Source organism: Lissotriton helveticus, chromosome 8, assembly GCF_964261635.1.
Source record: "Lissotriton helveticus chromosome 8, aLisHel1.1, whole genome shotgun sequence".
NCBI lineage: Eukaryota > Metazoa > Chordata > Amphibia > Caudata > Salamandridae > Lissotriton > Lissotriton helveticus.
Genome location: NC_136069.1, coordinates 591,748,992 through 591,821,080, shown reverse-complemented (window position 1 = coordinate 591,821,080; position 72,089 = coordinate 591,748,992).

Genomic DNA, 72,089 nt, shown 5'->3' with positions numbered 1-72,089 from the left:
GGGCGCCATATGCCCCCAAATTTCTTTTTCAGGGGTGCAGCAGGGTGTTCTTGAGACACCCCTGCACCCTTGGAAAAATTCCTAATTTGCGATGAGCTAATTGCTAATCGCAAATTGCACCTTCATTCCTATGGGCCTCCTGGCCCATGGAAATGAATCCAAATGGCGTACGTGACCAGACAATACAAACTTCTTGCGACAAAAACGGCAGATGGGCAATTGCTCAGATACGGTTGGAGAATGCTTACTATGTTTTGTGTGTGGTTTATGGAAGTAATGTAGATGAGCCTACTGTCTTTGACGAATTAAACATCAAACTTCTAGACTGGGAGGGAGAACTTATTGTTATGGGAGACTTCAACTGTATCATGGATTATAGAATAGACACTACCAGATCTGGGGGACATCAAAGAATGCACAAAACAAGGGCTTCTATACTGGATATGTGCTATATACATAACTTAAAAGATGCATGGAGATACTTATATGCTAGCAAGCCAGGATATACATATTACTCGGCACCCCATAAACTATGCTCAAGGATTGACATGGCATTTATAAGTGATAACCTGTTGAACACAAGCTCTATGATCTTACGCCCACGCATCTCCTCCGACCACAACGCTATAATTTTATCATTTAAAACAACAGAGCACAGAGCCACTTTTAGGCCTTTTTCCTTTCCAAGACACCTAATATCAGACACAGAATACATAACACAGTTAAAACTACATCTTACAGAATTCATAAATATAAACTCAAATACAGCATCACCGGCAATAATTTGGGATGCTTGTAAAGCCAGCATTAGAGGCTATACTCAAACTTATGTGATTAGACAGAATATAGAAATAAAAAAAAAGAATGAGACTTTGACGTCAAAGATAATTGCCCAAGAAGAACTTTTGTCATCATCCCTTCAGGCCAACTCGACATTAAGCACAGAAATAGGGCTTAAACTTACGACACTGAAGAATGAAGCAAAGTCTAAATTTATTAAAAAGAGCGTCAACAGCCTACATAAATTTAAAATAAATGAATATGAAGGCGGGGATAAAATTGGGAAAATTCTAGCGTATAAAACAGCGGAACACAGAGCAGGTGCTACTATCACTAACATTCGGGGGAGAGGGAACAAAATATACAATAAACCCCAAGACATACTAGAACAATTCGCTGACTACTATAAGAATCTATATACTCCAGAAATAACCCCCAGCTTAGACGACATACAAAAATATACTGAAAAATATCTCATAGACACTCAAAATATCACTGAAATAGACTCACTGTCTGATGAGATAACTATGTTAGAACTCCATCAAGCCATCGCCCTACTACCCTCAGGAAAAGCAGCAGGGGAAGATACTATACCCTTAGAAATATACAAAATATGCTTAAAAGAGCTTGAACAACCCTTGTTAAAAGTAATTCAACATGTAGGCCTAGAAGGGAAAACACCACAATCCTGGAATAGGGCTAAAATAATATTTTTTCTGAAGAAGGACAAACCAAAAGAGGAGAGAGGGTCTTATCGCCCAATTTCGTTGATAAACACAGATGCAAAAATCTTTGCAAAAATCCTAGCTCTAAGACTGGCCCCCATCATGCCCATGATTATCCATCCGCAGCAACATGGCTTCATTACTGGGAGAGACACTACCATACACGTAAACACGGCCATAACAGCATTTGACACTGCGGAGACCAACTCCACCCCACTCGGTATGATTTTGCTAGATGCTGAGAAAGCTTTCGACCGAGTGGGATGGGATTTTCTCTGGTGCGTACTATCTAAATTAAGGTTTGGCGGGGAATTTCTGAAATGTATCAAAGCACTATATGATAAACCAACTGCATTTACCAGCTATGGGGGGTTGGTATCTTCAGACTTCAGGATTTTAAGAGGACCTAGACAAGGCTGCCCTCTCTCACCTCTTTTATTTGCACTTTCTTTAGAACCTTTTTTGTTGGCTCTTCAATCCCAAACTCAGATTATACCGTTTAAATCAGGACACCAAGAATTAAAAATAACAGCATATGCTGACGACATAGCGGTTTACACGGAAGATGTAGTAGAGGCTCAAAAAGGAATAATTTTAGAAGCTGAGGAATATGGCAAAGTGGCGGGTTATAAATTAAACTTACAAAAAACACAAATAATAGTTAACTATGCCCCTCTTGTGGCGATGCCTGAGATATGCAAAATAGCCACTTATTTGGGAATAAAAATAACAGCTAATATACAAGACATTAATAAAATAAATTACGATGAATTAATCAAAACTACTAGACTACAGCTAAAGAAATGGCACAGGCTACCCCTCAATATAATTGGCAGAATAAATTTGATTAAAATGAAGGTATTACCTAAGTTTATATACTTATTCCGATCTATACCATTAGCACTAAATAATCAATTCTTTAAGAAGTTGGATGGAATATTCAGCAGCTTTATATGGGGTTATAAAAAGGCGAGAAGATCAATGAACTTTATGAAAAAAGACACATCCGATGGTGGGCTCAATTTTCCCGACTTTAAATTATATTTCTGGTCCGCCTTTACTAATCGGCTACGCTCATTACTCAATGAAGGAAGGGCTTTATTTTTTCACTCTTTTATGTTAAAATCTGATTCAAATCTATTCTTATTTAGAACGAACGATCCCAACTACTATAAGAGAGTCAAATTTAAGACAGCCAGAGATATAACAAAGATATGGGGCAATATCCTATCCTTCTGTGACACTAACTTTTTCCACTCGAACTTATCACTATGGGGAAACCCAGGCCTACCAAATATTTTTAATGATAACACTGGCCACCGATGGTCTAGACTAGGTATTAAAACCTTAGGGGACTTATATAATGCACAGGGTTTTATGGAATTCGACACTCTTAAACAATTATACAACTTATCTGAAAATATGAGATACAAATTCCTACAGATACACGATTTCCTGATCAATAAAAAACAAATCTTTGAAGTCCCAGAACCTCCAGAATCTGACATCTGGACTTGTTTATACTCATCAAAAAACAAATCTGTTATAAGCGAGACATACAGTACTCTTATTGCTATTAAACCTAACGATTGCAGCATACTGGCTGACAAATGGAGCAGAATACTGGGATTAAATATAACCTCCACACAGATAACAAACTCTTTAATGAATATTAACAAACGAGCAAGATCATCCAGCTTAAGACTTCAACAATTTAGAACAACATGCATGTTATATTATACCCCCGAAAAAATCTCTAAATGGTCTCATAACAACATTTATAGTGATCGCACGAAGTGCCCTAAATGTTCTATGGAGGCGGCAGACCTGACACATATGCTGTTCTCATGCCCAAATCTGAATTTTTTTTGGTGCGAAGTTGAAATTTTTTTGCATATGAAGCAGATACAGATACCAGCTCTAACAGCAGCATCAGTTCTATTAGATATATATATAGATCCACTTCCACATGCCGCCTTGATTACAATACTAATGTCCTGTGCTAAACTAACGGTGGCAAGAGCTTGGATCAGCCCAGAAACACCAAAAATGTGGGACTGGTGGACACTGGTAACCGAAATACACTCAATGGAGTTTGCTTTAGCAAATATTAGGGGTACAAAAGCAATGAAAAATTATGAAAAAAACTGGGGTACTTTTATAGAACGCTGATGTTATATCTCTGAAAAACTGTATTATTTGACAGCTGTTATTATATTTTGGAGATTGCTAACATGAAATTGCTACATCTGTTATGTATGATGGCCATTATATATATGTATTGTGTTTTATGTATTGCTATTACTCTTCTTTTTGTATTTTTCGTTCTCCTCTTCAGCCTGCTAACAATAAAAATCTTTAAAAAAAAAAAAAAAACAATTGTATGCTTGAATCGAGCTCAGAAGATATATTAAATCCGGATATGTTTGGATTTACTCCTTTTCACGTTTTGAAACTTTGCTGAATTAGACCGCTACTTCCAAATGGCGTACGTGACCAGATACTATCACCGCGTACACGTCCTGAGACGCGCATGTGAAGTCATGTGACTTGAAAACAACACTTCCAATTGGTTCTTAGTAGTTTCTATTCTGCAATTTACACGGAGCACTCCACCCAATTCTCTCACTATCTTTTCTACTCTCAAAAGAGAACGACGTTCAACACCCTTCGGAAGACTTTGCTGAAATGGCTGCCGCCCCGCATTCATCTTCCGAATCTGAAGGAAATGCGCGACTACCTTTAAAAAGAAAAAAGGAATCTTTTATTTAGCAATTTTTCACTTATCCTGAAGAACAAAAGAAAGTGAATGTGCCAAAAGTTACCTGCACGATATGCAATTCGGTTCTCTCAAGAGGAAATCCAAGAAAAAAATATTCCTTTTCCATACATACCATGGTGCGGCATGTCAAACAAGTGCACCCTGTGGAATTTGCAAAGGCATCGACAAGAGCCCTGGCCACGCTATTACCATCAGAGGTGGCCAGCACATCTTCTGGTGGACGACCTGTATCTCCATCGAGTGCTGTGATGGGCTTGAGACCATATCTTGCAAAGGTGCACATGAAATGCAACGAGTGTGGAGACATTCTTCTGTACGGAGAGCAGAGCCTCATTCTTACTAAACTAAAAATTGAGAGTCATAAATGCCCCGAGAAAAGATAAATTTCTTCATTTCATTTTGATCCTGTGTCACACATGAAAATGTTGTTGCAAGTTTAAAAAATCAAAAACAACATAACACTTGTTTTAAAAAAAAAAAAAAGTTCTTTTCAGAACTAACTCATTCTACCAAAAAGAGCTCCAGGAGCATATTATAAAGGGGGTTTATCTCCACTTTTTTGGCGGCTTTCGTTAGTGCGCGACCGTGTGCGCGCACCCGCCTATATATTTCGTGAAAACTTTGCAATTGCAACTTATTAAATTTCTTCATAGACCCATCAAAGAACTTATACTACGTCAAAGACACTAAACCTAGGCTTCTTTTTTATTATTATGAAAATTTTCATTAAATGGAGCCGAATGTCTTTTTAAACTTTCGTGCGTGACCGAATGTACACACCTTGGTATTTAAAAAAAAAAATATATAAAAGGTTTTATACTTTAACAATTGTATGCTTGAATCGAGCTCAGAAGATATATTAAATCCGGATGTGTTTGGATTTACTCCTTTTCACGTTTTGAAACTTCGCTGAATTAGACCGCTACTTCCAAATGGCGTACGTGACCAGATACTATCACCGCGTACACGTCCTGAGAAGCGCATGTGAAGTCATGTGACTTGAAAACAACACTTCCAATTGGTTCTTAGTAGTTTCTATTCTGCAATTTACACGGAGCACTCCACCCACTTCTCTCACTATCTTTTCTACTCTCAAAAGAGAACAACGTTCAACATCTTTCGAAAGACTTTCTTTTCACGCGATAATGTGAAATACTGAGATTGTTACAGGATTTTCTATCAGATATGTGTTCCCATTTCTGTTGAAGCACTAACACCGTGGAAAATTCCACCGATAGCAGTGATATTTTTAACGCCGAGCACCGGTGATTTTTATCACTTAGAAGCCTTCCTATTATGAAGGTTTATCTCCTAAGTCTCTGATTCTCAAACTGTGCAACGCGGCTCCCCTGTGACAGAGAACAGAACCGAACTAAGCACTCAGGGGCTACGTTTAAACGTAACATCATCTCCCCAGAGTTACATCACCTTACACACACATCCTCTCTGATCTCCTTGGCCTCAGTCAAGCATCAATAGTATGATTTTCATAGGTGAGTCTAGGTTCATGGATTTCCATCCACAGACTAAAAGCCTGGAGTGGGAGTGAAAAAACCATAACTAAGTAAGAAGGAAGGCAGAAACAGAATCTTCCTCTGCAACATCCGGCTCTGCATCGCTACTTACTTATAAATGCAGAAAAAACTCAATTAACACAAGGGCTCTTTTCAGAGCCACCTTATATCAAAGCACTGAAACTTCTGATTTATCTCCATTTTCACACTCTTGTAAATAGGTGTGCGCGCCCGAGTGCGCGCACCCCGCAACTTAAAAAAAACAAATATATATTTTCGCCTTTAAGGACCTTACTGCACACCCTGAGAAAACCTACGCAGCAAAACAATCTCTACCTTGTCCCCTTTCCATATTCCAACGCTTTGAAATGAACAATATATTTACTCGCAGTGACAAAATGGCGGTCAACACTTCCTGATTTCCTTCGAATCGAACGTTAACAGACGTCACGCAGCAAAAAAAAATTCCACTTGAGTGCGCGCACCCGTGCGGGCGTATAGATATATAATTGACTTTAACTTTAATTTTCTCAGCAACTACTGAACGGATTTACACTATTCCAAAAAAAGCGTAGTCTGCGAGCCGGACTCTACAGTTTTGCCAAATTTCTTTTAAATCCATTCAGCCGTTCGACCTGTAGCCGTATCTAAACGTCCTATGGAAAATAACATGGAGAAAACACGTTTTGGGACCCCCCTTTTATCCCAGCCCCCACTTCACCAATCCCCTCCAAACTTTCAGGGAAGGAGCGCAGCGGACCGAGCCATCTTCTTTGAGAAATTCGCAAAGATTCATCCACCAGGGCCAAAGTTAATCCAAATAGAATGTTGAGGATTTCCTATGGAAACTAGGTCCTAACTATAACTACCTACTGGCGACCGCCAGTAGGTAATATATATATATATATATTCACTGAAAAAACCATAGGTTATAGACCATATATAGTTAGGAATTAGCATTTACAAAACCTTGAAAATTCACTGAAAAAAAAACCTATGGTTTTTTCAGTGAATTTCATTGGTTTTTTAAAAGCTAATATCTATAGCTGTAAAATGTATTCTTCTTTAAATCCAAAAATATATTTTATATGTTTATTAATAATTTTTTTTAAATATTTTTTTTGTTTCGCTCCCGGTCCGCGAACCGGAAAGCTTCCTGTTAGCTCAAATTGATGCCGCGACCCGGTCCGCGAACCGGTAAGAAATCAACATAGTGACGGTATCTAAATTGGCCATGCACAGGTGGGAGCATATTTACAAGCAATTTGCTCCACAGGGAAACGTCTTACATTAAAATGGGAAAAATAACATCAGAGACACTCAATTGCCTTATAAAGAAGCATACACCATTATGTCCTTGTCATAAATATTAAAACCATTCCTTTTCCTCAAAAACGATTTTCAAGTCATAATTTGAAAACACTCCACAGCTCCTATGCACAAACACACCCTGTCAGTACTAATACTTCACATTTTCTCCAATTACAATTTCTCAAAGAAACAAAATCTATTTGTAAAACACTTGAGACAAAGCAACATTTTAAATACACAACTTTCTTCATAATTTTCTCCCTAAACCATACTATTCTCTATCTAAATTAAATGAATCTTTTCTCACCTTAGCAAATACTTTATGAGTTTCAAAACAGTCTCAGAAACACACCAATTTGTCTTCAGCAGAGCAAAAGGTATTCACTCCAGAGTCTGCAGCTATCAAAAGCACAGAAATGCTGTAATTCTTCACACATATCTCTCATGTCACCCAATCAAAACTCTTCCCTCACTTTTTTCAAATCAACACCCTTCCCCCCTCTGCCCTCTCTGCTTTTTTGCATAGCAACCACCTCTTGCAAGACCTCTGGTGTTTGCAAGTTCACACAACAATGTTGCAATTGAACTCTGAACTCTCAGTGCACCTGCATATCCAGTGCATTCTTTCATTTAATGATTTTTTATTGACCATTCAAAATACATCTTTCAAAGAACACATCCATGCACCCTAACTTTCTGTTTTCAGAAATCAAAATCCACCAATCACTGTTACTGCTTCATGAACACAGAAACTCCACAGTATTTTTCATTTTAAACTCTCATTTTTTCAACTGCCATTTCATTGCCACACTTCATCTGACTGCAGGAGAACCTCCTCTCACCATGTTTTCTGTCTGGATTGTTGGACATAGTTATATTCACTGGGCTCACAGGTATTCTGAGAACAGAAAATTACCTAACCTCAATTTACAAGATGTGGAAATTAAGTGGTTTGGCCACAGAGGATTAAAATGTCACCAATTGATACCATTGGTGAAAACCTTTATGCATTTGCCCAAACCTGACCTGTTAATTGTGCACTGTGGAGGTAATGATTTGGGCACTTTGACTGGGGTACGTCTGGAAATGCTTTTAAAGGACACCTTTGAGCAATTGATGGCACTTTTTCCTCAGACTGCCTTGGTATATTCAAATATATGCCAAAGACAGAAATGGAGGTGGTCAAACCAATTTTGTCCACAAATTGAGAAGTCGAGGAAGCATGTAAACAAATCTGTTTCAGCTTACATGAGAGACCATGGAATGGGCTCCATGTACAACAATAACTTGCGTTACTACATGCAAGATATCTACAGAGGAGATGGAGTTCACTTCTCAGATGAGGGCAACAGAATTTTCACTCTGAATTTAAGACTGTGCATTGGTACCTACTTATAAGTACCTAAATGTACCATAAACCCAAAAGCTCTTCTCAGAGCTACCCTACATCTGATCACTCACAATTATTATTTTACTCTAACATTTTTCACTAATTTTCAACAAAGTACGCTCCCTGGGGCGCTACCCGGTACGCGAACCGGGAGCTAACCTCGCGAAATTTTTAAAAAAAATGTTTTTTTTTCGCACATATAAGCCTCCTCAGCCACCCTCACAAAACCTAGGGGGTCAAGATAAGTCTACCGTGCCCCCTTCTACCCATTCTGAACATTATTTGCCCTCCATTTTGTATCTTAATTCGACCGAAACACAAAATGGTGGACTCCCGTAACGCTTAAGGTTCGCGAACCGGGGCGCTCAACGGTTCGCGTACCGGGTCGCTCCCTGGGAAGCGCACCACCAAAAAAGGTGGGAAAGTAGTTCACAGAAAAGCCACTGGAGACAATTTCACCAAATATAGATTAGCTCATACTACATACCAATCCCTACCATTTTCACAAATTTGATTGGAATTCCATTTAGCCATTTAGCCTGTAGACCTCTCTAAATACCCTGAGGTAAATTACTTCACAAAACACATCTGAAGTGTTGGAATTGACAACCAATTAATATGTTACTTTCATTTTCTACTTTTTTTACCTGACATTTCATTGGTTATATACCTGAATATATATAAAGGAAGAGAAGAAAACACAGCCATTTTAACTACTACTTCTTGGTGTACATTTCAATAGTATTTTCACTAATTCCTTCAACTTCTTTCTAAAGGTAAGTTTTTATTTTTAAAACTGAAGTATATTGTGCACTATAAGTTAATATGGTAAACTTTTTCTGATAGTTATATACTATCCCTCTGTAGTAGTTATAGATTTAGATAGACTTCTCTGTTATAGTTATGGATGGAGTTAGGCTTCTCTTGTATAATTATGAATTTACTTACGTTAAATCACATACACTTTTTTATATTCCTACTTCCACTCTGATACTATACACTGCCCAAAGATAAATTCACTGATAAAAACTGCCTATCTAAAATTAATCCCAACAGTGCCCTATCTCTACTAATATATATTTTTTTAATCTAAATTTCAGGCAAAATGGAATGCGAACAGAAAGTTGAATTTCAAATTGTCCTGCAAGAGAGCAGCCAAGAAATCATTGATGAAAATGATATTGAATTTTTCGATGAAACTTGGGACAAAGAACTACTGCAATGTGTACAAGCAGTAGATAACCTCCTTGAAAATGAGGACATTTTACACCCTCAGAGACTACAATGTATATTCAATGATAATTATGAAATTTCTGACAATGAAATGTTAGAAAGTTTAATAAATTATGAAACACAATCACAATAAAAAAAAATGCTTAAAAAATAAAGAAAATAAAAAATAATCAACAAAACCAACAATCAATTAACATACAGCATTTGAAAAGTCTATCATTCATTTTTCATTGCAGTACGCTGCCCAGAACGCTTCCCGGTTCGCGGACCGGGCGCTACCCACGCAAAAAAACAAAAAAAAAATATTTATTTTTTTGCCCCGTGGGGCCCTTTTAAAGCCTCCACATTAAACCTAGGGGGTCAGGGAGGATCTACTATGCCCCCTTATGGTTATTTCCCCCTTTGTTTTGGCCTCCTCTTGTCTCTCAATCCTACCGAGAGACAAGATGGCGGCCGCTCCGGACTGTTTAGAATGTTGACAGACACCGGAGAGCCAATCAGCTTCGCTACGCGAAGTTCCGGTACGCGCCCCGGTCCGCGAACCGGGGCGCTGCCCGGTCCGCTGTTACAGATATATATCTTTTTTTAAACGTTAATTTCTCAAAATCCACTGGAGCACATATATTGAGACCTACAAAAGGCACATCGGGCTACCAGTCCCTACAATTTTGCCAAGTTTCGTGCAAATCCATTCAGCCGTTCGGGCTAAAAGTAAGGCCAACCGCCCTATGGAAAACTCAATGTTAAAAACACGTTTTGGGACCCCCCTTTTTTCTCGACCCCCCCTGGACGAACCCCCCCCAAATTTCCAGGGGCTGCTCAGAAGCAAAATGTTCCATTTTCCAGAAAATTTCAGCCAATTCCATCCACAAACGCCAAAGTTATTAGACATAGAATTTTCAAAAATCCCATAGGGAAAAAATCCTAACTATATATACCTACTGGCGACCGCCAGTAGGTAATATATATATATATATATATATATATATATATATATATATATATATATATATATATTCACTGAAAAACCATAGGTTTCACACATGTTATAGTTAGCTGGACATTTCACTCATACAAAACCTTTGAAATTCCCCCGTTATAGTTAGTTCAGCTAACTATAACTTGGGCGCCCGCAATTCACTGCTGATGATGTCACATATTACATCACTCATGACATGGTCAGTGACATCACTCATGACATCACTGATGACATCTCAAATGACATCACTGATGACATCATCCAGTGAATGTGTGTCTTTCTGAAAAATAAATATTTTTTATATATGTATATCTAAAGGTCGACGGAAGAATAAATGGGTAAATAATGTCTAAATGGATGGTTTTTTTGTAAAATTGATTGTATAACTAACTTATTAGGTGTATCTTAGTGAATACATGTAAAAACAAGTACTTTTTAAATATTTAAATATCTGTATCAGTGTCTCACTTTGTGTATAAGTGGCCGCATGGTTGGTGAGTAGCTACATGAGTGTGTATATGGGTTATAAGTTTATTTTTTGAGTGTCAGTATGAGTGTCTGTATGGTTCGGTGAGGGATATTACTTAGCGTGAATGAGTGACTCACTGTTTGTATGTTTTTTGAAGACAGCATATGTGCAGGACTGTATGGGTGGTTGAGTGTGTGTATGGGTGTGTTAGTGAGTGAATGATTGTCTCAATAGTATCTTTATGAGTAACTACATATGTTTTAAACTAGTATATGTGAGTATTGATGTATATAAATTAGTATATGTGAGAGTGAGAGATTGGAAGAGTTCCGGTATAAATAAGCATGTGTTTCTATAAGTGAGTGTTTAAGAGAGTAAGCATGTGTACATTTCTGTAGAAGTAAGGGTAGTGGTGTGTGTATAGCTGTATATGCAAGTAAATGGATGTTTGATAGTTTATTTGCATGTGTGAGTGTGTGTGCGAGTAACTCTATGGATGAGTATCGGTGTATAACAGGATGTATAGGTGTATGAGTACATATGATGAGTGAGTACATGTATGAGTGACTATATAGAACTGTTGGTGAATGAGTGGATGTGTATGTAGATGTTGGAATTATTGAATAGGGTGTTGTAACTGCTATTGGTATCTCCATGTTTTGACAACTTTTGTTTCTATTTTTGAATGTGTGTATCAAAGGTTATATTACAGTGAGAGGAGGTCTGCCACTCTTTCACAAGGATGATGTCATCAGTGATGTCATTTGAGATGTCATCAGTGATGTCATGAGTGATGTCACTGACCATGTCATGAGTGATATAATATGTGACGTCATCAGCAGTGCATTGCGGGCGGGCGAGTTATAGTTAGCTGAACTAACTATAACGGGGGAATTTCAAAGGTTTTGTATGAGTGAAATATCCAGCTGACTATAACATGTGTGAAACCTATGTTTTTTTCAGTGAATTTCCAAAGTTTTTTAAATGCTAATTCCTAACTATAACGTGTGTGAAACCTATGGTTTTTTCAGTGAATATATATATATATATATATATATATATATATATATATATATATATATATATATATATATATATATATATATATATATATTCATTATATATATTTTTTCGATTTGGTAAAGCGTCCCATGTGTGCCAACATTCCCTGATGATTTCACGTTTGCTCTGGTGTGCAGGTCCAAAATATACAAATCCCAGAAATTCTAAAAAGCAATGAAATGCCATCGCTCTCCAATTGAAGCAATATCTAAGTGTATAATGCGTTGGCAGAAAGCACTCAACATGTTTGAGAACAAAGTTCGCTTGATCACGAGTGATCCTTGTAAGTGAAACTGACATACATATGCTTACACCAGTGACATGAAAACAAAAGAGGGACCATATGTAATACAGTGGGTGCGAAAACATGAGCGCCATCTTAGAGGAGTTAATTGTACACAGAGAAGTCATACAACACCAATCATGTTGCATTTAAAAGTAATTGAAATGTAAAAAATGTAAGTCCATAAAGGTAACAATTCCTTTCATTGTTGGTAAGACCGGCAAAGAGTATTGTAAAAGAACAAATAATAAACTTAGCAGGGAACAAATTATTGTACATTCTTCGGAATACAAATGGTGGATACATCAAATTTAAAAACAAAACTGCGTAATCTAATGTTAACCTGTTGGCATTCCTATTACGTAAACCAGTGTAAATCAAACCATCATTCCCAGGTGGGTGAGCGATCACTACTGCCATGTGCAGAGAGGATATCTCTCTCAGTGCCTACTAAAAATGAAAAATGGTATACCTTGAAATAGCATGTAGTAAATATTGTAATGTGATACACTCAAGAAATGCAACCATGCATATTGAAACATAATGATGCCTGTTCAATTAAACGACAAAGCATACCTATAATAACATAGAGAGACTTACTACAGCCTTACACTACAATTAACTGGTTCCAAATTGCATTTATAGTTATCATTCCCAAGTGGGCAAGTGCATATTATCTCAGGAGACATGCTGTGCAAAGAACTCAAACTTAAAAATGAAAAATGTACAAAAAATAGTAAAATACCCAAATGACATCAAAGTAAATCTTAAATACAGTAAACCTTATTTGAAATCCTAATACAAATATGTACTGTAATTTCTTTTATCTACTATCCGATATGTTAGAAATGGGGGTCTCTAGTTGGCAGTGATTTGCACCCTGGGAATGCACAACCCCACTCAGCAGGCTGAATTTTGCCCCGGAGGCCCCATCCCTCACAGTCCCTGCCGGCTCCCCACCTCCTGCAGGAGCCAGCATTGCTTTCACACACAGGAAGCTGCTGGAAAGGCAACTCCTTGTGTGTGAAAGCAATTCTGCTCTGCTTCAAGCAAGTGAGAGAATTTTCAATGCTCTCGCTTTCTTGAAGTGGAGCTTTTGTCATCACCCGGGACAGAGGAGCCAGCCCGGGGGGGGGTGCTCTCCAGGGCCATATATGGCTCCAGGAAAGGGCCAGCCCCAGGGAGATTGCAGGCCCCAGTGCCAAGAATAGCCCGGGAGGGGGCGGGGGAACATCCAGCCCCCTCCCCTTTTTCTAAAATTAACTTGGCCCCAGGGAGGTAGGGGTCCCCGGGAGTCACTGAGGCCCCCACTACAACTTTTTTATGGCCTTGGGTAGGTGGTGGTCCATGTTGACCGGGGGGGTCTGGGACCTCCCATAAAATGCAGATGCCCCAGGGAGGTGGTGGTCCTTGGGACATGGGGGTCCATGAGGCCCCCCCATGATTTACTGTTGTTTGATGGCCCCAGGTAGGTGGTTAACCTGGGGATCCGTGAGGACCCCCATTTATCAATAAACAAGCCCCTGGTAGGTGGTGGTCCCTGGCACGCTAATAAGCCCCAAGAGGCGAGGCCTGTGTACCCCTATTTATTTGGAAAACGTCCCCAAGACCTGGCCCACTGAGGAGCTGATAATTACAGAAGCGCCAGAGTCTGTGCTTCATTGTTATTTTTACATTTTTGGCAGGAGCCACCGATCCTATGCTACTCCAGATGAAACTTTTCCCAAAAATGCTTTTTTGACCCTGTGGGGTTCCTGTGGGACCCCCCACCCCCTAGGCCTGGGGGTCAGGTTATTTCTACCCTGCAACCTTTTCTTGTTTTTAAAAAAAGAATTGGGGTACTCGCTCAAGCCTAGCCCCAAGATGTCTGCCAACACTTCCTGACTTCCCGTGGTACCGTAATTACGTGCCCAAAGGGGTCGTGATAGAGTAATGACTTCCCCAAGTGTTTTTTAAAAATCACATTAACACACACCAGGACAGGGGCTTCATGGGACAAGACCATCTCCAAACCTGCATTTAGAACAGAATGCAGTATAGGCCATGACCCCAGGCAGTGTTGATCTCAGAACTGGCAGCAGCCTCTCAGGAAGTTATTCTTGTTCTTCAACTTCTGTGTGGAAGCCTAAGTTACCTGACACCTACGCCGTTTTCATAACATCGAATGAAATATGGGTTTAAGGAAGATATTTATGGAACTTATGATTCTTATAACAAATATTTGTGCAACAGTGTTAGAACTGGGGACACCAATTCCAACACGTTAGCTTGGCGTGAGGCAGGAAGGCACCCGAAGGCAATGTGTAAAGCAGTGGTGCAGCACACACTTGCACTGAGACAGTAACTCACACGCAAGGAAGTGACACCACACCTAGGTTGTTTGATAAAACAAGACTCTTTATCTACTTTTAGTTCTTAGTTCAGGCAGGTAACACTTCTTGGATACTAGGCTAATGGAGTCAACATCTCTCAGACATCAATTCAATAAAAATAACACTTCTGATGTTCAGAGACTTCCTAGGCAAAATCCCCTCTGCACTTCCGCAATGAGGAAACACTTTGGGGGTATGAATACAGCATCAAAACCTTTCCTAGATATGGGGACATCAAGGTAACATGCCCAACATTTACTGGGTTTTCATCTCATAAAGGCAGGATTTCCTGTAAGCATGGTCCTCAAGGTAACACTTCCCGGGCATGCATATAACATCAACAATGTATCTCTTGTGGCATATGGTGAATACCAATACTCAGCATTGTTAAGGGCAGTACTATACTCAATTTAGGCCCCAGCTCCCAGCAGTTCCAGAGGGGCCCAGCAGCAGGGGAAAAGAACTGGTATCAGGCAGGGTCGGCAGGCGCCTGAGAATACTGTGCTGCCCGGTCCAGGCCCCTGATTCCCTTTGGGCTGTCACAGCTGCCGGTAACAGGGGCCTCAGACCTCTTCCACTCACCACAGAGTCCAGAATGTGGGGAGACTCCAAGGCTGCCTCCGCGCCGGTCCTTGCAGGATGCCCCTACCCTCAGTCAGCCCGCCGCTACTCTCTCCCTCAGTGCTTGGCTGGGGGGGCGGCTCACTCCTCCTAGGATAAGAGGCCCGGGGGACTCCCAGACCTTCCTCCCCGATGTTGGTGCGGGCTCCGGGCTTCCTCGTCATCTCGGAGCCCGAGAACCAATTGGTTTGCGGCTACCTGGGGGCACGACTGCCCCCACCAATGGGTGCGCGACTTGAAGGGGGGCGTGGACGATGACGCGGCCAGCCCCAGTCATGTGACAACGCTCTCTTCGCCCACCTCCGGCCCAGCACGGCCTTCTCCGACACCGCCGTGGCTCTCCCTTCACTCCGGGGGCCGCAGCGCTGATTCCTGATTCCCAGAGAATTCCCCTCATGCGGCACCTGGGCTGCGGCGGTGATTTCTGGGCTCAAGGCGTGTTCGGAGGCAGCGCTTCAGTTGAAGGCACACACAGGCTCGAGGCGCATGCAGCGCTTTGGGCTTCACTGCTCCTGGGCTGTGGCGGTGATTGCTGCAGATAGCGTGCTTCCTGACACAGCGCTAGATTGCGGGTACCTGGGCGGTGGCGGTGATCTGGGGCGATAAGCACTCAAAGGGCAGAGATCTGGGCAGCATAGGCAGATTACTTCTTCATAGCGCAGGGGGGCACAGTTCCAGCAATATAGCACTAGGTGGGCACAGTGCTGGCAGTATAGCGCTAGGTGGGAACAGCGCTTTACCTGTCGATCCCCCAGCAGCAGAAGCTCGCACAGGGTCCCTAGCGCTTCAGTCTTAGCACTAGTTGTTGGCAGGTCTTAGCTACAGGTTCTTTGATTGCGGCATCTTGGGGTACAGGTGGAGGTAGAGTTGGCAGGCATAAAAGGTAGGCTGGTTCCCTGCAGAACACTGGAATTGGTCTCCTGGGTTCCCCCCGACTGGGCAAGGTCAGCAGGCAGGCAGAGTCCCTCAGCTATATTAGGTACAGCAGGGTATAAGCTCAGTCAATCTCAGTAGTGTAGGTTCCCCCCTAGGCCCAATCGCCTATACTCTGGCAGAGGTTCCCACCAGGTCCAGTGGTGCCCCAACTAACTAGTCAGGTTTCCCTTCTTTCCTCTTATACCCCTAGGTCAGGTGACCCTCCTGAAAGGCGGCAAAGCATAACTCCTCCCTGGGCTAGAAGGTTCCAGGAGCTTATACATGTCTGTCTATGGGACAAAAAGGCAGGACGGCAAAGATACAGTAGCAGTATGTCCCAGCCTGCTCCTAACTACTAGTGTGTGTATGTTCAGTGGCCACTCCGCAGTAGCAGGGGCCTGTGACAACCATGTTATTAGGAGAAAGCACCTGCACCTCAGCACTGTTTGGCAGTGGTAAGGCGCCCAGAGGCCTAGGTCTAACAAAAAGATGGTGGCAAAAATGAGGCGCGAAGGGAAAAAATTCGGGGTAAGACCACCCTAGGGCTGACAGGTCTAACATGCTTCCCCCCAGCCAGAAGTGGGGAGAGCTACCCAACCTCTCGGGAATTCTCATCACTAAGGCGGAAGAACCAAGAGAGACCGTCAGCATTGGCGTGGTCTACTCCGAGTCGATGTTCCACACTAAAGTCCATACCCTGGAGGGAAATGGACCAACTTAACAATTTGGGGTTTTCTCCTCTCATCTGCATGAGCCAACAAGGGGATTGGTGGTCGGTCTGAATGAGGAAGTGAGAGCCAAAAAGGTATGGCTTCAGCTTCTTCATGGCCCAAACCACGGCGAAGGCTTCACGTTCTATATTACTCCACCGCTGTTACCTGGGGAGTAGCCTTCGAGAGATAAAGGCCACAGGCTGGTCTTGGCCTTCCTCATTCAGTTGAGAGAGCACAGCTCCAATGCCAAGCTCAGAGGCGTCGGTCTGCACGATGAATTCCTTGTCAAAGTCTGGAGTCCTAAGCACCGGAGCGGTGCACATCGTGTGCTTAAGGGTGTCGAAAGCTTCTTGACAGGCAGCTGTCCAAATGACCTTGCGTGGTTGCTTTTTGGAGGTTAATTCGGTCAGGGGGGCCACAATGGTTCCATAGCCCTTCACAAACCGGCGGTAGTAACCTGTGAGGCCGAGGAAAACCCGGACCTCCGTTTGGGTTTTGGGGAGCTCCCAGGCCAAGATGGTCTTGATTTTGGCCTGGAGGGGCTGCACCATACCCCCGCCCACCAGATGTCCCAGGTATACAACAGATCCCTGTCCAATCTGGCACTTGCTGGCCTTGCTGGTTAGGCCAGCCCGCTGTAGAGCCTGCAGCACCTCCTGGAGATGCTCTGAGTGGTCCTCCCAGCTGCTGCTGAAGACAGCTATGTCATCCTGGTAGGGAGCCGAGAAGGTCTATAGACCAGAAAGTACCTGGTTGACCAACCGCTGGAAAGTGGCCGGAGCATTTTTCAGCCCGAAGGGCATCACTGAAATAGTAAGTGGCCCTAGGGGGTGGAGAATGCACTCTTCTCCTTCGTTCCGTCCGCCATGGCAATCTGCCAATATCCTGACGTCAGGTCGATTGTACTCAAATACCGAGCTGCTCCCAGTCGATAAATAAGCTCATCCGCCCGAGGGATCTAGTGAGCATCCGTCTTAGTCATGGATTTCAAACCACGGTAGTCCACACAGAAACGAAGGTTGGGTAGCTTTCGGCACCAACACTACCAGACTAGCCCAAGGGCTGCTGCTGAATCACCCCCAGCTCCAACATCTTGGGGACCTCACTCTGGATACTGGTCTTGATCTTGTCCGACAGCAGCTAAGATTTGGTTTTTACGGGTGGGCTGTCCCTGTGTCCACATCATGGGTACATAGGAGCGTGATCCCAAGAGTGAGGGAGAACAACGAGACGTACTGCTCCAATACCTGGCGGCAGTCCCTCTGCTGCTCAGGGGTCAATGATGGGGAGAGGACCACTCCCTCCACCGATCCGTCTTTCTCATGTGCCGCCAGAAGGTCCAGAAGAGGCTCGCTCTCTTCGTCTTCACTACCATCCATCAACATAAGGAGTGCAAGTTCTGATCGCTCATGATGCGGCTTCAGGCGGTTGACATGGAACACCCTATGGGGTCGTCGGGGGGGGTCTTGAGGTCTACTACGTAAGTGGCCTGGCCTCTTTTCTCCAAAATTTCATACGGTCCAGCTCACCGGTCCTGGTGGGCGCTAAGCTCTGTGGGCTCCACGACCCACACCTTCTGTCCAGCACCCAACTACACTGTCGGAGCATTCTGGTCGTACCACTCCTTTATGACGGCTTGACTGGCCTCTAGATTGTCTGAGGCTTACTTCCACAGCTTGGCCATCTGTCTGTGGAATGCCAGCATGTAGCTGACCACATCACGGGGAAGCTTCTTGGAAGACTTCTCCAACCACTCCTTCACAAGACTGAGGGGCCCCCTAACGGGGTGTCCATAGAGCAGCTCAAAGGGGCTGAAGCCGACCCCCTTCTGCGGCACCTAACGGTAGGAGAATAACAGACAGGGTAAGAGGACGTCCCACTTCCATCTCATGTCCTCTGGCAGGCTCTGGATCATCTCCTTCAGGGTCTTGTTGAAGCGCTCTACGAGCCCGTTAGTCTGGGGGTGGTAAGGAGCAGTGAACCTGTAGGTCACTCTGCATTCCTTTCACATGGCCTGCATGTAGGCAGACATGAAATTCGTGCCCCTATCCAACACCACGACCTTGGGGAATCCCACTCTGGTAAAAAACGCAATCAAGGTCCGCACCACCGCAGGTGCAGTTATGGTCCTCAGAGGGATCGCCTCCGGGTACCGGATGGCGTGGTCCACCAGCACCGAGTTGAACCGGTGTCTCGAAGAAGTCGCCGGGTCTAGTGGCCCGACAATATCAATGCCTACCCACCTAAAATGGGTACCGACAACCGGGAGAGGTTCCAGAGGGACCTTCAACTTTGTCCCAGTCTTATCGCTTGCCTAACAAGTCTTACAGGTCTTACAAAAGGTGTCAGAGGCAACTTGCATTCTGGGCCAGTAAAAGTGTGGGACCAACCGAGCAAAGGTCTTATCCTGGCCCAGGTGTCCTGCCAGTGGTATCTCATGTGCCAATTCCAGCAGCAATGTTTGGTAGCATTGGGGGACCACTAAAGCCCTTGATGATCCATGCACCGGAGCCTTAGGCTCACTGTAGAGGAGGCCATCCTCCCAGTAAATACAGTAATTGCCGGTTTCCTTACCAGTTGCTTGGGCTTCGGCCTGCTGCTGCATGCCTTCAAGCATGGGGCACTCTTTCTGCACCCGACAAAATTCCTCCAGAGTAGGCCTTCCTTCCACCTGCCACGCTGCAGGGGTTGGCAAGTCCCCCACGGGAACAACATCCACCTCCGCGGACTCCGAGGTCACCTCCCCGGGTTCCCCATCCATTTCGCAGGGTGTGTCCTCCAAGACTTCTTCTTGTCCAGCATTGAGCTGGGCCATTGTTCCAGGCTCCAACCCAGGTTGAATTCCTTGTCGGGAAGCTATGGACCGCGTGACCACGCAGTTCCATCCTGGTAATCCCAGCATTTCGGTGTGGGCTTGGAACTCCGCCTCCTTCCAGGCGGTATACTCCAGATCGTTTCTGAGCAGACACTCAACTGGCATGGCAGGGCTTACTGCGACTCTCAATGGCCCAGAGACCCCTCCCCACTCAAAGGGAACCTGGGCCATAGGGTAGTGACCCACACTGTTGTCAGCCAACGCAACCGGGTGGAATAGGTCAGGGATCACTTGCTCCAGGAACACCAGCAGTCTCATTACCATCGTCATGCTGGCACCCGTGTCCCTCAGAGCCTCCACCTCCTGCCCGTTAACCCATACCCTCTGCCGGTACTTGGCTGTATTCAAGGGTAACTGTGTCTCTGGGACCATCTCTCTATCCCCCAGGGAAACTAGGGTCAAGCCTGTCCACTCACCCCCTCATCTAGGGACAACTCCTCCCCCAGCGCTACACTAGCCACCCCGGGGCTCTTACCTACTGTGGGGGGCTGGGGTCCTTTTGCAACACTGGGGATCCCCCTTGTAGTGTCCAACCTCCCCGCACTCGTAGCACTGGACAGTTCTGGGCTGCTGACTCTTGTCAGGGTAAGTGGGCTTATGGGCTCCAGATTGGGGTGGGGAACCTGCCCCTTTCCCATGCAGTCTATTTTGGGGGCCTTTAAAAACTCCTTTTTTTCATCTCCCCCTCTCTCATATGCAGAAAACCCTGTCCACCTTTTGTGGTGTCTCCCCGGGACCCTGGTGCTGACCCAGGTATCCGCCTCATCTGCAAGCTCCCGAAGGTGGGTCAGCTTGGGGTCCACCAGGTGTTGGCGCAGCTCTGGAAAACACTTATCAAGAAGGTGCTCCATTAAAAACAGAGTATACAGCCCTTCAATGTCAATCACTTAGCTGCCACGCACCCGACCCTCTAATGCCTTGCGAGCATAATCGAAAAAATCCACCCAGTTCTGTGTGGGGGGCTTATGGCTGTTGCGGAATCTCTGGCGATACTTCTCTGGAGTGAGACCAAACTTTTTAAGTAGTGCCTCCTTCATGACAGGGTAATTTGTCTGATCTCCTTTGTCTAAAGTCAAGAGTGTGTCCCTTACCACTGGAGGTATGTACCAATATAGGCCACCCCCCAGTAACTCTCGGGCACCCCATGGGCTACCAATGACACCTCATACGCCGCCAACCACTTATTTATGTCATCCCCTACATTAAAACTGGCCACCACCTCCTTAGGTAGGTAAAACTTAGGTTCTCGTGGAGCCTCAGCGGGTACGCTGCCACCATTCATGTTGCCTTACGCCCCTATCTGCATGGTTGGAGCTCCAATTCCTTCAGGCTAAGCTCATGCGCAAACTTCCTCTCTTCCATAGCTAGCCTCTTCTCTTCTCGCTCCTTCTCCATTCTAGCAACCTCTAGCCTCAATTGCCTCTCCACCCTCCTCCCTCCTGTCCTTGTACTCCTCCGCCGATACACTCCTCCCTGACACAGGACTGCCTGCCCTGGATCATCTTCCTGACAACACATTCTCACTGTAGGTCTAGCTCTCCTCGAGCGCCCAGTTCCCCCTGTCCCTCATCCACTCTCCCCTCCGGGTGGGCCATTACCCATGCGGTCAAGGCTTTCTGAGGCTCCTCTCTCTTGGTGCCTCGCTTGACGGCCATCCCCACCCCCTGACAGAACTCCCTCGGCTGTGCCACCGAATACATTTCTAGGTTGGCCAGCTCGAACTCCATACTGACAGGTGGGGCCCCAGGCAACTTAAGGAAAAATCCACTAGGACATAGGCAACAGGTTTAACACATGAGCCTGTACAATCAATCACGCAGTGAAGGGCGAATTGTTAGGCTAGAGTTACAATCGGTGTCCAGTAGCGGCGCACGCTGAATCACTGGAGGGTGTTGCACAACCACAAGTCCTTATCCCACTGCTAAACACCAACGTTAAAACTGGGTTCACCAATTCCAACACGGTAGCTTAGCGCGAGGCAGGAAGGCACCTGAAGGCAATGTGTAAAGCAGTGGCGCAGCACACAATTGCACTGAGACAGTAACTCGCAAGCAAGGAAGTGACACCACACCAGGTTGGTTGATAAAACAAGACTCTTTTTCTACTTTTAGTTCAGGCAGCTAACACTTCTTGGATACTAGGCTAATGGAGTCAACATCTCTCAGACATCAATTCAATAAAAATAACACTTCTGATGTTCAGGGACTTCATAGGCAACATATCTTAAGCAAACATTAGTGAAGGTAACATCCCCTCTGCACTTCCACAATGAGGCAACACTTTGGGGGCATGAATACAGCATCAAAACATTTCCTAGATAGGGGGACATCAAGGTAACATGCGCATTTGCTGGGTTCTCATCTCATAAAGGCAGGATTTCCTGTAAGCATGCTCCTCAAGGTAACACTTCCGGGGCATGCATATAACATCAACAACTTATCTCTTCTGGTATATGGTGAATACCAGTACTCAGCATTGTTAAGGGCAGTTCTATACTCAAGCAAGCGCAGGCCCCAGACCTCTTCCACTCACCACAGGGAGTCCAGGATGCGGGGAGACTCCAAGGCTGCCTCTGTGCCGGTCCTTGCAGGCGCGGGATGCCCCTACCCTCAGTCAGCCTGCCGCCACTCTCTCCCTCAGGGCTTGGCTGGGGGGGGCGGCTCACTCCTCCTATGATAAGAGGCCCGGAGGACTCCCAGGCCTTCCTCCCCGATGTCGGTGCGGGCTCCGGGCTCCCTCTTCGTCTCGGAGCCTGAGAACCAATCGGTTTGCGGTTTCCTGGAGGCACAACCGCACCCGCCAATTGCTGTGTGACTTGAAGGTGGCACGGCCGATGACGCGGCCAGTGCCCCGGTCACGTGACAACGCTCTCTTCGCCCTCCTCCAGCCCAGCGCGGCCTTCTCCGACACTGCGGGGGCCCTCCCTTCACTCCGAGGGCCGCGGCTGTGATTCCTGATCCCCAGCGGATTCCCCTCACGCGGTGCCTGGGCTCCGGCAGTGATTTCTGGGCCCAAGGCACGTTCGGAGGCAGCGCTTCAGTTGAAGGAACACACAGGCTCGAGGCGCATGCAGCACTTTGGACTTCACAGCAGCTGGGTGGCGGCGGTGATTGCTGCAGATAGTGCGCTTCCTGATACACAGCGCTAGATTGCGGGTACCTGGGCGGCGGTGGTGATCTGGGGCAATTAGCACTCAGAGGGCACAGCACTGGGAAGCAGAGGCAGATAACTTCTCCATAGCGTATGGGGGCACAGTTCTAGCAATATAGCACTAGGTGGGAACAGTTCTGCCAGTATAGCGCTAGGTGGGCACAGCCCTTTACCTGTTGATCCCTCTGCAGCAGTAGCTCTCACAGGGTCCCCAGCACTTCAGTTTCAGCGCTAGTTGTTGGCAAGTTTTAGTTACAGGTTCTTTGATTGCAGTATCTTGGGGGACAGGTCGGGGTTGAGTTGGCAGGCATAAAAGGCAGGCTGGTTCCCTGCAGCACACTGGAGTTGGTCTCCTGGGTTTCCCTCCACTGGGCAAGGACAGCAGACAGGCAGAATCCCTCAGCTATCTTGGGTACAGCAGGGTCTAAGCTCAGTCAGTCTTAGTAGTGTAGGTTCCCCCCTAGGCCCAACCGCCTATACTCCGGCAGAGGTTCCCCCAGGTCCAGTGGTGCCCCAACTGACTAGTCAGGTTTCCCTCCTTTCCTCTTAAACCCCTAGGTCAGGTGACCCTCATGTAAAGCAGCAAAGCATAACTCCTCCCTGGGCTGGAAGGTTCCAGGAACTTCTACATGTCTGTCTATGGGACAAAAAGACGGGACGGCAAAGATACAGTAGCAGTATGTCCCAGCCTGCTCCTAACTACTAGTGAGTGTATGTTCAATGGCTACTCCGCAGTAGCAGGGGCCTGTGGCAGCCATGTTATTAAAAGAGAGCACCTGCACCTCAGCACTGTTTGGCAGTGGTAAGGCACCCAGAGGCCTAGGTCCAACAAAAAGATGGTTGCAAAAATTAGGCACGAAGGGAAAAAATGCGGGGTAAGACCACCCTAGGGCTGAAAAGTATAACAACCAGTATTCCTAAACTGCCACCCCTGTCAAGGGCCTCAGTACCATTCTTGAGGCATCACCACCATAATTAAGTGCAGGAACTGATTTTCGAATCAAAAATAAACTGTGAACATCTACTACCGCACAAACCTATTCACTGTCACTAAACTGTACATGGGTCTCTTATTAAAATTATTATGTAGGTAGAGTTAATGTACAAGCATATACCAGTAACCATCTCTTTTCAATAAAATAACATAAGTTAAAGAAAACCTGCACTGTAAGACAGATTACCATATTACCATACAGGTTACAAAGTAGCATGCAGTACTAAGTACCCAATGACAGATACACAACCACTAATACAACCAATTATAGAGCCATGCAGTCACTTAAATATCCACTCAAACAGACATACAGCAAATTGTCACTCTCCCAACCAGAAAGGGACTTACACAGTTACTGACACATGCACAAAATCACTCACACATGTACTCACAGACCAATACAGCCACTAACACACCCACTTTCAAAGGTTCGAAGTGACACTCAGGAAGTAAAAAAGAACCTTAGAAATTCAATAAAAAACAAATCGTTGTAGGGATATTTTAACATAAGAAAACCTTAGATATTCACTGAAAAAACAAATGTTACAGAGACATTATAGTTCGGAAAAAACATTTCAAAACCTCAGAAATTCACTGAAAAAAATAAAGGTTACAGGGACGTTATAGTTAGGAAACAGAATTTTACAAAAACTTAGAAATTCACTGAAAACACCAAAGGTTACAGGAACGTTATAGTTAGGCTTACATTTGTACACAACAATAGAAATTCAGCAGTTATTGTTATCTGAGCTAAGTATAACTTACTCCGCCACAATGCACTGCTTATGACCTCATATATTACATAAATCATGACATGGTCAGTGACATAATTGATGGCATCTCAAAGCTTCATTTTCCTGCATATTGCTCTATAATTAATTACTATGGCATTACACATAGAATAGTTCACGTTAACAATCAACCACAGATATATGGGAAATTTTTGTTGAGTATGGTGTTAAACCTGTTCACAACTGTTCAGATAAAGCCAAAATAAGGAATGCCAATTCCAAAACAAATGCCGCACTATGGACAGCTTTTATCTGTATCAAACCACTGACACACACCAAACCTACATTAAGAAATCAAGATTATATCAAAAGAGAACTGAGTGCTGTAAACAGTGCTTACACCATAGAGAGAGTTTATTTTATACCACACTGTTTGTAAACACGAAAACTTTATACCACACTGTTTGTAAACACGTAAACTTTCATAAGAAATACACCACCAACTTAAAAAAATGTCTACTAAGAACATCTCTCACTCTAAGTGAAAATTGTTTAAAAAGACACTATTTACTCACAATAACCAATATCTGAAGGTGCTAAATATCCTTCTACCTCCACCGTTCATACTATTGTGAAAACTTTACAGATAGCCCATGTTCTGTAGCAAAACAAGCACATGTACATAGGGTAATACCTGGTGCACACAGGCTTTTTTGATTCGTGGAAATTGTCACGCTGAGATGATTCTCTTGAATAACTATATACAATTCTTAGTATGTAATATGTAGAATCTTTGCACGGCTGGTACCTTTATCTGCAGTACCAAAATACTTATGTGGAACATAATGAACATAAGTCAATTGTCACCTGTACAAATAGTAGGGGTGCAAGTTATAGTTAGTACTTCTTAAATCTGGGTGTCTCAAGTTGGCAATGGTATTCGACTTTGTCCGAATAGGGACACTTACTTCTAAGTCAGGATAAGGGGATTACACTCCTTAATAACCCCTGCTCACCCCCTTAGTAGCTTGGCATGAGCAGACAGGAATATCTCAGAGGCAGTGTGTTACGCATTTGTGAATATACACAGTAATACAGTGGAAACACTGCAGATGACACAACACAGGTTTTATAAAAATAAGTATTCTTTATATAGAATTAAACACAAGACCACATACGACAAAAATCCACAATACTAGACTTAAGATTACTTAAAAGATGATTAAAGTCTCTTAGTTCAAGTTGTTGGTAAATGCCACAAAGTTCTCAACAAAGTACCTGGATGCGTAATGCAAAGTGAAAAAAAGGCTCGCAAAAGGGGAGATGCGTTGGTTCCGTGACCCGGGGGAATGGTTACATCCTGCCTCAATGCTTGCGCAGAGTAGGGGACTCATCGTGAGCCTTACCGGAGGTGATGCGTAGATTCTCGGTCTGCTGGCCTGTTGCGATGCGCAAGCTGGCGCCTTGATGCGATGAGCCGGTTGCGATGCCAGAAGATAGCGCCCTTGATGCGGCGATGCGATGACGCCCTGGCAGCCATGCGACGACTCTGTACTTTGGAGCAGCGACAGGCCCTGCGACACACTTCTCCGGTGATGCGATGGCGACTCTCTCGATGGCGTCACGCTTCTCCGGTGATGCAACAGCAGGCAGCTTCGATGAACACACGCTTCCAGGGAGATGCGACGAATGCTCGCTTCTCCGGCGTTGCGACGATTTCAGCTGCGGCGGCGAAACGGTTCTTCTTGATGCGTTGCGCTTCCAGCTTGCAGCGGCATGCAAGTGTCTGGAGTCAGAATTCCCAGCAAGGAAATTCAGAAGGGAGCTGGAGGTGAAGTCTTATGTCCCTGAGACTTCAGCAGGAGGCAAGCACAGTTCACGCCCTTGGAGAATGTTCTGTAGATGAAAGTCCTTACAAAGTTCCTTCTCCTTTCCCTTGGCAATCAAGCAACTACTGCAGGCCAACCCAGCAAACAGCACACTGGCAGAGGGGCAGTCCAAACTCCTGCTGCTTTCTTGGTTCTTCTCCTTGGCAGAAAGGTTTCTTGTCCAGAAGTGATCTAATTTCTTGGGATCAGGGTCCCAATATTTATACCCCAAAATCCTTTGTTCTCTGAAGGCAGAGAGGCCTCTGCCTAGTCCAAACCAGTTCCTGAGCACTTTGTTTACATGACTCTCTTCGTCCTTTCACTGTGCTGGCAGAGACATCAGCCGCCCCACAGGAGGTGGAGCCAGCACAGGGGAGGGAAGATACAGCTCTGGAGCACTATGTTAACATGATTCCTCCTCTCCTTTCACAGTGCAGATCAGAGACATCAGACAGGCCACAGGGGGTGGAGCCAGCATTGTAGAGGGGAAGCCCAGCCATATTCAGGTCCCAGGTGCAACTCCTCCCTCCCATCTAGATGCAGATCTCTCTATTCACCACTGGGCTTCCCCAGCCTGTCTCCTGGAATCCCCCAGCCTCGTCACTCACAAACCCAGACAAAGGAATACACAACCCAGCAGAGGCAGGCCTGGATAGTTAGGCAAGAAAATACCTATTTTCTAAAAGTGGTATTTGCAAACACAGAATATTAAAATAAACCTTACTAAAAGATTAACTTTATTATTCTGAGTTCGGGCATACTAATTTCGAATTTTTAACATGTTCCCTGAGTCAGTTAGGATTATAAGAATGTAATAATCTAACTGCCCATTCTGGCCTATGAGAACAGGTAGCCTTCAATAGTGAAACACGAAAATGGCTGTAATTCACTATTAGAAAATGCTACACACATCAGGGCATGTCCTACCTTATACTTACAATGCACTCTGCCCTTGGGCCTACCATAGGGGTGTCTAATATAAAGCAAAGGGATGGTTTAGGGACTGGCAAGTGGGTGCACTTGGCCAAGTCGACATGGCAGCGCTAGACTGCATACAGGCCTTGCAATGGCAGGCCTGAGATACACTTTACAAGCTGCTTCTGTGGGTGGCACAACCAGTGCTGCAAGCCCACCAGCAGCATTTGATTTACAAGCCCTGGGCACACTTGGTGCACTATACTAGGGTCTGACAGATAAATCAAATAACCCAATCATGGTATCCAATTAGTATATCAATTTAACATAGGGAGCACTTGCACTGTGGCACTGATTAGCAGTGGCACAGTGCCCAAAGCATAAAAGCAGCAAAAACATATCAAAACAGAGGAGGCAATCCGTCAAAAATGGAAGGGAGACTCACGCCAATTATGTCAGGTCTAACAGTACTGCTAACTATAACTATTGAATTACTATGTTTTTTTTCCAAAATATTAATTTTGTCACTGAGAAATTCACCGAACTAACAGAGATGACTAGAAGAGCCGATAACACACTTATTGTCTTTTATTAGATAACGATAACACAGAGTCACAGAGAACACTATGCTACTTTATGCTACATTAAGCCACAGTGAACCTGTCCCCTGCACTTGCCCTTGTTGGGACCAGATACAGCTTATAAATAGTTTATTGGTGGTTTTAAGGGTATTATTTGGCTGACCCCCTCTACAAGTGGCCACACCTCGCACTGGCTCTTATAACATCTATAATACAATCTGCATTGTAATCCACAGCAGCTTCTAAGTGCCCCTAAAGATGTCTTCTTACTTACTGTGCGCACTTTGAGCTCCATGTCTTGCTTCTTTGCATTGTAGTGAACCTCAAACTCTGTGGAACTAATAAAGCACCAGCAAAGACAGAGGTCATGGCCGGCTCCCTGCTGTCCTGCTACACAGTGAGAGCAGGAGCACTGATTGGTCTGTGAGAAGGAAGGATGGTGACCAGCTCTCCTTCATGATAAATGTCAGCGCCGAAGTGGCCCCACTGGTGTGCTTGCTCCCTTGGGATGTGCGCACCCTTGGCCGCTTTCCATTAAGACACTATGGTCCAAGAAGACATTGATCTGTATTGAACGATGTCCTTCTGATTAAACTGTCCCTTCCAAACACATATATTAGAGCATAGAGAATAGTGCAGTGTTTGCTCGCAGGTCTGGGCCGAAATACATTTGACATTTGGAGGACCATGAGTACATTGGGAGGATTGCGTGTGGTTCCTGTAGCTCAAGAATCACCCCTTCCTCGCACTCCTTTCTATTTTCCTTAATCAGTAACAAGAGTCAAAATAGATATATTCATTCCATTTTATTTTCAAAAAATTTTTCATATTTTTTTCATTATTCTGTTTTCATGATTTCTTCCTTGTGTAATATTGTCATCATATCACGTGTTAATCAGTTTATACTTCCCAATGCATTTCAAGCAATACTGCCCTTCCTCAGGGGATTCTCTTTTTCTGCAATGGTTAACATAATGAGTGTTAAGCGACTGGAATACTATTTTACTAATTTCATACTGTGTTACATCAAAACATAAACAACAAACAGTACATTTTTCCAAAACAAAATATCCATAACCTTTGGACCAAATTTGGTGGTGCCTAAGACTTTGGGGTAGAGTGTGACCTTATAACCCGTTTGTGAATGCAACCGATATTGAAAGGCCAACTGACCTTTGCTTGGTAGTCGGTAACTTTCTGCTAAAGATAGATGTCGAAATCACGACCTGAAAAGTAAAGTGTCCAACCGTTACTGGTGCTAGTAAAATGCTAACGCGGTTACTTTAGATTGAAATGTCGTCCGACGTCCAAAGGTTATGGATATTTTGTTTTGGAAAAATGTACTGTTTGTTGTTTATGTTTTGATGTAACACAGTATGAAATTAGTAAAATAGTATTCCAGTCGCTTAACACTCATTATGTTAACCATTGCAGAAAAAGAGAATCCCCTGAGGAAGGGCAGTATTGCTTGAAATGCATTGGGAAGTATAAACTGATTAACACGTGATATGATGACAATATTACACAAGGAAGAAATCATGAAAACAGAATAATGAAAAAAATATGAAAAAAAATTTGAAAATAAAATGGAATGAATATATCTATTTTGACTCTTGTTACTGATTAAGGAAAATAGAAAGGAGTGCGAGGAAGGGGTGATTCTTGAGCTACAGGAACCACACGCAAAACTCATATTTTACTACCCTATCGCTCAGTAGGGTAACCTACCTACGCACCACGGAAAGTATCAAAACAAAGTGAAAATTCTAACCACACCACCCAAACAAACCGAGTGCGGAATCACATTCCAATTGGCTTCAATAATACATTGGGAGGATGCCACATGCTGCTGCAGACCTTCGGAAACATTGTTAGTTCTATAAGAATTCGGGATATTACACCATAGAATAGGATCCTTAGGCCTCATTTATGAGGCCTTGCGTCAGTTTTGCGCTTCCGATGAGTCACTTTTTGTGACGCATCGGCGGCGTAAAACATGCCTCCTGATGCGCACTATTTACAAAGTGACGCATCTAAGCAGATGCGTCACTTTGTAAACCCCTGCGCTACATTATACCTGCGTCAGGTATAATGTATGCAGAGGGGGCGTTCACCCGCAAAAAGCCTCGTAATAGTGACGCAGTGAAATCTACGAGATTTCACTGCGTCACTTTTAGGACGCTGTTGCGTCAAAATCTTGCGCCTGCCTCACAGCAGGCGTAAGACTGACGCAAGCCCTTTCACATGGGGCTTTCCCCATGGGAAAGGAAGCATTGCTGGAGTTGCGTCACTTTTGTGACACACTCCAGCAATGCGTCACTTTTGCGCCTACAGATACGTCAGAAATACTGACGTATCTGTAACTCCTTGCGACACGATGCGTCATATTATAAATATGACGCATCAATCATGTCGCAGGGAGAGCGCAGTGAAAAGTGACGCATCGCTGTTTTCACACAGCGATGCATCACTTTTCATAAATTAGGTCCCCTGGTTTTAGTCAGTATAGTTACTACATAGGAAGCCTCAGTGACTGGTCACTCTTTCCAAATCTTGCTAACCACTTTCAAAAGTATTACTCACCTGCCATACATGCCTCTTTATTAATTCCATTTCTTTTTGTAGTGACATTTCTAATGTGATTTATTAAATACAGAAACATGCAATGTATTTGACAGTCAGTAATAAATAAAAATGAATCAGTGAATACCAATTAATTGCAAAATTAATAATATGCTCTTAGTGGCTAACGCCTGCAATTTGCTTCAGCTATCCTCTAAGTAATAATTAAGTGACAAAATATTATCCTTAGCTTAATGCATTATTAATACGTTTGTAAGTCTAATTAACACTATCTGTAGTCCAGCTTTCATTTATGCAACAAATACAACTCGTTTTAACTAATTTCTCTTTAACATTGCATAATGTGTGACTGCAAAAATGTTACTCGTGTGGACTTCTTGGCATTCCTTTTTCAGGTATACTTAATTTTGCTTCCATTGACTTTTTCGAATAGTGTGGTTCCTGTTCTATTTTGTCCTCTCTTTTGTCATTTCTTCCACTTTGATGTAGCTGTTTTTGCTCTGCTCTTTTCTTCAGCTTGCATAATGTGCAAATATTTGGATTTACCAAGATTAGAATTAGCATATGTGCATTTGCACGTTTTTAATATTAAAGGGGCCATTAAGTAAATTATATCACGATACTCCTTTCACACTACACAAAACCACCTAACATGACCCCTACATCATGGTAGTTGTCCTACATGATTTGGGGCCACTTTGCAGTTTTCACTGCCCCAAACTTGGCGGAAAGGCACAGTGACAACTGGCCATTCAGCCACCCTTTCTAAATCGGAGTGTTTAAGAGTTTTAATCGCGAAAACTCTGACGGAGCTAACTCTGTTGGGCTGTTGGAGGAGTATGTCAGATATGGAGACTAGTAGTCGGACTTACTTAAGACCTGCCTATCTGCAAGCCAGGTGGACAGCCCTTCACTTTGATGGCAAGAGTACTCTGCTGGGTTCGAATGGAGTACCTTCTCCGCCAAACAATAAATCAGACCCTTGGTATGACTGCCTCACATATGTTGGTCCTTATGTGGAAAAGTAAATCTTGCCATGTTCTGTGTCCCTACGTGTCATCCATCATATGTTATGTGTGCATGATCAATATGCATATGTTATTCCCCATGTCCGATTCAAGACGCAATTATAGTTGTGTCCTCCTCTAGTATGCCAGTTTCCAGTCCTCGTGAATACTACGAATATCAGGCCTATGTAAAGTTACGTTGCCACGTTTCTCAGTGTGCACGTTATTCTATTATAAAGTCCCCGTTTCTAGGCCTCAAAAGGGCCTGGACACTAGATTCAGCTCCTGTCTCCTGAAGCCTCGCTGAGGAGCGATCCAGCCCCCACCTGTATCCTCGACCTTTCACTTACTTCCTGCCTCGCAGTGCCCGGTGCAGCTTGGCTCTGCCTCCGAGTCTGCCAAGACTATGTTATGATTCCAGTTATCAGTTTAGTCCTCCTTCTCTGCATTCCTAAGCTACTGAACTGCATCAATAGTTTCCGTCATTGTCTAGCCTATGCGGCTCCATGTTAAGAGAAATACTGTATTTAATGGTCATTTAATATTCTTCATCACGCACTACATGTAAAATAAATGCATGCTCTGATCTTAGAGTCAATTAGCTTTTCCCCTCATGACTTCTAGTTTATATCAACATGTTCCCTAAACATTAGATACCAGATAGGGTTTAGGTACATGTCGCTCCGACCCTCCAGACTTTAGTCTCTGCTCCTAGCACAGAGTTCATAGCCCCCAGCTTCTCCTCGTAACACGTCATTGCCAGTTTGCGCGCACCATTAGGTTAGAGGTCCCGGCTCCTTAGGTAGCCCCCTCCTATGTTTCCGCCCATTCATGACATATTCTGTTACGTCTGCACCACATGTCTATGTATACGCCCAGTTACACCTCTTTTTACTCTTATCTTTCGCGACTGCTACGCGTCACGCCTTCTGCTCCACCCACTGCTACGCCTACCGCAATGTAATGCTATGTGTTCGCGCTATGTATATATGCTCATGTATTGTTATTAAAAGTTAGCACGCTCATCCCAGACCCAGCCCCAGCAGCTGCTGGGCCCTGTCATCCTATTCCTATGCAGGTTGTCCTGTTCCTGTCCTTATGCTGTATTAAACCTGCAAAACTCCTACTACCTCGAATCTTGACTCTTATTTATTGAGCTATCTGTTATGATATATGTCTAGTCAAAAATAGGGTATTATTTATTTATTTACCACATAATGGCGCCCGAATAGGGACTTGCCCTTTCCCCACGCGTCGGTGAAGCCACGCCGACCCCCTGACCCTCTGCAGTCGTGACGGAACTCTTCTGCGCAGTGGCAGATATTTCTGCTCAAGTATCCCTCAGGCCCACGGAGGAGACGGAGGAGGCGGTCCAGCATCCAGACGAGACGGTGGAGGAACGCGGCGAGTCCCGACCAGAGCCCAAGCCAAGAGTCCAAGGTCCGAGGTATCCGGAGGTCCACCCGTAACTGAAGTCCGAAGTCCGAAGTTCGTCGTCGTAGCAGTCCAGTCCAGTCCGAGGCTTTTCCGTTCTTGCTGCCCGGTGAGTACCGTTACTGGGGTGGTATCTAGACAGGGTCAATTTAATTGACTCTGGTCTGTGGGTTGGTGGTACACAGTCCCACAAACGAAGTGTCCACTTCGGTGGATGCGGGTCCTGACGTGTCTCTTTAAGAGACCGGTAAGTTTCGTACTGTTTCAGCAGTGCATCTAGTTTCTGTTCTAGTCAGTTCTGTTCTCGAGAAATTTCAAGTATTTTCAGGTGGTATTCTGTTCGAACTGTTATTCATAATGTTCTTCATGTATTTTAATGTTGTGGTATGAGTGCGACGTGATTTCGTGTTTTCATTGTGTATTGTATTATGTCCAGATTATAGTCCAGTCATGCCGCTCTTCTCAAAGTTACGTCAGTTAAAAACTAGAAAGGGTCTGCTGGAAGCAGCAGTTCCCGTCCCGCCCAGGGACAGTCCAGGTCACTTTATGTATCAGAAGCATGGCATAAGCGCCATATTGTATCTAGATTTATGGGTAGAGTATACCAAACAGTTAGAAGAAAAGTATAGGTGGCCCGTATCGGGTACATGGGATGCCGAATGCATCATGCGAGTAGAGGAGGCATTATGGAAAAAGAAAGCCAGACAATCACAGAAAGATGCCATCGAGTTATGGCGCAAAGAAGCTCATAAAAGAACCGAAAAAGAAATCAGAAAGTCAGAACTAAGTAGAGAATCCCAAGAACGAGCCCAAGAAAGAGAATTAATCGAGATAGGTGAACGAGTTAGAACTGAGCAATCAGACAGACAGAGGCATGCCCTTATTAAGGGTATGTATCCTCTTCTTGCTGAGGGCTTGCCAAAAGCGACCCCAGAGGCATCCAGTAATTTCCCGCCACCATTAGTTCCGACCAAGCTACGTCACAAACCGACCGCAGCTGATATTTTTATTTCGTCCTATCTGGACGACACAGTCCCCGAATATGCAAATCCTGTTCGCGCTCCACCAGTCCCTGTAAATCAGGTAATTCCTGCTCCTCCAGATACCGGGGTGCCCTTAACAGCCCCCCCCGGGTCAGCCCGCCATACAAGTCCAGCCCACGTTACAATTACCGACCCTGCCAGGACGAAAAGCATCAGTTGATGATTCTAGTTTAGGGGCCGCAGGAGGAGGTCTTCCTCAAACCCCGCCGCCATACAAGCGTTTATCAGCACTCGAATTACATGCTCAAGCATCACAGCGTACTCCTAAAAGTAATAAGTCTGTTGCAGAGATCAGGCAAACCCTTGGCGAATGTGTCTATGACCCAGTTCCAGGCGAGTTTAATATGGTTTTATATTCCGTACGCGTAAGGAGAGTGACCGAGTATCTAGTCACCCTGCCGAATATGAAAGAAGATCTAGACAGGATATATCGTTTCATCCGTACAGGGGATGACCCACAAAGTATTAGTGATGCCATGTCTCAAAGGAAAGCCGAGATTCAGCGCATGATATTAAAGTTCTTAATTAATTGTCTAATAAGGGAACAGGATTATCCGTCTAAAGACCCGGAAGAAATGAAAACCCTGACAAAGTGGAGTGATAATATAGCCGAAGGAAAGCACAATACCATTGGTGCCATGGAAAGTATGTACAAGAAAATCCGTAGAGAGATAATAAAGATACACGAACAGCGTAAAGCAGCACAAGTAAGCGAGAAAGAAAGTACCTCTGATCCTGAAGAGGAAGACGATGAGAATACTGCCAGAATAGCGTATGTAGGAAAACCTAGATTTCCAGATCGCCATTTACGTCTAGAACACAAGCCAATTTTCCATCATTCAGCACCAGAACAAGGTTCCCTAGAACAAGTATTTCAAGCTACCGATCACATTCTGAAATCACGAATCGGTTACAGTGAGTTAAGTACTATGCATGAACAGGAACTAGTCCGATCAGCAGTCAGATGGATTACTGATTCTACCACTTTTCCAGACGAAATAGTGGCACAAATGTTTCTGAAATTGCCCCCAGCCGAGCAGCGACTGGTGGGTATGTATATGATTCAGCACCTCATTACTCTGTATGAGGGTCAACATTCTGATCCAGGCCCGTTACATGATATCCTGAACAAGTTACTCCAGTACAAATGGAGAGGTCTAGGTACCGATTTAATTAGTGTCATTCTAGAACAGCGCCACAAATATAGAACGTTTTTGAACCCGCATTTTGTTCATGTCTCACCCCCAGAAAGTAAATCATTCTACATAGACAGACAGAATCCGTTACGAGAAGTCCACCCAGTCAGAGGAGCGGGTGGCGAAATGCAACGAGTGTTTGTATACACTCCGATCACAAAGATGGAACTCCTCGAAATGAAGAAATTAATTCCCTGTCATGACAAAGATCCAGCAGGGTTCCATAGAGAATTAAAAGACATGCTCCGTATGGGAGAATACACTTACCCAGATATCATTAAAATGTTAAAGGTTCTGCTACCCGCAGGGGTGTATGAAAAGCTAAAGGAAAAAGAATGGGAGGTGGGAGAGAAAAAGATAGATTGGGCAGTCCTAGAAGCAGAAGATAAGATACGTGTACCAGGTACTGGTCTCGGAGATAAATGTAAAGAATTACCAGAATTATTAATTCAAGTTTTACCCAGATTATTAACAACGAGAAAAGAAGACTGGGATGCAATCTCAGCCTGTAAACAGAAACAAGATGAAGATATTAGTGATTTTTATTCTAGGTTTGAAAAGTGCTTTAGTATCAACAGTGGTCTCAAGACAAGTAGTGAGTCATACCCTCACCTTTTCGTTACTAAATTAGTCGAGAATTCAAGCCCACAAGTTAAAAACCGAGTTTTGAAAGTCGAAAGCACCTGGCAAGCAAATACTCCGTCCCAGATGCTCCAGATGCTCCAGTACCACCAGAATAGAATCAGGGAAGAGCAAGAACACGAGAGAAAACGTATGAAAGACACGAAAATGAAAGTACTAGTTGCACAATCTGTTCCTCAAGACAGTCAGAAGAGGGGTCCGAATCAAGCCAGTCATCCTGCAACACCCGTTAAAGGGAACTGCAATTATTGTAAACAGCCAGGTCATTTTATAAATGAGTGTGCAGTCCTGAAACATAACATAGCTACTGGTAAGACTAAAGAAAGACCACGTCCGCCTAGACAGGAACAAGTTTCACAGATTCCTCAGTCACAGAATGCACCACAGACAGTTACAGTACCGCAGCCTATTGCTGCAACACAGCATGTTACATCGCAGATGTACCAGTATGCACAGTCTGAGTATCCAGAGTACCAGCCATATTCATGAAACAGCCTAGAGAGGGAGGTAGGCTTGCCTCTCATCGAGATACCTGTAGATCAAGAAGGTCCCTATGTTCACAGTCAAGTATTAGGGAAAGACAGAAAGTTTTTGATTGATACAGGGGCAAGTAGGACCACAATTAGTCATGCCGAAGTTCCAGGGGCTCCGCTCTCAGGCTCAAGAAATGTTTCCCTTGGATTTTCAGGAAAGCCTATCATTAATGAGATTTCAAAGCCAGTCACTCTAGAAGTAGGTCCATTGTCCCGCACTACTGATCTGTTACTTACTAAGTCATGTCCAGAAAATCTATTAGGCATTAAAACACTGAAAGAGTTAGGTGCCGTTATATGTTGTTCCCCAGAGGGAATACGATTGTTCCTACGTGACTTTAAGGGTCACTATGTATTACGAGATTTTGATTCCAGACTGTCTAAGGTTCCGCAGCATTTATGGGCGCAAGGTCCAACTGATGTAGGTTATATGCAAATCACACCCCATCGTGTGACCCTGAAACCAGGTGTAGTGTTACCACGAATCAGGCAGTATAGATTGCCACCTGAGGCTGTAGCAGCCTTATCCAAAATTATTGACGAGCTCATGGCTCAAGGAGTAGTTGTAGAAACTGACTCCAACGTATGTAACTCTCCGATCATTCCAGTCATGAAACGTACTGATCCAAATGCACCCCCAGTATATCGATTAGTGATTGATTTACGAGAACTTAATAAATGTATTATTCCTCAGTACCCAGTTGTCCCAGATATCTCTTCCCTATTGACAGCCATTGATTCCGAAGCCACGTTCTTCACTGTCATAGACCTCAAGAACGCATTTTTTAGTGTTCCCATCCATCCAGACAGCCAGTTTCTTTTCGGATTCTGTTTAAATGGAAGGAGCTATATGTTCACACGCGCTCCTCAAGGTTTCACAGAAAGCCCTAGTATTTACAGTCAAGCACTCAAGAGACAACTAGACAACATTCACATGCCAACTGACACTGCCCTGCTCCAGTATGTCGATGATCTACTGATCACAGCCCGTTCTGAACGTGACTGCGAGCGTGCGTCACTGACGGTTCTGTATTTCCTAGCCGAGATGGGGCACAAGGTGTCCCCTTCGAAGCTTCAATTCTGTGTCCAGCAAGTGGTCTACTTAGGACACTTACTGTCCAAGAGGGGTAGGCAGTTGACACCAGACCGTATCCAGTTGATAGCGAGTCTTCCCCAGCCCAGAACCCAGAAGGAGGTACGTGCCTTTATCGGCCTTACTTCTTATTGCAGACAATGGATTCCTCAGTATGCATTTCTAGCCAAGCCACTGATACAGTTAACGACACAGGAGGCAGCCGTATCGACTGTCCTCCCTTGGACATCTGAACATACACTTAGTTTCAACGAGTTGAAGAAAGCTTTATGCCAAGCTCCAGTTCTAGCTACACCGAACTACAGTAAGCCTTTTACACTTTTCGTTACTGAACGTGAAGGTACAGCATTATCTGTTCTCACACAAGATCAAGCAGGACAAAACAAGCCCTGTGCTTATTTTTCTAGCACACTAGATCCAGTCGCCCAGGCTCTGCCTGCGTGCCTCAAGTCAGTTGCAGCCACAGCACTAGCTATCAGACAAAGTGATTCCATAGTCTTAGGACATTCCTTGACAGTACAAGTTCCACACTCCGTGGAAGTTCTTTTAAACCGAACACAAACTCAGCACTTGACAATTGCACGTTTAACAGGTTATGAATTGACACTGTTTCAGCCACACATAGATATTAGACGCTGCAACATCCTGAATCCTGCTACACTGTTACCATCAGTTAGTTCAAATCCAGCCACACATGATTGCGTGGAAGTAGTTAACATTACGACAAAGCCAAGACAAGATCTGACAGATATTCCGTTACCAGATCCCGACCTGACACTTTATGTGGATGGTTCATGTATGAGGACTAGTACAGGAGAACTAGTCGCCGCGTATGCAGTGACTACTGACACCGAAGTTATTGAAACACACCGTATTGATACTCTGTCCGCTCAAGCAGCAGAGCTAGTTGCTCTGACACAAGCCTGCATACACGCCAAGAACCTGAAAGTTAATGTTTACACAGATTCACGTTACGCATTTGGAGTTGTACACGACTTTGGAGTGCTCTGGCAGGAGAGAGGTTTCATGACTTCTCATGGAACCAAGATTCAGCATGGTCTCCTTATTCAAGCTCTGTTAGATGCCATACATTTACCGACATCTATCGCTATCATGAAATGCAAAGCACATACGAAAGTTACTGACATTATTTCCCAAGGTAATGATCTAGCAGATCGCACAGCCAAGCTTACAGCACAGACTCCAGACATTCAAGTTAATCCGACACAGACACATACTCCAGATCCGACTACATGTATGACAGTTAAGGACCCTACTCAAGATGTCATAGATATCCAGTTACATGCTACTCCCGATGAAATCAAGAAATGGTCTGAACAAGGAGGGGTCCAGACAGATCAGGGATGGTTAACAAAGGGTAGGACCGCATGGTTTCTCCCCGACTCTATGGTTCAAGTCATCATTAATACCGCACATAGTCCAGCACATTTAGGAGAAAAAGCTATGTTAGACAGTATCCAGAACATTTGGTTTAACAAGCATTTACGAGCTGCAGCCAAGCTGAAAATCCGTACCTGTATGATATGTTGTCAGTTTAATCCAGGTAAAAGTGTCCCGGTGGAACAAGGGGGATTCCAGCCTCCTGACCACCCTTTTGAGGTCCTCCAGATGGATTATATTCAGATGGAGCGATGTCGAGGTTTCAAGTATGTCCTTGTAGTTGTATGCGCTTTGTCCAGATGGACAGAAGCATATCCAGTCCCAGATTACACAGCCGCGACCACTGCCAAACAGTTGGTTCGTGAATTCTTCCCTCGATATGGACTCCCTAGAGTCGTATATTCTGATAACGGTCAGCCATTCTCATCTGAGTTGATGAAGCACGTTTCCCTGTTGTTGGGGTACCAGTGGAAGTTTCATTGTGTACGCCATCCTGAAGCAGCCGGTCTAGTCGAGAGACATAATCAGACTCTGAAAATTCGAATTGCCAAAGTATGCAAAGAAAAAGGTGTGGACTGGCTAGTAGCTCTGCCAGTTGCTTTGTTTTATATGCGCATGGTCGCCCATTCCAGATCAGGTCTGTCCCCGTATGAGGTCGTTTTCGGCCGCCCCCCTAACATGTGGGGTACTCCTAGACCCCGAAGTATTACTGATGTTTCATGTAATATGCTGACAGATTACCTAGCTTCCTTGATGTCTGCCCTCAACTCATGTCGTTCACAGGTTGCCGCCGCATTTCCAGACAATACCGAGGTGGCCCCGCATGAGATCGTTCCAGGTTCGATGGTGCTCGTCCGTAACTTTGACAGATCAAGTCCGCTGGAGCCACGTTGGAAGGAGCCCCGTCAGGTCCTCCTCACCACCCGTACAGCTGTGAAATTGGAGGGACGCCGCGGCTGGGTGCACCTTTCTCATGTTAAACTTTTTAAAGGACTGAAACCCGTCTTTAAGAACATTTCCCAGGATATCAAGACTTGTCAAAACATTGTTCCTAAGGACTGTCCCGCAAATGACATTGATTCAAAACCCCCCTTGGTAGAGAAAACTCCGCAGCAGGAGTATAAGCAAAAACTCCGGTCTAGTAAAATAAGTCAGTCAGTTTGATTGTCTAAGTCCTCCCCTAGGTGAAACGGTTAGACTGTTTCTGACATGTATAAAATAGACCCCCATAGTGAGAGAGTTAGTCAAAACTCAAACCGATGTATCGTTTTTCTAAGTTTCATATCATTTCTCAGCCTTTTGATTTCCTGCACCAGTTACGCATTTTTCCTGTGTTTTCCAGTTCCTCATGTAAATAAGCCTTCTAATGTTACAGTAGAGCACACGTTTAGTGATCTGCCTCCTCACGAATATTCATACCGCCTCGCTATGCGCAATAACTCATTTATCCGCATGTTACATTATTCACACCAGACCAGCAATGCCACTAATTGTTGGGTGTGTGGTCGACTCCCCCCTTTCCAGACGTCAAAGGGAGTTCTGCCACTTTTTCCTTATTCTTTTTCACATAATGGTTCGTGTGGAGCATGGTCCACGTTAACGTCATCCTCAACAGATATGTCTTTTCTTAACAGCACATGTTTCCCAGACAAGCAAGGTTTCCCCCACAGAACAGGTTTAGATCTAGAAAATGAAGTGTATAATTTAGGTAACTATTCTTCGAATTTCATGGTCCTGAATGTTCAGTCTGATACTACTCCAGACTCACCTGCTATTTCAGTATTACCAGTCAAAGGCGAATTATGTGTCCGTAATTATGGTTCTGTACACGTAGGACATAGTGATTGTACTACTATTATCAAGTATGGTGACAGTGGGAAATCTATTTTCAAAGCTTCACGTCATTCTTATTTTGTTTGTGGTCAGACCGCATATGTTCGTCTGCCCCTCGATTGGGAGGGAACCTGTTACATTGCCTTCCTACTGCCACCTGTTTTCCTAGCCCCACCTGACTACCATAGGAATTCCTTCCTAGTACATACTAGACACAAGAGAAACCTCCCGATTGTCGATTATACTGAAACTGCTGCAGAACAATTCATTGATATTGATAAAGGTGTGTTCCCTTATTTAGGTACAGTTGTAAACAGTAAGCTAATCCGTAGGTTAACAAGAACCCTTGAAGCAGTAGTAGATGAGACTGCCTCCGCTCTAGGTAACTTAACCGAAGAGCAATCCTTTATGAGAATTGTTGTGCTCCAGAATCGTCTCGTCCTTGACGTCATACTGGCCGATAGGGGCGGGGCCTGTAGAGTCATCGGATCTAGTTGTTGCATTTTCATTCCAAATAACGCGCCGTCTGTTTATTCAGCTATAACCAGACTTCATAAAATTGCCCATCTATTACACCAAGATCCAGGCACCTGGACATGGTCCGGTTGGTTCTGGAATATAATTTCCGCCTGGGGATGGAAAGTCCTGTCCTTTCTAGGTATCGCAGTAGCGATCATATTCACCTGCTGCCTCTGTATACAATGTGGCCCTGCGATTTGCGGCATGTGTGCTACCTCTTGTATTCCTAGTCCCAAGCCCCGTTCTAAATCCCGTTCCAAGACAATTCGAGATGAACAAATGGTACTGTATGAAATGATAGATGGTATCATGAATATTGATGTTTCCTGATGGAAACGTAGTGACAAGGAGGGAATGTGGAAAAGTAAATCTTGCCATGTTCTGTGTCCCTACGTGTCATCCATCATATGTTATGTGTGCATGATCAATATGCATATGTTATTCCCCATGTCCGATTCAAGACGCAATTATAGTTGTGTCCTCCTCTAGTATGCCAGTTTCCAGTCCTCGTGAATACTACGAATATCAGGCCTATGTAAAGTTACGTTGCCACGTTTCTCAGTGTGCACGTTATTCTATTATAAAGTCCCCGTTTCTAGGCCTCAAAAGGGCCTGGACACTAGATTCAGCTCCTGTCTCCTGAAGCCTCGCTGAGGAGCGATCCAGCCCCCACCTGTATCCTCGACCTTTCACTTACTTCCTGCCTCGCAGTGCCCGGTGCAGCTTGGCTCTGCCTCCGAGTCTGCCAAGACTATGTTATGATTCCAGTTATCAGTTTAGTCCTCCTTCTCTGCATTCCTAAGCTACTGAACTGCATCAATAGTTTCCGTCATTGTCTAGCCTATGCGGCTCCATGTTAAGAGAAATACTGTATTTAATGGTCATTTAATATTCTTCATCACGCACTACATGTAAAATAAATGCATGCTCTGATCTTAGAGTCAATTAGCTTTTCCCCTCATGACTTCTAGTTTATATCAACATGTTCCCTAAACATTAGATACCAGATAGGGTTTAGGTACATGTCGCTCCGACCCTCCAGACTTTAGTCTCTGCTCCTAGCACAGAGTTCATAGCCCCCAGCTTCTCCTCGTAACACGTCATTGCCAGTTTGCGCGCACCATTAGGTTAGAGGTCCCGGCTCCTTAGGTAGCCCCCTCCTATGTTTCCGCCCATTCATGACATATTCTGTTACGTCTGCACCACATGTCTATGTATACGCCCAGTTACACCTCTTTTTACTCTTATCTTTCGCGACTGCTACGCGTCACGCCTTCTGCTCCACCCACTGCTACGCCTACCGCAATGTAATGCTATGTGTTCGCGCTATGTATATATGCTCATGTATTGTTATTAAAAGTTAGCGCGCTCATCCCAGACCCAGCCCCAGCAGCTGCTGGGCCCTGTCATCCTATTCCTATGCAGGTTGTCCTGTTCCTGTCCTTATGCTGTATTAAACCTGCAAAACTCCTACTACCTCGAATCTTGACTCTTATTTATTGAGCTATCTGTTATGATATATGTCTAGTCAAAAATAGGGTATTATTTATTTATTTACCACACTTAAGATGAAGGGAGTTAGAGAGGCTCTGTAAATTGGCGGGCAGGGTCTGCAACTCAGGGGCTGCAGATGCCAACTAAGACCAGCGGTGGTGGCACTGATCCGAGGTAGTGGTGAGCGCCTCTGTAGTCCTTGCTTTGCCTTACAGGAAGCACACCAATGCAGGGCCGGACTGAGAACCAAAACTGGCCCTGGCAAATGCTCGGCCGGCCCCCTGGGGGTGCGACCGAGCTCTCTGCCAGGGCCGGTTTTCGTCCGATTTTGTTAAAGGGCCGATTTTGCAGCTATGCTGAAAAAACGGCCCTGTAACAAAAACGGCCCCCAGGGACCAAAACCGGCCCCCACCCTTGCGGCGCACCGAGGCATTGCCCGTGCCCACAACAGCCTGTCCGGGTCTGCCCCCAGGCGACCAGTCAGCCAATCACAACACTGCATTAGCAGCCTTGTGAGTGGTCTGAGCGCTGTGTTTCGGCGCTCAAATGCTGACTGAATGCCTGGGCATATTCTCCATGTAGGCTGCGATGTAGTTTGCATGGAGGACAAGCAATGTGTGAAAGACTGTTTTGGCGGCTTGAGAGGGCCGGTCAAGCAGTCCCTGCGCACTTTAGGAGGGTGCTACCTCTCCTTGCCCTGCCCCTAAAGCAAACCAGGCGGAAATAGGAGAAAATAAAATTATAAAAATGCGAGTTATTATTATCAGATTTTACCTTTGTGTCACTGCAAAAAAGAAGTGCGGCGACGCTCCTCTGCCTTAGCGGAGGAGCCGCCACTGAGTTCAACACCTCGTTAGCCCTGCTGATAGATGGCTGCTTTACCTTGTTTTACTTACTCCCCACTTTAGGAACCCCCGCACTATATTCACAATGCTGCTTCTTTTACCACAAGCCTCCCTCCTGAAAAAGAAGATACCGTTTTGTAGAGAAGGAATATGTATGCCATGGCAATAAAAGAGCCCAGGGTGAATTCAAGTGAACACGGGCAAACTTAGACGTGGAAACCATCAAAATGAATGAACATCTCAATAATATCGTTTCCTCATAGGAAGGTGGCTGTCATAAAGAGAATAGGCTCCCGTGCAGCAGGGAAACAACATTAGCTATTAACACCCCTCCCCAACCCATCAACTTCTTTTTTGCAGCCTTCCATGAGAACCATTAGAATACCCTGAAGAAATGACTTTCCAATTAAAAAGGATCTCGGCGAACACTGTCTTTTTATCTCTGACTCCCGGTGTTCTTTATTCCAATAATTTAAATTGGAATTGATTTTCCAGTTTAGTCGTTGACTTGCTATGGACACACAACTGAAAGGGCCCGGTCGAACTGCACGGCTGAAATATTTGTCTTTGTGATGCTTTGCTCATAAATTCACAGGAGGCTGATTTTTTAATGCTTTCGCTTCTGCTCTTCCCTAGACAACAGCTTTTTAGCGCAGCATGGGAAAACAACTGATAAACACGGGTCCCATGTGCCCTCCACGACTTCATAACTAGTTTCAGCAAATCGATCAAATACTTCCCTGTGAAGAGAAAATGCACATCTTATCCTGAGCGCTATTTTGTCTTTGTATAACATCCCAAATAATGGCAATTATTAAAATATCTTTACATAATCGTAGATGTTGGTATGGAGGACTGCTCGGGGTTCGGGTTGTCGATGGCACAAGAATGTTCACACAGCCTATGGTATTTAACGATTTATCATAGCCTTCTATTTAACAGTGTTTTTTAATGCAAGATATGATATATCGATACCAATTTGCCCAAATCAAACATTTGTTTTAGGGATTATCTTTTGAAAAACGTGCTGATGAGCATCTATAATTATAGGCTTGTTTTATTTATAAAGTAGCTATACGGCCCAAAATCTCAAGGCACTGTAGATTATTTCAGCATAGACTACCAGTTGCCACCTCATATATTCAGCCCCCGGCAAAATCTTAGACGGTCAACTTCCACGCGAGAATACAATGGCAATCTAGGCCTGTGCCGGGCTTTTGAGCGTTGTTGTGTAGAGGTCACCGGAAACCCGAGGTTCGGTTCCGGTCATTTTTATTATATCGCTACTTTATAAATAAAACAAGCCTGTAATTACAGATGCTCATCAGCACGTTTTTCAAAAGAAAATCCCTAAAAGAAATGTTTGATTTGGGGAAATTGGTGTAGGAGAGTAGGATCTGCTTACTATGGTTACCCCCTCTTTTTGCTGGCTTTGCACTGTTTCTCGACTTTAGTCTGTCTGGGGCCCTGCTAACCAGGACCCCAGCCTAGCAGCTTCCTCTCTAAATTGATTGCATGTACATTAGGTACACTCCAGATTGGTTACTAGGGTTACCCTTGTGAGTCCCTAGTAAGGGTACCTTAGGTGCCAAGGGCATAGGTACCCCAGAGGCCTACCAGGGGCTGAAGCATGTATTATGCCACCCCTGGGAAGCCTTCCAAAATGGCACCACAGGTCTGCAACTGCAGACTGGGTAAGGTGGTGCTAAGATATAGGCTACCTATATCTACCTTAAATGACAGACACATATAAACCTACAAGTCACTCGTATGGCAGGCCTTAACAATCCTGAAGAGCAGCCTGAAAATGAAATTACAATTTTGCAAAGATTAGATCAATGTAAAGTTAGGAAATATAGTCATTTACAGGCACATTCACTGGCATGTGTTTCAAGGAAAGTTTGTAGAAGCATGTTTCAATATTTCAGTATGTTAGCTGTTCACCTCTCCAAAATATGAACTTTGGTTAGAAGACTTTACTTTGTAAAAACTCATGCTTTATTTTTAGGAGAGACGAATAGATGATTATTGTATGGAACATTAGCAGAGGTAGAGAACGTTTGTGAAGATATTCAGTTTTGGTTATTTGGTCCAGAAAATGAGTTTAGTGAAAATGAAGCATTTGTAGCTGGAGGTAAAGAGTAAAAAGATACAGAAATTGCAACTGAAAACTTTGCTCAGAAATTGCAAAGTTTAACAACACAGTTTCCTCAGAAAAATAAGATACTCTGTTTGTTTTTATTGTCAACTCACTACAAAATGTAATCTCAGAATGTTGTTGTGTACTCTAAAGTAAAAAAGAGAACAATAAGTGGCAAACATTTTGTGCATCTTTATTTTTTAAGGAAAGATTTGATTTGTCTGCATCACAGATTAGCTGTAAGTAGGGTTATGATAAATGAGAGAATATTAAAATGTCAGCTAGTGGTATACATAAAAAGTTAGAATTTGCGTCCATTCCACAAGAGGTTAAAGCATTGAAGAACTGAGAAAAATCCTAACTTTAAGACTTTCGGTATTTACAGAAGGCATTTAGGAGTCCTAAAGTTAGGAGTCCTAACTTTACTACTCCTAAACTGAGAAAAATCCTAACTTTAAGACTTTCGGTATTCACAGAAGGCATTTAGGAGTCCTAAAGTTAGGACTCCTAACTTCTGTGAATACCAAAAAGACTAAGTGCCTTCTGTGAATACCAAAATGAGTAAGTGCCTTCTGTGAATACCAAAATGGTAGTAAGTTTAGGATTTTGTCTTAAGTTAGTTCTGTGAATCGGGCCCTAAATCACCATCTTCTGTAATCTTCTGTATGTTTCACTGAGCACCCTTCCGAATCTTTTTTGTATTCCTACTTTCCATTTTTTACCCACACTACGTGTTATCTAATTACGCCTTCTGCTCTAGGATCATTATTTAGAATACTTTGGGCCGATTCACAGAACTAACGTAAGACAAAATCCTAAACTTACTACCATTTTGGTATTCACAGAAGGCACTTACTCATCCACAGAAGGCACTTACTCATCGATAAGTAAAACGAGTAAGTGCACTAACACATTTTGGTATTCACAGAAGGCACATACTCATCAATGAGTAAGTGCCTTCTGTGAATACCAAAATGAGTAAGTGACTTCTGTGAATATCAAAATTGTAGTAAGTTTAGGATTTTGTGTTAAATTAGTTCTGTGAATCGGGCCCTTTATCTTTCATTACAGGGATTACGCCATGAAGAAGGGCTAGACCGAAATGCATCAGGGTTTTTGTGAAAATGTTATCAGAGTGTATCAAATATTTTTGAGAAAATATTGGAACTATATGGGGTAATGTATGAGTGGTTGTGTGAGAGGCTGTGTATGTTTATTAACAGGTATATAAGACAGTTTATGAGTGTATGAGAATGTTTGTCGGATTTCCAGACTAAGGGGCCAATTCCAATGTCGGCCGCAAAGTCTCCGACCTTTAGTCAGAAGTTTCCGACTGCGAACGGTTGATTTGTGGTCCGATTGCCTGATTACAATGTCGGTGGTTGGAACGTAAACCAGCCGGTCATTCAGACCCGGGCCCGACCTGCTCTCGGAGTCTTCCAGCCGGTCAGAACCGCACCATAATCCCCTATGGACAGCATTTTATCCTTTGGGATCAACATTCTGGTTTCCCACATTCATTCCGTGCTAGCCTTTCTGATAAGAAAAGGCTGTCGGACAGCAACTTTGTGGGACCCTAGCAGGACTCCCTTGCCTCCGTGGACTATGGTTGGTGGTCGAGGGGGTACCTAGGGTACCCCCTGTAAAACCCTGCACTGTGTGGCAGGCACCATGAGGTGTCTGCCACAGGGTGCAAGGTTTTACATACACCCCCATTTCTCTATAGGAGCCTGTATTATGGCCGGTCTACGGTCATGACACAAGCTCCCATAAAGAAAATTGTGGCGCATCGCAATCTGGAGGTCGGAACCGCCAACCTGAGGTTGGTGGGTCCTGAGTCCTAGACGGTGTCAGTCAGAGGCAACTCCAACAGACATCGTAATAAGCCCCTAGGTGTGTGAGAAGTTGGTACACAATCTGTTGCTGTGATTTGGTATGCATACCAGCACATTTACTTAAACTTCTTATGGCACTCATACTGGCATACTGCTACACTCACTTACATATGTATGAAATACTGACACAGTCTTCTGAACCATGCAGAGAAATAGTTCATGAATCATGGTTGATGGCCACTAGTAAATACCCTGTCTGTGTATTCTTACTCCAAGCTTTACTTAGCATGTTATAGGTCTTTCTCAAGTTTCAAACCCACATTTTAGTGCATGTATTTTCACTTCTAAGATATGCTGTAGGTATGTCATTAAGGATGCTGTTTTGCACTTCGGAAATTGGCAGATGTCCTTTGAGTTGAAAATAATACTTCTGCACTTGCAAGCCTCTATGCCAAGTACAAATACAAAAAAAAGAGTATCATCACATGTAAATGAAAGAACAATGTTAGCACATGAATATTTCAAAGTTAATAAAAGTTAATAAAAAGGATTGTCAGGTGATTAAGTGGTATTCTTCATTTATTAGTTTTCATATAAATGTGCATAAAAAAACAGCCCACACGTTTCGTCTAATAGACAATGGACTTTTTCAGGGCAGAAAATTCACTGGCATCAATTAATTCAGTCATATTGTCATTATAATGGATAATGTTTCTTCATGTAAGCCATTTCTGATGGGGCATCTGTATCAACAATATTACTGGATGTGCACTTTCTGAACAAGATTTTCAAGTACCCATCCAAGTGTCGAGTTTGGATTGTCAAATTAATAAAAAGAAATCAATAGGGCATGTCCACGTATACTTGCCACTTCGATGGGTGCTATGAATGGAGAAATCCCTCTGTAATTCAGCGTCTGGTGTAAAGCTTTGCAAAGTGCTTGTTTTTTATTTTTGCTGCAAATTTGCAGCTCTCTCGCATTTTCACAGTAAAAATTAAAAGCTAAAGGTGATTCTTGGCCCTGTCAAGGTAACAGGAGGATCCCGCCACAATACTCAGGAGGTCAGGGTATTCCTACCATGCCCCCTTTTCCTTTTTTAAATGTTGAAGTGTTGGCAGACAATCAGATCTCACCATGATATCTGTGCTTAAGGTCTGCCCAGACATCCTTATTTGCATTCCCTCAAATTTCTCAACACTTACTGAACTGTTTTATACCAGTTAACTGAAAGCATGATCTGTGAATCAAAATCTACCTTCCAGACAAATTTAGTGTATTTCCATCCAGCGGTTCGGTCTGTAGTCTCGTTCAAATCTCATATCAGAATTAACTTGGGAAATTATATTTTTCTCCCCTTTTCCTCGGCTCCCAGTTGGCGAATCACCACAAAACTTTCCATGCACACCAAGACACATAATGACACTTTTTGGGGGAAATTTTGCGAAGATTCTTCAAATGACACTAAAGATATAGGCAAGTCAAACAACTATTTTTCTATAGAAACATGGTCGTAACTTTAGCTATCTACTGGTGATTGCCAGTATGCAATAAAAGGTATACAAATAATTAAATCAACACTATAAAAGGCATGCAAACTTTATTAAATGAATACTGCAAAAATTACAGAAGCTGAAAGTCATGGAAACTTTGTGGATTCTCAAAATAGACTGAAAAAAGAAAAGAATACATCTCGATAACTACCTTGCAAAGAAGTTAAAATATATATTTAACCTAAAACTTAAAATTGCAACATAACAAATCATTTACAAAACACTCTCCTATTTCTAGTCCTTTACATGCACTTACTAAAAAAAAGTATTACGTATTAACCTGCTGAAAAGCAACACTGCTCACAAACCAGAAAAAAACACATAAAAAGTATGTATATGCAAAATATTATAAAATAGAAGCTCAGCCCAAAACCAAATAAAATAAAACCTAAACAACCTTAGCCTCTACAAACAACCAACAAGTAAACATTTAAAATGAAACTGACACTTTTTAAAATTGCAACAGAAAAGAAAGGTCCTGTTCCACATAACAACACCTCTAATTTGAAAGCTGCAAAAAAGTGTGAAACACTGAAGAATAACATACATATAAGTATAAATAATATCAGTAGTAGCATAGCATTATACGGAAATAGCAGGCAAATTAAAAAATATAGATTGTAATTCCTTACACAATCACACTATTTTAAGACATAGGGGGTCATTATGATGGCGGATTTTCCGCATACTCCGGGCCGGCGGAAGCCACCGCCGGCCCGGAGTATGCGGGAAATCCGCCGAGGAGGCCTGCAAGACCCACCGCCAAATCAGGATGGCTGGTGGGTCTCACAATCTGTCCGCCGCTTTTCCGCCGCGGTCGGAAGGCGACCACGGCGGAAAAGCACTAACATGGCAGGGGTGTCTATCAGACACCGCCAGCCATATTAGGATGTAGGGAAAGTAATGCTTTTCCGCGGCGGCTTTTCCGCCGTGGAAAAGCATACAGACAATCACTTTGGGGGCCCGTTGCGGGCCCCCTGGGTGAAGGTTGCGTGGGGGGTGCACATGGGGGGTACCTATGGTACCCCCCTGCCTTTGCGTGCACGAAGCGGCAGGCACCGTGCGGTGCCTGCCGCTTTGTGCATGCAAATGCACAGCTTTCGTTTTTTACATTGCGGCGGGTGCTGCTTCAAGCAGCACCCGCCGCAATGTAAAACATACAGGATGTGACCGCCAGGGTGGCGGTCACATCCTAATTGCCATGGAGGGACCGCCGCTGCCCATGCGGACGGTCCCTCCTACTCAGGGGTGGCGGACGGACGCAAGTCCGTCCGCCATCCTAATCGGCCCCATAATGACAGAAAGAGCAAGCTATATAACATCCCAGAAGATAAAGCAATTACAAAGGGCTTCGTTACGATCTTTGAAGACAGGGTTGCTCAGTCACAAACATGACAGATATCCCTTCCGCCAAATTACATTTTTATTATATCATATTAAACTTGTAATTTGGTGGATGGGAGTATCCTATCCGCCAAGATCGTAATCAGAACCTAAGTCAGATGGGCAACGCCTACTACCAAGAAAGTACACTGATACTCATTCCGGAGTGAGTTGCATACATTATATTAGGTTAGCTTAACATAAAATAACAACAATGGAAAATATACACTTAATATTATTCTAATAAATGCTATGGGAAGACCTTTACAAAAGATGACGTTTTTTAAAATAATGTAAGGGTACACAACCACTCTCGTAATGTGACAGAAAAAAAGTAAGTGATTTATTAGAGTATATTAGAGAGGAAAGCACTAGCTCTCAACAAAAATCCAAAAAAACATACTCCCTATATTCCCCAAACACAGAAAAGGTGAACCACCAGCTATACTCTCTTAAAAATGTTTATTTGTACAAACTAAAAATGTTATCAGAGATGCACCTTCTGCGCCTACAGGAAACCAAGATATAGAAATAACCGAGCACTTAACAATTACAAATAATTAGCAACTCTTCCTGTTATATGACAAACTTATCAATGATAGATTAATCCTGATATTTTCTAAAGCAGATAAATTACAGAAAGTGAGTCATTGTCAAAGCTGAATGATGGATGGGGCCATCAAAATGTGTAGATACACACAAGTGAAACCACTTGACCTATGCGCACTGTTTCTAATCCACCCTTAGGGGGTACAAGTTTCACAGTTTTGCATGTACAAAATCAAACAGTAATCAGTCTTTATAATTAACAACGCGAACTCAAATAACAATGGTAAACCATCAACTGGTAATTTTTACTTCTGCGCTATAACCAACATAATTAAGCAATTACAATTCATTTATGACACTTGGATTCCATAAATATGTTTGAATTCCATAATACATTTAAGATGTTGCCGTATGCATTTCGGGCCATGAGGCCCTTCGTACAGGGCTTAATCTGGAAAATAAAAAAATTAACTGTCCTTAACTTCCAAGTTTACATGAACGTTTCAGTGTCCCAAACCTTTCACTTAGAAAAACACCATACATAGTAAATGTCAAAACACCAATATCTCTTTTATATATGCCGTACTACCAAATAAACAAAGCAGCACATACTATGACCACATTAAACATAAATCAAATAACTACTACCCACAAAAAATAATCATAGACTTTGAACACGCCATGATTCAAACCATTATAAATGTTTACCAACCCACATTCATATAAGGCTGTCATTACCATTGCAATCAAAGCATATGAAACATGTCCAACAATCTGCATTAAGTGCAGTCAATTGACCTTTGAAATAAAAGAAAAGATAGGACTAGCCTATGCCCCTGTCACAGAGGTAGCTGACTACTAGAAATGTACTAATAGAAATCTATTTCTACCAACAAAGTAAACACACACTAAACCCTTTAATGGATTATTTAAATGGTGCTTGTGTCGGCAGACTACATCGCTCCGGACACAGATGCCAACCCAAATTCCAAATACCATGATGGAATGTCTATGACAGCACCTTGGCCCAGGAAGCCAAAACAAACAACACAGTTGAAGGATTGCAGAATGCCTTCCAATCCATACCAGGCAGAAACTAGCCACCACTCTATAACATTACAAAAAGTACAAATCTGTCAAAAGCAACAAATGGAGAACACTGTAACCCAAACTGCATTGAAACTGAGCAAACTAACCAAAAGAATGTGCAATGTGGTACAATTTAAAGTAAAACTGTTCATAAACAAGAAAGGAGTAGATTACTTAGGTGCTACTTATTAAATAGGTGGTCCATTTTACCATCAAAACTGTGGTGATGGTCCCTGGACAGCCAGATTGGCAGTCCACTCATCATATTACAATTACAGTGGCGGAACCGCTACAAGCCTGCCAAAACTACGAGGGCGCATGGATCCCATGGCAGTGGCACTGCGGTGAGAGGCACTAATATGCTGGCTGTGCTGTTGCGGCACAGCAGAGCATATTAGGAGTTTCCTCACTGCCACAGTTTTCATGGCAGTGAGGCCTCTGTGAAAACTGTAGCAGTGAGGAAATAAAGGGGGCCCTATAGGGCCCCTGTTTCCTCAGGGCTATGGGGTGCCTACAAGGGGGAACATGTAGTGCCCCCCTGTGTGCATTCACACCCTTTCCTGTATGGCACAGACGGCACAGTCCAGGCCAAGCACGAGCGGCCTTTGGCTCTCCCATTTCGGTGCCTTTTTCATGGGCACCAGCATGGGGACACCAGAGCACCCCACACCAGACACAAAGAAACTCATAATCTGGTGGGCAGTGTCATTACAGCTTTAGCAGTGTGGGAGCAGGGGGCCACCATAGCGGTCCGCTCCCACACCACCAAAGTTAGGCTCTCAGCAATAATAGCCAAAAGCATATTATCAAAATAATACTAACCTTTAAAACTCAAAAAAAGTTTAAGCTAATCTTAAACAACATTACAAATACGTTTTTAGATAAATATTAAACATATATTTTATTATAACAGAGAAAACAATTAATACAAATTAAGTATTAAAGCAGGCTGATAAAATATTATCTAAAGTATTTATATAAAAAATCTGAACCTCACCAACAAAAAAACTCAACAAACAAACTCAATCTGTAACGTAAAATAATTACAACACATAAAATACACAATTCCAAATAACAATTAAATAATACTTAAATACATATTAAAACAGAACCTTTCCAACCCAAACCAAATGAATTAAATATGACTTTCTGTTCTGTAGTTGCAGATCATCCTCTGAATCCACATAGTCAAAAAGTATAATTCACCAAAAATGGGAAAAATATTTTTAAAAAAGCCAAAAGCCCCCCAAAAAGCACAAAAAAACAATCTAATAGAGATCCATCAAACCAATTCAAATATCAAGGAACCACAAAAAAAAAGTGTTTAACCCCCCTCCAAATAGAATGAATGTAAAAAATATTTGTTTGTTATAAATCAAAAGAGACTTCCATTAAAAACAAGATGAATCCAAATGTCCATAGGACACTTCCATAGAGAAAAGTCTGCAAAGTAAAACAGAAATCTAACTCGCAAAAACCATTGCATTCCCAAAAGTACATATACATTGCACTCAATAATTACAGAGCAAGTAACATAACAAAATATCACAAAACATATCAGAACATTACTGAAACAGTGTATAAAAACCTAAAGCAACACACCAATAAAACACACTACAAGTAGTACAACTAAAATGCACAAAAACCCACAAGCAGCTCTACAACAAAGCGCTAGACCATACTCTTCATCCCCCCACCCTCAAACCCCTAAAATATATTTTTCAAAAGGATGAACTGCAGCACCTTCCCTGGATCCCACTGAAAATTGGTTGAAAATTCAAAAAATAGGCTATAAAATAGAAAAACAAATGGCTGCTAAATGAAACTAAATAAAACACTCTCTCCCCATAGAAATGTTGAATAAATGTTGTAAGAAATGTACAAAAAGTAAACATGTAAAATATGTGGAGAAAATGTTGTAAGAAATGTAAATACATTGTAAGGTATAAAGTAAAGAATAGTATTAGTTAGTCATTGAGGCACAAACTTTATTTTGCGCCAATTAAATGCATAAAGGTACAATAAATATGCATAACTGTTTGACAATAAAGAGCATTTTCCCAAACACCAGATGTATTTGTACCATGTTCAATACTAAAATACAGATAAAATCCATCACTTAAGATAATAATATTTTGAGAGTCTCAAAACAACCTACATGTATACCCTCCCTCAGGTTAATCTAAATCTAAATAAAAGCTGATAAAAAAGACAAGACTAATGAAATAATCTACCCCCATATCTCCCCTAGAAATTCCACTACAAGCCAGCCTTTAAAATGTTGGTTTATTAACAAAGTTTAAGAACAAAATTCTACCCTAACCACAGTTGCAATGACTAAAACACTTGGCAATGTGTTAAACTTGGCCAGAGAAATTAAGCAATAGCATTACTTACATTGGGATCTGATAATTGCTGAATACAATACAAAGCTGGTAAACACTGTGTAAAAACATGTTTATGGAAGAGTGGAATAATATACTCCTTTCCCTCTTGGCTATATAAAGTGCAAAACAATAAAAAAAAATGCATACCAAACTGGACATATTTTTCGTCACAAGGACAGGGTGACAATAGATTCAGAGCACAGGTGTTTTCTTGGAAACCAATGATAAGTGGGATAAGAGGATAGCACATATCAAGATTAATGAACGCTGTGAGGTTTGAATGAAGGAGTAATAAGAAAATGCACCTGGATGCTCAGGTGATAGTGTCTGGTATACAATTACTGTGCTTTTGTATTTATTTGCACCCACTAAGTCATTTCATGCCTTTGTCATGAACATTTCTTTTAGGTTAAGCTTTGGGACACTAGCACAGTGCAGTGGGGTTTCATGTAGATATCCCTTAGCACTGATTGGTTGAGTCTAACACCATCCCTTTTCCATATTGAGTACCACAACAGCAGAGCGGCCAGCTTAATTGAATCACTAATTGAAGGTAAGCCCAGTACAGTGTGGCAAATAAGATTTGAGCAAGCACGGGGCAGGTAAAAGTCTTTTACTAAAAGCATCCTCCAGATGCTGAATTGCTACAACGTCCGCCATTCCCCAGATTGGCTCCTCATATGAGAAACAGATTTAGCTTTAGCTAATTAGATTTTTAACATTTCAGGATGGGTTTCGATCCTAGTTTGTTGGAGAATGTAAAAATTGTGGCAATGCGTTTTCCCTGAGATTGGCTCTATTAATCACCATATCCTTTCAATTTAGTTTAAATCAAATAGTACTCCTGGATAAGTACATGTATCCACCACTTTGATAGCTCTATTCACTATGGAGAATCTTGCGGGTTTCTTGAATCCAGGCCATCCAATTAATACAAATGTTTGGGATTCGTTGACATGTAAATCAAGACAAGCGAATAAAACATGTGTACAACTCAATGAGACTCTGCAGTGCCAATGTGGTTCTAGCTAAAAGAACTGCATCATATGCATAGAGGAGTATTGGGAAGGGGGCAGTCTCAACATAAGGGATGTCCTTCACGCTCACTACTGAAACCTCTTCCAGCTTATTTGTATAGAGGGAAAATATGAACGTGAAAGGACATAAACATGCCTCACTCATTTTTCAAACTTAAACGGCCATGTACACTCCCCTTGTTTGCCATATTGAACACTTCCTGTTGCTCCACGATACAGCTGCCTTATTAAAATAATTATTGATGTATCTACCCCCATTCTCGCCATATTGGCCCATAGAAATATTATTTAAAAAATGTAAATATTTAACATATACTGTAAAAAATAACATTTAAGAATACGTATATGATACATTAATAAATATTTTAAAAACTGGTAAATGAACAACCTAAACTTCTAATTAAATATGATTTACATTGGTTAATTAATAATAAAAATGTATTACAAATTGCTTTTAATCAATATATATCATGTTTTACTAGAAATATATATGTTAAAAAATCTAAAAATATACAATAAATAACATTTGTAAAAATAAATAAAAATTGAAAAATGTGTTAGATATCTTTATTCTGTGAAAATATGTAAATATTTGTATTCATTGCAAAATTACTTTTTAATTTATTTTCTGAACACCAACAATGCTAATTGAATAACATAAACAACTCCTGTTACATTGAAATACAATTTACCAAAAGAATTTCACACTTAAAATGGTTACATTAACTATTCACACTCCAACGTCAACCATTTTGAAGAAGGCGTTTGACACAAAAGGGGTGACTTTTACTATTCCCATTCCAATCTAAACCAATTTGGGGCAGGTTTTGGAAACTAAAGGGGTGACATTTACTACTTCCAATAGAATGTAATGCATTTAGGCAAGATGTTGGACACAAAAATATTAATTTACACAATACATATGCCATGGTCACACATAGTTATTGATGTGTAATATAAAAAATACTTAAAAGACACAATATACCAAGCAAAAACACAATAAGTATAAAATTGAACATTAACATATAAAATAATAGTTAATCACTCTTGATAGATATTATTTTTATTAATCTTTATTGATATTACCAATCTTTAAAACATAACATAAGCAAATCTGTAATGAGGCTAATTGAACTTATTGTAATGAGGTTGACACATCCCTTCCCAATATGGCCTAACAGGGAAATTCTATGCAGCATTTCAGATGCTTGGATCCGGAGGGTACTGACTTCAGAGCCAGGGGATAGAAATCAAGGTGGTCAGAAGCCAGAGGGAGAGACACAAAATGAGCTGACCAGAGTTGAGGTGTGCAAAAAGCTGACTGCGGAGCTGGAGAACGCGGAACCTCGAAGAAGGGAACCGGGAGGATCGGAGGCCGAGTTACCACACAGAGAGAGGAAGACGAGCAGAAGACCGTAGTGAAGCCATGGTAACACCCAAAAATGCAAGGGACCACCCCGTGGATGGGACTAGAAGATGAGGAACTCCAAGATGTCATGGCTCCATTACTGAGCCGTGGATTCAGGCAAGTGCAGCAGTGAGCATACGTGGGGGTATGGTGGGGCCTCTCTAGCTGACTGCATTCCCTAAGTAGAAAGAGAGGGAAAGTGAGAGCTACTTTCCCTACAGTGCACTCTGTCATTTTCCCTAATGTGTGTGTAATTAACACATTTCACTGGTGTCGGTTTTAGGAAGAGAGAGAACCTCAACAGCTTTTCTCTGTGTATTTTCTGTCGAGGTCTATATGGGAGAGAAGTGTCTCTGTACCATTAGGAAGTGCGACATTGAACTCCCTACTAAACCTCTGTACAACACAGGAGTGCCCAATTACCTATTCCTTGAGAGTGGCTGATGATTCTGAGAACTCTAAAATGATTAATTCTTACTGGGTTGCAAAAATAGTTAAAAGAAAACTAAATAAAACCCTACTACCATACACCCACGGTCTGTACCTTCTGTCACTCTCTTTACAGTGGTGTCAGGAGTGGGATTTTAACTCTTTCCCCTCCTCAGAAAGAGAGTGACAATGTCCCAATCAATCCGCATCAAGGATTTGGTGAAGCAACTGGCTGAAGGGTGGTGACATCTACAACTTGTGGAACAATAAGCCCAGGCAGCCAAGCAAGTCTGTGAGAACCTTCATACTGTCCTCAGGAAAAATGCTTCCACTGCAATAGAGGCTCGACAAGTTCAGGATGATTCTATCATTAAATTGGTAGAAGCAGTCAACAATGTTAAAGTCCATCCTAATGTTCCCAGTTCGGTTCTCCAAAAATACCAAGTATGGGAGGATCCATATTCCTTCTTCATCAATTGTGAAAGAGTTGCCTCCACTGCATCTTGGCCTCTGGAATGCTGGGATCAATAAATTGCCCCACTGTTGTCAGAGAATTGCAGTCAACCTATCAAGCTGGAAATCAGGCAGGGATAACCCCTTATGATGACATACAAAAAACAATACTTGTGCCCCATGGGTGTGATCCTGAATATTATTGGTTTTGCTTTTGAAGGGAACAGTAGAGCACCAATGATAGTCCTATTAGATAGGATCCAGGACATAGCTAACACATGGTTACAACTTACCACATCCACAGTGGAGGAAATCATGGAGAAAATATTGTTAGGACAATTTTTTGATGCTTTACCCGGTTCCACCAGGAACTGGGTTAGACAACATCCTAACTTGACAGTGACAACCAACATAGATTTAGGCTTTGCCTACAATAAATCTCCCAAGTTAAAAGCCTCAAACCCTAAGGTTCAAGTTATATAGGCTAACCCGGGTAGGATTATGATAAAAATCCCAGTCAGATTAACCTATGATCCTAAAACAATAATAAAAGGGCCACAAAGAAAGTGTGAGTAAAGCTCCAAAGATATAAATATGCAGAATGAGGCACATCTCCTATACATGTCCACAAAAAATGTGTTTTTTTAAAAAGATCATGTGTTGTATGGGAGGATCAGATCAATGTGGCTATGTGCTTGACATAAAGTTAAACAGGAATCCAAGAACAGCTTTAGTGGAATCAGAATGTAGGTACATGGTTGCAAAAACCAAACTGGTGAAACCAGAATAAATTCAGAGAAGGAAAAAGATTCTTTTAACATTAGTGCATGGAGACTCTAGAGAATAGCCTGTATCTCAGGTAAACCTAGAATTGGCAAACACTGAGGAGGAATTAGTGGTAGGACTATGACCTCACTTGGGGATGGACATGATAGTTGGAATAGATTATAACGCATTCCATGAGATGCTGATGGTAGCCAGAAAAGAGCGAGCCCACAACAGCTGATTGAAGGAGACCCCTTTCTATAGAGAATAAATGGAAGAGGGTAAGGAAAAACTGAGAGAAACTAAGTTAGAGAAACACCTGAATAGGCAAATATTCCTCTTGACCGGATCTTCAGAACCTCAAACAGGATTTAATTCTACAGACGATAGATTGGAACACTGGCGCATTTCTAGGGTAGCCCAATGAGAGGATTCAACTCTTTCTAATGCTTGGACCTATGCACCAGATGAAAACCAATGATGGGTAGGACCACTGTTTGTTATACGGAAGGGTGTTTTATTTTGGAGCTCGGTGAAAAAGGGGAAAATATGTAACCAACTTGTTGTCCCTAGTGTCTTTAGAAGACAGGTCCTGTACCTGGCCAATACCCAGGTAGGGGGGTGGACATTTTGGTGGTGATAAGACTGAGGAATATCTAATTAGATTATTCTATTGACCAAGGGTATACTCTGACATAAAGAAGTTTTGTGAAGAGTCTGAAAAGAGCCAATTAGTGAATCCCTCAACTGACCATAGGGTACCATTAAGACCACTCAAATTATAGGTATTAAGAGTGGGTGGTAAACTCCGATCAGCTGATGGAGTTTGTGGAGTTTTCCCGCTAAGTGCTCCGATTGGAGTGTGAAGTTCAACAAAACTCCCTTCATCGTGGCAGAGAGGAGTTTACCGGCACATGCACTACATTCACAATCATTATATAGCACTAAACTGCACATGTGGCTACTCCCTCTGGAGCAACAGGACGTAACTACCTAGAGCACCTTCACCAATAACAAGTAACTGAGGGGGGCTAAGGCACCTCGCTCAACCAATCAGATTGCAGAAACTAGATATGTGTTTCTCTCCTGTGCTGCGCATGGCAATGCAAGGCACACCCAGTCAGTACGAGCAGCATTCAGCATTCAGACGTTTCAGCAAATCCTTGCCCCGGCTCCAGTGGCAGGTAGTGGGTGGGTACGGGAGAACCTTTGGCGGGTACTCCATGAAAAATTATTAATAAACCTCCACACTGAAGCAATGCGGCTGTGGCAGAGACAGCTCATGTCGGGGAGAGCAGATGTGGCAGCACTGCAGCCATTCCATGGGTCAGGATCAGGGCATATCTTCGAGGCTGTGTGAGGGCAGTGAGCAGTACACCACACCCGCAGCACCTCTACAGCTCACCTGAAAGCTCCACCTTACAGAGCCAGAATTGTTTCCCAGGGCAGCCCTTGTGTTTCTACTGCCCGCCAAGCGAGAAAGCTGCAGCAGGACCTGCCACCGGAGCTAAGCTGAGGAGGCATTGCAGCAGTGCAGAGATCTAGTGTACCAGCTGAATTCTGTACCCGGGGTTCCTGAGAAAATATATTTTATTTGAATTAAGCCTGGGCAGATGCTGTTGAAAGCAATTCCCATTGAATTTCTTGAAGAGGGGAACACAGTGTGCCTGAGAGAATCACACATACTGTATGCACTTACTAGTGAAAAATGCCATGCCCTTTAAAGAATGCGTCCTATTCCACCCAGTCACTGAACGGAATTTAGTGGAGTTTTCAACTCACTCTGCAGAATTCCACAAATTGGAACTCCATGAGCTCCCCTCACCCTGACAGGTATTCCCTTTACTAGAGTAGGAATGGATATAGTGGGGCAACCAGTACCCACCTCTAAAGGCTATTGATATATATTTGTCTTAGTAGACTATGCAACCCGATATCCAGAAGCAATACCATTAACTAGCATGATGACTCAGGTTGTTGCCCAAGCTATGATAGAGTTCTTTTCGAGTGTGGGGTTTCCGAAAGAGATACTTACCAACCAGGGCACTCTCTTCATGTCCTGCCTTATGGCCCAAGTCTATAGAGTCAGAGGTATAAAAAAAATGTAACTTCTGTTTACTACCCTGAAATGGATGGACTAGTAGAAAGATTTATTAGAAACAATAAAACAATGTTAAAGAAGCTGGTTTCCAGTATAGCAAAAGATTGAGACAATAAACTACATTTAGTCCTATTTGCAATAAGCACCCATGAACAGTCTTCAATTGTTTTTTCACCCTTTAAATTATTATTTGACCGACAACCTCGCACACTTGATATGGCTCCAGAACACAGGGAGGAGGATGAAAGTCACAATCTATTGGATTATGCCTTTAATTTGAAGAATGGGGTACAGACTTAATAGGAGGAAGTGAGGAAGAACCTATAGAAAACCTAAGCCATTCAAAAAAGGAATTTGATAAAGCAACCCTAGTGCCAAGTCTCTTGCCTGGTGAGGAGGCCCTGCTTTTGTTTCCCTCCTCAGATAACAAACTATTACTCAATGGAAAGACCCCTATAAGGTGTTTGAACAGGTCACACCAGTATCCTATAGGGTTGCTGAACCACATGAATGGAAAGAAGGTGTGGTTTATCATATTAAAGAAGTGGAACCTATCTGAAAATGCAGCCCACTACAGGACACAGGCAATGTTCATAACAAACTCAGTGCCTCTAAATATAGAATTCTGCCCCATTAATACACTGGAGTCTATAGAGTTCTTACAAACTGGCTCCAAAGTCACCCCAGATCAAAGGAAACAATTAAGCAGCCTTCTTCATTATTATTCGAAGTTATTCTCTGGGCAGCTAGGGAAAAAAACGATTTGATTAAACAACACATAACCACTGAGAGAATAAAATAATCAGACTGAAACCATGTTGTAGTACTGCAGCAAGGAGAAATGCTGTATAAAAATAGTAGCCAACATGTTACAAAAAGGCATTATTGAGCCCTCAACAAGTAACTGTTGTTCCCCCATTGTTCTGGTACCAAAACCATATGGTTCTCTATACTTCTGTATAGACTTCCGACAACTTAACAGTATTTCAAAGTTTGATCCATATCCCATGCTGAGGGTAGTTGAATTTGGACTTGACAAAAGGATATTGGCAACTCACCCTATCTGAAGAGGCAAAAGAAAGACATGCTTTTTTCCACCCGTTCAGGTTTATAACCCTTTAAGATATAACCTTTTGGCCTACATGGTGCACCATCAACCTTCCAGAGTCTAATAGATTTGCTTTTAAAACACCAGAATAGGTAGACAGCAGCCTATTTGGACGTTATAGTGATTTTTAGCCCCTCCTGGGAATCTCATTTAGATCACTTATCTGCATATTTTTTGTCACTATTAGCGGCATATCTCATGGAAATTCCCAAACAATTTAACCTTGCCACAGATTCCTTCAATTATCTTGGCTATAGAATAAAAGGTACTACTATCTGTCCCCAAGGAGAAAAAATACATGCAATTTGAGATATTAATCGACCCGCCACCAAGTCAATCAATCAATCAATCAGGGTTTTGTATAGCGTGCCACTCACCCGTTAGGGTCTCAAGGCGCTGAGGGGTAGGTAAAGCAGCTCCGTTGGGTCATTCAAAGAACCAGGCTTTCAGGTCCTTCCTGAATTAGTGTAGTGTCGGGTTTCTCTGGAGGTGAAGGGGGAGGTCGTTCTAGGTTGAGGTGAAATAAGGAGCTGAGTCTGTCACAAAGATCTTGGGATGGAGGGACGTCTGTTGTTTCACTGTTGGATTTGGAAAATTCCTTTATGATAGTGAAGAGTTCTTTGGAGTTGTGGGCATTGGAGAGTATTCTGTCTTGGAGGAAGTTCTTCTTTATTGATTTGATGAGTTGGTGGTGTGCCGTGGTGCGGTGGGACTGAATCTACTAAATTTCAACCAAAATTTCTAAAGGTGATTGATAGGAGCACTGAAAAAGTTTTAGGGCAGCCCAACAAGAGGATACAACTCTTGCTAATGTATGTACCTATGCATCAGGCAAAAACCAACGACCAGTGGGACCTCTGATTGCTATACAGAAGGGTCTTTTATATTGGAGCACTGTGAAAAAGTGGAAAAGATTTTACCAACTTGTTGTTCCTCATGTCTTTAGAAGACAGGTCCTACATCTGGCCAAGAGCAAGGTAGGGGGTAGACATTTTCAGAGTAACCCTTGAGGAGTTACTCTGAACGAATGCTCACTCTTTTACTCCTGTAATTGCCGATTTTGCACACACTCTTAGCTGCTCACATTTTTAATTTTGCACTCTGTTGATCAAATGTTATGCCGCTTTCAAAAACGTACTTTTAAAATGATCGTTGTGTTTGTGAAACTGTGGGGAATTGAATCTATGGCTATGAGAGACACCATTTTAAGGCAGTGCGCTCTATAGTGTTTCTGGCTGCCAGGCCCATAAATATGCAGGCTGGCGCGCCGAAGGTGCGCCTAAGCTAAGCCCGTCTGGGCCCATCAGCATCCCAGAATCGGCCAGGGACAGTTACTCTGCCCGTCGGTCTACCGCCATACTGGAGAGGGTGTGTTATACAAGTAAGGCACCATGGGCTCTCCACTTACCAGCATGCCACTCTCATTACCAGCTTGACTTGCTGTCTGCTCAGGACAATATCTGTGCTGCGTGTGGCTTCAGGTTGTGCTTAGACCCTCTTTTATCTGTGCAATCTTCTGCTTCCTCATCTAGGCCCTCCACGCCGCTGCCAATTTTGGCGGCTTTGATTAATGCATGCTCCTTAAAGAAGCACCATTCTGATTTTTTGGAGCTCCTCTCTAATAGACCAGTGGACTTAGAAACTTGGTTGGATAACACATCAGACCCGTTTGTTGCTCTGGCCACCCCTGAGGGCTTTAGGTTCACCAGAGCAGATTGCCTTGTGGGGAGGCGGGGTGGAGTGGCTATCATGTATAGGGACAAATGGGACCTCATTAGGGGCAATACTAACGCTTGGGGTGACTGCGAAGCTCTGGATTTCAGTGTCAGGTTTCCACCCATTTTCTGTTGGGATGTTCTCTGATCTATCAACCCCCGGGCCCTGCTAGGTCCTTTTTGTAATCATGGGGCGATGCAGTGACTTTTAGGGCTCTTCGATTCTCCCAGTATATGGTCCTAGGTGATTTTACTATTCACCTTGACCAGTCCGATACGAATGACTCCCTTGCTTTTTGCAACATCCTCCAGCTTGCCCAACTGTCTCAATGGGTCAATTGCCCCACACATCAAGGAGGCCATATTCTTGACTCTATCTGCTCCAATTTCTCTATCACTGCAGAAGATCTTCTTCCAGTTACTTGGACAGACCACTGTCTCACCTACTTCTCCTGGCAGCTAGCCTCGCTCTGCCCTTTGGGCCCCTCCTACCGGAAACCAGCTTTCAAAAAAATAGAACCCTCCAAACTTAGCACGGCCCTGGTGGCTTCTAGACCTGAACTGCGCTGGGCTCTCAGGAATAATTACTTCAAATGATATAAAGATATGAATCCTGTAACACAAGATACATGCCTCCATGCACTCCTTTTATATTTTCAATAGTAATTCCAAAACACTTTGTTGTATAGTTCTGTATTTCATTGATTGATAGCAAGAATTTTCACAGTAGCTTATTTTCATGAATATTTTATCTCATAGTTCATGATGTTGTTATGCCCAATGCATTTCAAGTGTATAGCCTTTCCTCAGGGGGCTTCTATTATATCTAGAAACAGTGTAATATGTCATAATTGGTATCTTATTTACAAAACATAAATCAAAACAAATGGTAACAAATAATTCTCTATATATCTGTCACATTTCATTAACTGAAAGAATATTAAATCATGTTTTTTTATGGGTGACTCTCCTTTATATCCCCAGTGAAGTTGTGAAGAATGACATTTTTACATTATTTCGAATGATAAAATTCGCACTGACCTTGACTGATTATTTTACAGCATTGTCGATGTGCTGTAACAAAATATAATTGTAAAATGAATTAGGTTCGGCGTTTCGAGATATTCAAACGAGTAGTGACTCACACATGTGAGATATTCAAACGAGTAGTGACTCACACATTACTATTGAAAATATAAAAGGAGTGCATGGAGGCATGTATCTTGTGTTACAGGATTCATATCTTTATATCTTTATATCATTTGAAGTAATTATTCCTGAGAGCCCAGCAGGAGTACCTACCATATGCACCAACGAAATATATGAGCTATTCAAAAGATTGGTTTACTACACTACTTGAGTGCGGAACCTTATAAAACAATTTTTATGCATCATTCGTATCTGAGCCAATAGGATCACGCACACCCAGAAATGGAATTCGCTGAAATAGCGCATACAACTGAACAAAGAGCAGAAACACTAGTATTCACAGAGGGAGACACCAATCGTATATACTCTCTCATAGAGGAAACAGAACAAATATGTCCAGGTACAGGATCTAAAGAAACTAACATCAAGCAACTTTTGTACATATCAAAACGTATCGTAAACCAAAAACTCCACGCAAGCACCTTAATAAAATATCATAAGGCACAAAGAATTCCTCGAGGACTAAGGATATCCCTCAAATCTACCTTATGTAAAAATAATGCGAGATTTACAGAACGTTGGCATGCCATACTGAACAAGTGTTCACTAGACTTGATACTTTTGATTATAGAAGAACTAGCCAAACTAATAGAGGATTTAGTCAAAGAAGTCAACCAAACCAAAGATGATCTAAACAAATTGGTAACTAAAGATGAATGGGATCAAATATTAGCTGATACTAACAAAAAATTGGAAGAATACACTAAAGAAATAAACGACAGAAAAATCAGAAAATTCAAAAGGGACACCACGGATTATCGTTTAGGAGAAGTATACTCATGGGCAGAAATATATGCTAAAAGACGACAACAGAGACCAAATACAGACAAATCTACAGATGAGACATCTTCGGACGATTCTCAACAAAGACGTCCAACATGGGATAATAGGAGACCCAGAACAGGGCAATCAAAAGAACAACCTAGTCAATCAATTGAAAAAACAGTGGCAATTCCATCAACATCCACTACACAACAAACATCGTCGCCTTTTTTAGCGACAGGCACCGGACCACAAATAGAACCAGGAGGAGCAAACACACAACAAAACATCGAATCAGTTTCCAAAAATACGAGGAGTCAGACATCCTTGTAATAAACATTTCGAATTATCAAATCAGCAATTTGGAACTACGTACGTTACAAAAAGGATCATCATTTGTTCCCACCTATCACTCGAACATACTAGAAACGAAAGTGTGTGTGTACAAATTTCTTAGATCACTGAGACTTCGACATTTTTTCAGTAACGTCATAGAACCATCGACCACAATCAAAGACAACACTCTAATGGGACTAAGACCCAAGAGCAAATATATAGCTCCAGTGAGCCATAAAGTATTAGACGCATTTGAAAAGGTAATTATGACAGAAATGGAAGAGACATTTAAACATCCTCAACCAAAACATTCAAATATGTCACAAAAAGAAAAACAAATTCTCCAGAATCTAGCAAACAACCAACAGATTACGATAAGACAAGCAGATAAAGGGGGCGCACTAGTAATAATGGACACCAGCTATTACAAACAAAATGTGGAAGCACACGTCCAGGACACAAATTTGTATACAAGTATGTCAACAGACCCTACGAAGGCATTTACAAAAATTCTGACAGTCATTGTACAAAAAGCAGTGGACCAGGAAACCATTGGTCAAAAAGAAAAAGAATATCTCATCAAAGAGAATCCTGCCATTCCGTACATATATATGACACCAAAAGTACACAAGCACGCCACGTTACCTCCTTTAAGACCAATTGTATCCACAATAGGCTCAATACATGAACCGGTGGGGAAATACCTTGATAGACACTTTCAAAATATGGTACAAAATAGCTCCACGTACATCAAAGATACGACCCATTTTTTAAACATCTTAGAAGCGGAAAAATCCAACTTTACAACAGACATGATCATGGCTAGCATCGATGTAAAATCGCTCTATACTTCAATACCGCATGATCTGGGTATGACTGCAGTTGAAAGCTTTTTAATGAATGAAAACAAACCTGAACAACTCAAAGTGTTTCTCATGGAGTTACTACACTTCACGCTATATCACAGATACTTTAAATGGGAAAATAACTATTTTGTACAAACATCTGGCACGTCTATGGGCAATTGTGCCGCACCGACCTATGCGAACACATTCATGTACAGATATGAGTTGGATCACATTCTAAACAACGAAAATTGGACCAGAAATCTAATATTGTATAAAAGATACATTGACGACATTTTCGTACTATGGAATGGTAGTGCAGACAGTCTCACCAACGCTCTAAATCACCTTAACCAAGTGAACGAAACAATACGATTTACATTTGTTATCAATAAAGAAAAGCTATCATTTTTAGATGTACAACTAACCAACAAAGATGGTATCATCACAACAAGTGTCTTTTCAAAAACAACGGACAGAAACAACTTGCTACACTACAAGAGTTTTCACCAAGCGCCACTAAAACAACACCTCCCATTTTCACAACTATTGAGAATAAAACGTATTGCTTCCACCAATGAACTATACCAAAAGCATAAAAAAGAAACCTTAGAGAAATTAAAAAAAAGAGGATATCCACAGTCCATCTTGGATTCTGCATCAGAAAGAGCTGATAAATTACAAAGAGAACACTTGTTAAAAACAAAAGATAAACAAGAAGAACAAAAGTCAGTCTTCGTATCCAAATTTTCCACAAACAGTATGAAAATCAGAAAGTCCATCAAAACACATTGGCCAATGTTGGCCCTGGAAGAAGATTTCAAAGGCATATTTGCTAGACAACCAATCTTTGCATACGAACGAACAAAAAATCTAAAAGAACTGGTCAAAGAACCAAAAAACCAAGAACGCAATATGTACAAAGGAACTATACCTTGCCACAACTGTGGGAACTGTTCAGCAATTATTAAAGGCAATGTGATTAATCATCCCCCCAAAGGCACTACGATAAAACTGAAAGTTACAGGAACATGTGATACGAGTAATGTTATTTACATGTTAAGATGTCCATGTGGCCTCTCATACGTGGGGAAAACTCAAAGATTAAAACCAGAATAATCGAACATAAGAGTAATATTCGATTGAAAAATGAGAAATCCACAATAGCGGTACACTTTAATGAAGCTAAACACAACATAGGCCAACTGAAATTTTGCATCTTGGAAAAAGTGGCAATACTCCCGGGTAGAGATAATAACAGTCATCTACTACGCAGAGAAGTGTTTTGGATTAATTATCTATGCACCTTGCAACCGAAAGGACTTAATGAAAGGATGGATCTACACTGCTACCTGTGAGAACTCTACAACCACAGAGACTAAATTGGATAGGCAATCCTAATTGTTAATTGAAACACTGCAAAAATTATACATAAAATATTATGATACTGCTTTGATATGTATATCTGTACGAGATTTATTGTACCATTATTTATTTAATTTTCTCATGATTTCACTTTACATTTCATTCTGTCATGACACAATAACACTCTCGGGTGAAGACACATTCGTTACGTTACGGGACTACAAAATAAACTTAGATAGACTTCTTCTATATCTATCACACTTCCGTATCACGTGATCGCCACTTTAGACCATAGAGCCGGTCACCATAGAGTACCGCTAGACAGAGCGTTGCACACCACGGATAGCGAGAAGAGATCGAGATTGCAACTTACTCGGTAAGAACTAACACACTCATGTGTGAGTCACTACTCGTTTGAATATCTCGAAACGCCGACCCTAATTCATTTTACACTTATATTTTGTTACAGCACATCGACAATGCTGTAAAATAATCAGTCAAGGTCAGTGCGAATTTTATCATTCGAAATAACGTAAAAATGTCATTCTTCACAACTTCACTGGGGATATAAAGGAGAGTCACCGATAAAAAACATGATTGAATATTCTTTCAGTTAATGAAATGTGACAGATATATAGAGAATTATTTTTTACCATTTGTTTTGATTTATGTTTTGTAAATAAGATACCAATTATGACATATTACACTGTTTCTAGATATAATAGAAGCCCCCTGAGGAAGGGCTATACGCTTGAAATGCATTGGGCATAACAACATCATGAACTATGAGATAAAATATTCATGAAAATAAGCTACTATGAAAATTCTTGCTATCAATAAATGAAATACAGAACTATACAACAAAGTGTTTTGGAATTACTATTGAAAATATAAAAGGAGTGCATGGAGGCATGTATCTTGTGTTACAGGAATCATATCTTTATACCTACCACCATCTTGCCTGTTGCCCCCAGGCACGCTCTACGAGCCTCCTCTTCTCTGGATTTGTCTAGCTCTCTTAAAATCCTGAAGGGCTTGAAATCAGGTTCACCCACGGACCCCTGCGCGGCTAGATTGTTAGCCGCAGTCGCTGGGATTATTAACCCCGAACTAAGTGCAATTATAAATGCCTCCCTTTGTGAGGCTCGGGCCCCAGAGGCCCGGAAATAGACAAAAATCTCTCCCCTTCTGAAGAAGCCCACTCTTGACCCCCTGATCCCAGGGAACTAATGCCCTATTTCCCTCCTGCCCAGTTTAGCAAACGTCTATGAGAAGGTGGTGACCAGACAACTTACAGCGTTTGTTGAAGGGTCTGACGTTCTGCATTCATCACAGTCTGGGATTCCCTCCTCCTACAGCACAGAGACATCACAGGTAGAGATTTCCGAGGCCATTCACAAGTGTTTAGATGCCGGTGGGAGAGCAGCATTGGTAATTGGTAATTCGACACGGTCCCGCAGTCACTGCTGCTCGCCCAACTCAATGAGATTGATGTCTCACGTACTGCCTGGGGCTGGCTGAGGTCCTTCGTTAAAGGGCTGGCTCAACAGGTCCGGCTGCCGCCGGCCGCATCAACCCCGCAGCCGGTCACCCCCTTCTTTTTAACATCTACGTTAGTCCTCTGGTCTACTTCGCCAAGGACTTGGGGGCTAAGGTGATAGCCTACAGAGACGACACCCAGCTTCTCTTTACCTGGGAAAAGAATGAGGATTCTGTATCCTTTGTTCAGCACTCCTTGCCTTCAGTTCTTGAGTGGCTTGAGGCTGCTCAACTCAAATGCAACAAAGACAAGTCAGAGATCCTACTCTATGGTAAATTCCCTCCAGGGTTCAGAGATACGATCTGGCCTCCTGGGTTCCCCCTACCAACATCTAATGGAAAATCCGCAAAGAACCTTGGTGTGTGGTTTTAGGATAACCTCTCGTTCTCCGCTCAGGTAAAAAAAGCTCTCAGGCAGCTGCTTTGGCCTTCTCAAAACACTAAGGAATTTTCTCCCTCTACTCCCTAGGCCTGCCATAGAGACTGTTATCTGTGCCTTGATTGTTTCTCGATTGGACTACGCTAATGCATTATTTGTGGGCATCCCTGGATACTCCTTGAATAAACTCCAGGTAATTCAGAATGGAGGTTCGGGTCAAATTTAAATCCCCGGTCATTGCCCATCGAGCCCTTTACGGTCTTGGCCCCGCCTATTTAAAGAAGCGGTTTTCCTTCTATGTCCCACTGAGACAACTGCGCTCATCAGCTCTTCTCCTAGCTAAAGTGCCTCACTTCATCCACCACAAGATGGGCGGCTGTTCCTTGGCCGTTAAGGCTGCCCAGGCTTGGAATGCCCTTCCGTTTCTATTGCGCTATACTAAAGACCCGTTCAAGAAACTTTTAAAAACTCACCTTTTTCCTTAATGATGGTGGTACAGTACGGTGACTCCTCTTGGACTTGCGCCGGGACACTCCTCGGAATAGCTGTGCACTTTATTAGAGTATATAAGATAACATAACATAACATAAGACTGAGGAATATATGCTTAGACAATTCCATTGACCAGAGGTATAATCTGACATCAGGATGTTTTATGAATAGTCGGAGAAGTGCCAATTAGTGAATCCCTCAATTAACTGTAGGGTACCATTGAGACCACTCCCAATTATATGTATTCCCTTTTATAGAGTCGGAATGGATCTACTGGGGCCATTGGTACCCTCCTCTAAAGGGTATAGATGTATATTAGTCTTAGTAGACGCAATAGGCACCAACAGGGTAATTGCACCTCTTTCAAGAGGAAAGTGACATCTGCGTCCAAACGGGTGCAGTGAGTGACTGTAACAGAGGGATGTTTTCTGCCCCACAGCGGGCTGCTGTTAGGAGGTGCACTGAAAGGGTGCCACCTATTTGTTTGCTTACTTTCATTAGGCTCCTAAAGAAACTCTTGGCTCTGTACCTGTGTCCATAATACGGTGCAGGCAAAAGGCAAAATGATTCCCTCATTTATATGGGGCCGCACCCACATGCAAATGAAGGAATGCCCACTCATGGTAGTGCTGGCGCTACATGTGCACCAGCGCTATCAGTATTACAGAAGGTCACATGTCTGCTGCCACATCTGTAATGTGCCCCAGGGTATAAAAAGTGGGTGCACACAGCCGTTGCACTCCGATGAACAATGCATAATGCTGTCCCTGGTCTTCTCTCCTGAATGCTGACCCATTTTGTCAACAGTGGGAGACTTGCACTGCGCCCCTTACTAAGTAGCTGATAGGGTTTCACAAAAGCTCTGTGACTCTCTCAACTCTTACTTCTTTGACAAAATCGCCATAATCAAAGCCAGCATTCCCAAGAACGTATCTCCCCCGGAGTCTGTTTAGACCTATCACAACCCGCTCTCATTTGACTTCTTCCCACCCATCACGCAAGACACTTTCTTCTCCCTCCTTAAAAAAGTCTGTTCTGGTTCCCCCACAGACAGCTGCCCCCCTCACATTGCCCGTGAGATCTTTCTTCAGTTCCCCGAAATTCCATTGTCCCTCCTTAACAACTCCCTGTCCACAGGCATTGTCGCTAACTGTTCTAAAATGGCAGAAGTAAGACCCATCCTGAAAAAGCAGGGGCCGACCCTATCGTACACAGCAACTTCCGACCCATCTCGCTTTTACCCTTCCTGCCAAAAATCCTGGAAGCTTATGTCACAAGCTGCCTTAGTGCATTTGTGGAACACTCGCACTACCTGGACCTACACCA